Here is a 67,071-nt window from a genome sequence, read left to right on the forward strand (position 1 = left end):
AACAAGAATTGTCAAGAAAAGGAAAGTAAAACGCCAAACTCTAATCTCCATTCCCATGCGCCATTCCCACTTGTCGCCATGCTTGCTTCAATAATGCTGACAGAACCCTGAACGCCGGCTTGTTTTCTCTTGCAAATATTTTCTTTGCTCTATTCGCAAAGCCCCACAAAAAAAAAACGACAATGTATCATAGAAGTCAACAGCACCTGGGGTATCTTATTGACAGTAGAAAGTTAGAATAAGATAAGGATCAAGGAAGTTCTAACATGGCGTCTCATGCCGAGCTGGATATTGGCTGTCGGTTGTTGGCAGTTGCAAGGAGAAGCCTGGATAGAGCATGCAGGATCGGAGACCGATCAGACCTCCGTTTATGTTGATGTAAAATAGAATCAATGCTGCAATGTCAGCGGTCAGAATGTTGTTGAATCCAACACATTCTTTCTAGTAACTAGACCCGGTCCGGCTGAGAATGGTAGCTTGCGATCAGTCCTCCTTGGTACTCTTGCGCTGATTGGGCCACAGTTGACCACGACAGTTAGGCTCGCCGCAAAGACATTTGACAGCGTTCGGGTCGACTCGCTTGTCCCCTTTCCAGCCGGGGTTGTAGTCAAAGGTGAGCTCCGTCATTGGAGGGATGTCACGCAAGGAGAAAAAGGCCAGGTCATACAGACGCGGGTCGCCATGGTTCGTCGAGACAGGGAACATCTTGCAGTTAGGGTTGCAGGAATGATTCATAAATCGGGTCGGAGAGCCGAGTCGATAGCCATCAACGACATAGTAGTTGTCTTCATCGTCACTGTCTTCATTAGGAAGAAAGTCTAAAGAGAAGAGGTATGATGGACTCGTCGGTCCGGCAGCTTCCTCTCGCAGATCAGCCTCCTCTTTGGTAATGACCTCGCCAAGGTAGCAGTCGATGAATTGCCCAGCACGGATTGGATCCGGGGAACGAAGACCTGATAGTGGTTAGCTTTGATAAGATTATCATGGGCACTATATATCATAACCATGAAAACAGAATAAACTAGAAGTAGAAATTAAAGTGACAAGGAACAAAACTAAAACAATATAATAGTGACAGTATAATAAACTAACTTACCAAAACCCCGACTTCCTGTGTGGAATATTTCAAGCCGGATAGTCCTGCCGTGCTGCACCACTCGATTCCAGCAGTCCTTATTGCAGCTGCAGTGAGACGAACATTCGTAGATCATGGAAGTTTTCTTGAGGAAGTCACGCGAGAGAACGAGTAGCCCATTTTCTAGTCTCCGGTAGGGGATCATAAGGTCTTCGGAGTCAAGCTCCTGAGAGAGACAGGTGCATTTTTTCGGATTACACATAGGCCCACAATCACATCCAGCGTTGAACGAATCATCCACCCGCTCCACTCCCTTCTGGAGCTTGTACGAGCTGATGAATTCGAAGTTCGATGCCAGACCGGCATTGCTGCCTTTGTCTGCTAAGGTCACGGGAGGTCCCTTGATAGCAGCAAGCTTGTCTTCCAGAGTTTGCCGTAGGTGACGGCGTTTGGAGAGCGGCTTGCTGGGACTCATCTTGACTGGAGAAGTTTTCAGGGGCATTAAGGGAGGAATATCTTGGCGGTTCACTTTTTTGGCACGAGGATAGGCACCTCGCCGAGCACGAGTCTCATAGGCATCGGTAGGGTAGAACTTTGTGGATAGTCCAGTTGGTTGGATACTAGTAGAAGTGTCGCTACTGCGTGTGTCTTCACTTGTTTCCCTCTCGCTGGTATTCACTGAAGTAGACTGCTTGGATAGCGATAGTGAATCAAGGCCTCTATCATGGTTCCCAGATTTGGCAGGTAAAGGTGGGACAACCACGCTGAAAGATGGACGGTCCTCAAGCTTGATTTCATGGCCAGGAGTTTCACTGCGGGCCTTGACCGACCGGGCGCTGGAGCTGGATACATTGTCTGAATTATGCTCAGCCTTGCGTTTGCGAGATTCTGCCGCAGGTCTCTTGGTAAAAAGCGAGAGTAGGTTGATTGTTTCTTGTGCCTGGTTCAATCCAGCAACGTCAGTTTGTGATTGGTGCATTTCCGAGGAGCGAACCACGAGACGGGCCGCTGCCCAACAGATAGAAAACAAACCCCAGATACCCAGGGGAGTCATGCTCCCATAGATGGGCAACCAGGCCTGTTTTAAACATAAAAACATAATAGAATATTTGTACAGGCCATGGTACATAGAAATATAAAGGTAGATTCATAAATTTCTGTGGTGTTGCGTGGCTGTCACGGTTCATAGGCTCTGGCTGGTTCTGCAGACTGGAGATAAAGGGGACCACCAAACGCGGTAGAATGAAATGGACGTACCTGATCGTCGGGATCCGAGTCCTGAGTGAGATCTATCACCTCCTGCTCTTTCATCTTTTGCAATGGCCGCTCTGCAGCCTCCGCTGGGGGCGGGATCATGGCGGCTTGGGTAAGTTGAAGTGGAGAGTTGTTGAGGTTATTGTCAGGAGGGACTAAGGGTGGTTTTAATCTACCAAGCTAAGACTGATTAGTCAGCTACCATAATATTAGTCATCATATTCCTATCAATATTTAATATTCACTTCTAGAAGTGTACAATTGTATCATATTCAATTTTATGCCATATTTACTGGATCAATGTGAAATAAATAATTTATTAAATTTATTTGAGGATTTAAACTTACCTTGTTTTGTCTTAGAACCAAAATCGTGTTCTATGGTCAACTATGACCCCCAATGCTCTGACAGTTCCCATAGGAATTTGTTTCACCAGTTGGCAGATAATATGGTCTCTGATCGTGAATTTAAATCCCAAATTGTCGCTGTTGAGCCTTGAGCACATATATGACTTGTTTCGGGCTCATTTCCATCATTCGGTGATTATTTGGGTGCGCCCTGTAATAAGTCAATGTCTTCGACCCGAATCAGCCTTTAAATCGACATCTGCGACGCGTTGCTGGTTCTGCTCAATCTGCGTTGTTGTTTTGGTAGATGCGCTATATCGCATGGGAGGTGGGTTGTTTTTCATATAATGGCGCAATTGGTCTGTCCGGTCGGCCATAGCAAGGGGTGAGTTGGCTAGTCAACCAGCATCAGCGTGCAAATTTTTGGCCCCATTGCACTATTGCCAGCCATATAAGTGTGTTCATGTCGAGGCATAAATCCAAGAGTTATATATTCTCTTGTTAATTTATAGAGATGCTGGAGGATGGATAGATTGTCTTATTAATGCAGTTGACTACTCTAGCCAATAATAGAGGAGTGATTTGAAATAGGAAAACGTTCATTGGCTGTCCGTCAGCGCGGCGTTCTATAAATAGAACAAAGTATCATCGCCCGCGTGGGGTTCCAACTTCCAGGAAACTATATAAAGGCGTCGAGCAGCCCAAAGTAGGCGCATGAGTCGAACTGCAACTTAGGCAGCAAGCATGGCTGCACGGGTGATAGGGAAGATGGAAAATAATAAGAAGAACAAAGGCGAAACAGCAAACTAAGAGAGCTGGCTGTGGGACGGAACTGATCCCTGGCCTGAAGGCTGGACTTCTTTCTGGAGATATCTGCGCTACCCTGGAGTGTGCAACAAAGGGGCTTGCCAGGGTACAGTGTGGTCTGCAACATCTATTGGCCTTCAGGAAGATGCGGTAGAGATCGTTGAGGACGAGGTACATGAAGGATTCAGTGCCCCTCGAAGGGTTTTAATACTTTCGGCTACTACGGAGTACATCAGTCTGTGCGTCATGACTCTGACCGACTAGCCTTCGGTCCCTGACTGTCACAGCGTGGATATTTCATCGGCCTGCACCTTACTTTAAATGTCAGTCGACCTACCAAACTAGTTTGCTGACCTAACTTGGCGCCAAGAAACCAAAACACATGATCTTATCATGATTCATTTTGCCTACTCCTAACTTTACTATAAGTTCTAATTGCCTTGTAAAGACTTTATTATTATAGGCTTTATTAATTCTTTTAAGATAAGAATAGTTCTATCACTACTAGGTATACAAAATGTATTTAGAATTTTTTTCCTTAGTAGGTTGCATGAAAAAAGTGGGTGGCAGGTGCTCTTGGTGCCGAGGCTGAGCTAGGTCGACAAACTAGTACAGTTAAAGTAAGGTTTCATCGGCCTGCAGGCCGGTGAAATATCAGTAGCCTAATTCCTCCCGTCGGCTGCACCCCCCTCCCTTTTCGGTTTAGTTTCGACTCCCCACCCGTTTTGTATGGTAAAAGAGAACACTCAAAAAATTCCGTTTAATTTAAGGCCTCCCCTAAGCTTTAACTAAAGCGTCCCTAAGCTTTAATTAAAGCCTTCCCTAAGCCTCCCTAAGTTTTAATTAAAGCCTCCCCTATGCCTCCCCTAACTGTTTCCCAAGCTTCCCATAAAGCTCCCTATAAAGCTCCCTATAAGGCTCATTATAAAGCTTATTATAAAGCTTATATAAGACCTATAATACTAGTTACGTAGAGCCCTATGGGATTCGCAGGGGCTTTACTATAGGCTTCACAGAGGCTTCGCTATGGGCTCTATGGGGGCTTTGCTATAGGGCTTTACGGGCACTTTATAGGGACTTAGAAAATTTTGGTTATTTTTCCTTTACGACAAGCCTTTAACGACTCGCTCCGCTCGTCTAGGTAATGTAAGCCTATATAATGCCTATAGGGTGCCAGTTTGAAGCCCATAGGGAAGCCTATAGGGGTTCCAGCATGAGCCTATAGGGGTTCCAGCATGAGCCTATAGGGGTTCCAGTGTGAAGCCTGTAGGGGTTCTATATGAAGCCTTTTAGGGGTGTCATTGCAAGCAGAGAACAGCCACAGAGCTTACATAATGGCCACAGCAGGAGCTGACTAGTTAGTTAGTTAAGCACGGGTGCTGACATAAGCATTACAATTGTGCGAATGTATTTTCTTTATAATAGAGGGGATGTCAAAACAGGTATTTTACCCCTAAAGGGGGGTGTGCATCGGAGTCAGTTTTTCGGTGGGGAGGGAAGGGGGGGGGGCGGGGTGCAGCCGAGGAATTAGGCGAATATCAGTACACTGGTGGGAGTGTATCCACCCTAATAATACAACATCAGTACGAACGTCTGTATTCTACTATGTGATTCGTGAATGACAATGTCACAATGATACGGACTTTGCAATGGGATTGGAGTCTACTTTTCAGATATGTAATTACTTACGAGAGTCGGGTCGATAATCTCGACAGTCTTTTTTTTTTCAACAGAGACGCAGACAAGAAAGGAATCGCGAATCCCACCTCAGTAGGTAGTTAACTTAGTTTTTGTTGGTACAGTCCTCAACCCCCTCAATGCCTGAGGCAGTGCTGTCTTTTAAATAGCACTGTAGCAGTGATTATCAACTCTTCCACTATTATTGCTCTGCTCACATTATACCTGCTGATCATTATTGATGATATATCATGGGGCTGTGAATTGCAACTTGGCATATGTGTGGGGTTGTGGGGGAAGAAGTGCCAAGGGCGAGCCGCAGGCAGTGCCAGGCACCACCATTTGTGAAGTAGGTAGGCAGTGTCATCCCAACCAACATAGCGCAGTAGTAAGGGTCAAAAATAACTACTACTACTACCTCACAGGGCTGAGAAGGCGCCTTTCTTTGTTGCCAATGACATATTTATAGGTACAGTAGAAATATATATATCTGCAAATCAATCTCTCCACCTATGCCCTATTTTACTCGTTTTTGGAGGTCGGTCTATTTTCATCCACCCTAGAACAGATGAAGACTGCAGAGGCCACACATCCATTCTCTAGGGCCAATTGTTTCTGTTCATACACTGATGCATGCTCACTGATCTTCTTCTCAAGCCTCCAGGCCGAGGGGGAAGGCGTTGGAAATGAAACATCAGTGCCGATCTATTGATGTTCCTTAAACCAAGAGTAAACCCAGATGTCACGGTTGATTGGCATCTTGTCTAGTTAGGTGTAGGTATGTAATTTTGACAAGCACGGGGTTCGATTCACAATTTGCTAGATGAAAGAACCATCTGTTCATCAAAAGACATGAGGGATAGCAGCTGCATCTTTCCTTTCTGCTGTGCACAAATAGCCATTTAAATATGGACTGGCAGAGATAGTGCACTGACCAAGATCAATCATTCTTGACGGTAAATTGCGTCTCCTGGGACATAAAGAGCGCTTTTTTTCATTGAAATCTGGGCCAGATACAACAAGAAGGTGGTATGCATGTTGTTGGATGACACCGATTCACTCACTTGAACGTCTTTGTTCTCATCCAGTTAGAGAGTATGTCTGGATTCTGGAAGGTATATACTGTGGTGCATCCAGCATTAAAAAAAAACATGGAGAGTCCTGGATTTAGGGCAATATTCAATGTGATCAAGGGGGAGAAGAAGGAAAGCAAAGAAAATCCACCTACTCAGGTATCAGCAATTGCCCCACCTCTTTGCATCATCTCGAGAACTGGGCCAGACAAGGTGCATATATAGCCTTGCATTATAGCGATCCAGTTATTCCTGTGCAGTCTGGTCCATTCGTTGAGTCTCAGTATCCACCTCTCTGCTTTCGTTTTGGGGTTGAGAAGGTCCAACAGGTCTCGGAAGATAAGTGACAGTGACAAACAACATCTTTGTCATGCATCTAGGGCACAAGGGCAACCTTACCTGCAGAAGATATCACACCGATATCTGTCACCCATTCCCATGGAATACAGTGGGAGATGGGCCCGAATAGACATAAAACTGTTGCCATTGTCCTGTGGAGATGAGTTTTTTTTTCCATCCTTCTTGTCGACAAAGCCTTATATCTCTGGTGACTCTGGGAACTGTACCTTCATAAGCACACCCTCTCCAATCCATCAATTCTGAATCTTCCACTTCCAATGACGAACAATTTGGAACCGATCTGTCTGACGGTAGATGATCTCATCCAACAGCTCCTTCCGGACCTGAAAGAAAAGCCGGGAGGAAAGACTGGTCCAAGCTTGAAGGAAGTTTGGCTGAAGGCGGGAAGGAAACACTGGAGTGAATTCGAGGTCGAGGCTCGCAAATCCTTCCTGGAAGTGAAAGGGAATGCCAACGTCGTCCTGGCGTATGCCCCTCGGTCGCCTGCTCAAGTACCTCTGCATCTGTACAATGAGCAGCTTCTGTGTGGTGATGAATCAACTGTCTGCGGCCGTTTTGGCCAAAACATTGGACATGTGATGACAGCAGTGTGTCAAAGTGTCCTTGGGTGACAGTCCACTTTACCGATTTTCGCACAAGTTCACGGGATAGCCCCCAGAATCAAACGTGCCCCGACTGGGCAATTGTTAATCGGCTTGGGCAGCCCCTTGTTGTTGGAGAGGTGAAGACACCATGGGCACATGCAATCAGCTTTGCACAGTTACAGGACAAGGACTTCAGGCACTACCTTGGTGAGTCCCGTCATCCCCAATGATGGCGCACTTTCTTGAAGACTCATCACTCTCTACAACAAGGCCAGCTGTCTCAGTACATGCTTCTCTGGAAACTCAAGTACGGATTTCTCACGACATATAATGAGACGATCTTCCTGATGCAGGTCAAAGAACAGCGGACCTGAAGACTACTGTATTCCGACGTGATCCTCTCGACCACTGCTTCGGAGCTCTTTGATGAAAATGACTTCAAGGACCTCCCAGTACCGGAAAAAGGTCTCACTTCGGGAGTGTTTCCTTTACATTGTTCGAAAAGCCTGCGAAGACTCCGTGGCCGACAATAACACCCCGGAGCAAAAATGGATCGTGAAAGTTAAGGTACCCAAGAATGCCATGACCGGTAGCTTCGACTCGATCCCAACCAGCAACCCTCCTTCACAGTCGTCCCAGTCGAGCCAGCTTACTGAGACCGAGCGCATCATGTCTAGCCCAGAAGACCAGCCCCGTGGTGGAACCTCAGAATAGCGACGATCAGACAAATGAAGCTGGAAGCAAAAGCGGAAATTGGAGGATAGCTCACAAGCTATCTTTTGAGAGGGGGTATGCCGACTCGATTGTGGTCGAGAATGGACAACTAGATAGATGTTGGCCAGAAAGGGAAGTTACGAACTCATGGAAGTGATAACATACTAGCCCACTTGAATGAACCACTTGAATGCAAGACCTTTGTTTCCACCTGCTTTTTTTTGCCTGTTCGTTTTCAAAAAAACTACCCAAGGGCAACAGGCTACTACTCGACAACCCGCCCAACCCGCCTACCGAAAATCCCATATACCTAGTCGGGAAGAAACACAAACACGAATGGATCAGACACACCTTTCATCAATATGATATAGTATTAATTTATCAACTGTACCGAGAATTTCTTTACTATGGGAATAAAAAGGGGAGCAAGGCTAGATGTGTAGAGTTAAATCGAAAATGAACAAATAGGGCTCCATGATGATCGTCATACCAAGCATGACAATTTCTGCACCGACCCGAGGAGGCAACGTAGCGATTTGGGGGAAACGGCAAAAGTTCGGGCGGAATTTGAGATGCCATGACAGGAAACCTTACAACGCTGGAATGAAAACCAACTTTCCCAGGTCGCAGCTCTGTTCATTATAATGTACAGCAGAAAATATGAGGCCTGCAATCTGTGAAATTTTGACACGGACAAGATATAAAACCGAAAAAAAAAGGGGGGACCAAGGTTAGGAACAGCAAGGACAAATATCATCACGGAATGCAGAGAAATATCACGTCAGTAGCAGGAAAAAAAAATTAAATATGCACAATCAGAGCTTTAATTCGTCCAAGATCCTCTTGGCCATCTCTCGATACTGCCACATGCCGCCCGCCACTTTCTTGAACTGGATACCGTGCAACGAGAACAGAGGCACTTTGACGATGAAGATCTCGAATCGGAGAACCAGATTCTCTCCTGTGTCACTCTGAACCCTGGTGGTAGTCTCGCCAACCACCCGCTCACCGACCACAACGTTGTCGCGAGGCGGAACATACTCGTCCGACCCCTCTGAGTTGGTGATAAAGCTACGGTCCGGCGGTCCCTGGGTCCTCCGTGTGAACCTCGATGAATGCGCCGCCCTGGTTTCGTCCTTCGATTCTTCCCGCTCGTGACTGCGCAATCCTCCAAAACTAATCCGGCGCCGGTGACTGGAAACCTGCCCTTGTCGGTCAGGGCTTGGTGGACCCGTGTCGACCACCTTATCGAGATCGATGCTCGGAGCATGGCGACAACTGAATCCCCCTTTGATCTCCGTGTATTCAACGCCAAGCTGCTTGAGAACTCGGATGATATCGGCACGGATGAAGGCGAGAGGCTTGCTGCTGGTCGTCGAAACGCTGAACAGTCCTTTCAGATAGACTGGTTTGGCAAAGTCTTCGCCAGTGTTCGCGCTCTCCAAAGCCGTTCCCGTGCCCGAAAGATCGCCATCATCTGCTGCTTCCGGAACAGCGGTTTCTTTGGCCTCCTCACGCCGAGCTCTTCTAGCCTGAATGCTTTCGCGCCGCGCGTGACCCAGAGACTTCGTTCTCATCGTGTGACCACGAGACGGGAGCTTGGAGTCCTGCGCCCCTGTAGAGTCGCCTGGCTGGGCCTTCTGTCCGTTGATGCTGGAATGGTCGGAGCCACTCGTGAGAGGGGGTTCGTTCCCGGATCCCATCGCATCGGAACCGCCTCTTCTTGCCACTCGTCGGGAACGGTAGTCTGCCGAATTCACGCTCGTGGATCTCTCCAAGAACTTGTTGGATTGCGAGGCCGGCGGTGCCGATCCCGGAGTTCGCAAGAGATCTTGATGCTGTGGCTGACTTTCCGAAGGATGGATCGTTGTAGGAGACGGCTCTGCGCGCCGCGTCCGTCTCATGCTTAAGTGCCGATGAGGGGGCGAAGCCAGGTCGGCTGGTGGTTGTACATTCAAAGCTGGCGTTGCAGTGGAAACGACCTTCTCGCGGTCACTGTCACGACCTCGGTCTTTTATCCTTCTCGTGCTGAAGCGCCTCAACATACCGATCGCAGTGCTCTCTTTCTTCGCAGGCGTTTCGGGTTGTGGGGCCGCAACAGCAGGAGATGGAGCTGCGGCGGAGGAACCGAGATGGAGTTTCTTGATTCCCTCCCCGATCTCGTCATCTCCATGCGTTCTCGCACGTGGACGAGTTCTTCCACCAGTGTCTTTCTCCCCAGGCAATTCGTACTGATTGGTATGCGCCGCTTCGGGAGCCGGTAGGTCAGGCATCTTGAGGACCGTATCACCGGGTGTATGGATACCGAGCGTCCCAGAGTTCTTTGCTGCTCTTTCCCGGTCCAGCTTCTCCTTGACAAGGAAGTAAACTGACACCAAGGGGCTGTAGGCATTCAAAGGGTCGTTCCCCAGTTGCACAGCCTCGGCAGAGGGGGTTGAGAGAGTATCTCTGCTGGAGGAGTTCCGGCGTCGGTAGAAGTCGAATACTCCTCTCTTCTTCTCACCTCCTGCGTTGGAAGTCGATTGTTCTCGGGAATACATCTTGACGGCCTGTTGATACTCCTCCGATTCAAGAGTTTTGGTAAGTTGCGCCGTAATATATTCCGGGGGACCAAAATCAAAACCTGTCATCTTCTCAATCACTTCGGGGTCCAAGGGCAGCTGGAGAGGTTCTCTGTTGGGTAAGTAGTTTTCGGGGGGACCGTTGAATCCCTTGGTCATCCACGGGTGATTCATGACCTCTGTTAGAGTGGCTCGCTGCTTAGGGTCTGTGACAAGCATGCGTGAGATGAGATGGCGGCATTCTGTGCGGTTAGTTAGTAAAGAAGCCAAGAGACCGTGAAGAGGAATGGCGACCAACCTGCTGTGAGCCCCTGAGGATATTCGACCACGCCCTTCTTGATCTTAGCATGGAGCTGTGGCATGCTCTGGTCGTCGAAGGGGACTTTGCCGCAGACGAGGACGTAGAGGACGATTCCGAAACTCCAGACATCGACTTCGGGGCCAGTATATTGTCTTGCCTGCAACAATTCCGGAGCAGCAAAGTACAGACTGCCGCAGAAGGTCCGCAAGTGATTGCGAGGCGAAAAGAGATTGCTGAGCCCAAAATCGATGATCTTGATGTCTCCAGTTTTGCTGATCAAGATATTCTCGATTTTGAGGTCCCGATGCACGATGCTGTTCCGGTGACAGTAATCCAGGGCACTGGCGATTTGACGAGCAAATTTCCTGGCTTGCTTCTCCTTGAGCTTGCCGTGAGAGATGATGTAGTCCAACATCTGGCCTCCGTTGACGTATTCAAACAGCATATACCAGTGATAGGTCGTGCGGACGACATCCCGCATGCCGCAGACATACGGGTGGTCGAGGAGGGAAACGATGGCCGCTTCTCTCGCAGTCCGGATTTCCTTGGAGCGATCCGCTCGTTCGGCGTCTCGGCCACTGCGATGTTCGTCGATTGCTTGTCTCGGAACAATCTTCACAGCAACCTGGAAGTATGAAGTTTGGCATGAGTCCGAAACACATCATGGACACGGGCTCAAGGAAAAACCTACCTGTTCCCCTGTTTCCAGATTCTTGGCAATCTTGACCTTCCCCATGCTTCCAGCTCCAATGGTTTTCCCAAGGGCCCATTGACCGGTCGGAGTAGTGATCATAGTTCGACGCTTCGGCTGAGCGGGGTTCGCAGCGGGCGGTTGCGAACCGGGGACGGGTTGTGCTGGCGCTGCGGCGCCGTCCGCGACCGCAGGAGCCGTCGTCGCTGCCGCCATATCGATGCTGTCCCGTTGATGTCTGGATGAGGCCCGATGATGCTGGGAGCGAACGGAGTCGGACCGGTAAGGGTGTCGCTCTTGAGAGCGATCTCTGGAGCTTTCCCGACGGGAAGACAAAGTCCAGGCAGCGTTGGAGGGCTCAAAGTCCCGGCGAGCTACGTTGGCGAACGCAGCGGGGTTCGAGGGAGGAGGACGGTCATAGGACCGAGATCGAGAAGACGAGTGGTGGTTGGAATAGGATGAAGGCGGTCTAGTGGTGGTGCTTCGAGCCCTGTGGGGGAGATCGGACGACGGGGGACGCTGCGCTTGAGGGCGTGATGAAGTGGAAAGGCTGCGAACAACCGTCGGAGGCGCTGATGAGGATGACGCAGCCGTGGACATGCCGATGGAGGAGCAGCGCGGCTTGGGGGAATCAACCGCCAGGTTCTAGAGGATCCCAACCCAGAGGCTCGGGCCAGGACACGTCGGGGCCTCTGAAGGGGGGAGGGGGTCGTGTTGAGTAACAGCCGACGGGCGCAGGGCAGCGCCGTGCGGAGCGAGTCGAGAGGACGGAGTGGGTTAGCGGAGAGCAGCCTTCCAATACGCAGGCAGTCGCAGGGCGCCCTCCATGTATTGTTGGAGCCTCTCCGTCGACGAAGGCTGGCGAGCGAACGGAGAGGACTCGAGAGTTGACGTGGACGGGGGAGGAGCGTCCTGGAGGCGGCGGTGGAAGAAAGCGTGGTTAGGCTGGGCTGAGCGAAACGAGAAGGAACGAAGGCTGGCGAGGCGGGTAATGCTTAGTTAGGGAGGGAAGGCACGGCCGGAGCAGTCGCTAGCCCCGGCGAGGCAGTCGCGGTCGATGGATGCGGCAACGCCCGGCGATCGCCAAGGCGGCAGGAGGCAGGAGCGACTCTGGAGTCTGGACGAGATGACTATGGAGGATTCCGTTTACGACCAGACGAGAGTCGAAAGCAGGTGGAGTTGCAAGGACGGAGCAGCCACGGCAGTGCCTGAGTCCCTGGCGGACCCGTGGGAGCCCATGGGCCTGCGGAGTTATAAATACTTGGCCGTGCCGGAATCAAGGGCTGCCGGATGCGAATGGCTGCACCTGCAGAGCTGCCTAAGCAGGATGTGATATCACTGCCCTTCCATGACTCTTCGTATGATCCCGTCAGCCGTCCAGCCCTGTGGATTGGACAAAGAGCCCTCCGTCGTCCTTCCTCAGGCCTGAGCAGCCACATGCGCCAGTGGCAACCCCATTCTGTGGCGGTGCCTGTCATTCTCCCGCCCGTCTGACTTGCCAGACCCACCGTCCAGGACTGTTTTCTGGAGCATCAGTCAGCATTATCTCCTTCAGCCTGGATCACCTGTCCCCCATGGCTGATCGTCGTCTCGCATCCTGAACGAGGGACTCACGCCCGTTGCGAGTTCACACGCACCCTGGTCGCAGACGAATCCCGCTCAAGGCGGACCGGGCAGGCTGGGGAAATCGCAGCCCCAAGTATTACAAGCGTTACATGCCTTGCCCCCCACAATACCTCTGATCGATCATTCTCCAAGCCAGCTTGGTGGATTACTTGCGTCACGCGCTCTCCGTTTCGCTTTGTCTCCAGCTTTTGCTACGTGCTCTGTGGAACTACGTGTGAGGCAACGTAGGGCGTTCAACGTGGACATGCGTCGCCATGGCTAGCAAACGATCTCGAACCGCCTTCGAGGCCGATCTCCAGTCCCAGCAATCCCCATACGTCTTTTACGGGACCCCTCTCCCTCCGTTGGATGCCAACGTTCGCGACGATGGTTCTTACGTGCCTATCTGGAAGCAGGAAGTCACCGATGAACGGGGGCGAAAGCGCCTGCATGGCGCTTTCACCGGTGGATTCAGCGCCGGGTGAGCACACACTTCGCAGTGAGCTGGGAACAGAAAGACTAAACGTGCCTCATCTAGGTACTTCAACACGGTGGGATCGAAGGAAGGATGGACGCCTTCGACCTTTGTTTCCTCGCGCCAGAATCGTGCAAAGGACGTGAAACAGCAACGTCCTGAAGATTTTATGGATGAAGAGGATCTCCGGGAAGCGGAAGAGTCAAGGAAGCTGCAGACCGCGGAGGACTTTGCCGGCTTCGGATCGACCCAATCGTATCTGGCCGGTCGGGGTGGCCTCATGGACCTCCTGAAAATCGAGGGCGAAACGATGGGGGTCAAGCTCCTGAAAAAGATGGGCTGGAAGGAAGGTCAAGGCATCGGCCCGAAAGTGCGTCGAAAGGCCAATCTAGCTGATGATGGATCGCTTGGAGACGATGACACTTCCGAAACCCATCTTTTTGCTCCAGAAAACCCCCCGCTGATTGCTTTTGTTCGAAAGCTAGACCACAAGGGCCTTGGATTTGAGGGAGAAGCACGACTCGATTCCGGGTTGCGGTCAGAAAACGGAAAGGACTCGGACTCCGAAGATGCTTCCGATCCCTTCTTTGGTCAGCGCCTGGAGGGCAAGAAACCCAAGAACAAGGAAGTTCGTCGAGGAGGGTTTGGAGTCGGCGTGCTGAATGATACTGGCTCGGATGAAGAAGACCCGTATGAGATGGGACCGAAAATCTCCTACAACCGGACCATTGGTGGCGATAAGAAAAAGAAAAAGCCCAAACCGACGGAAGAAAAAAGACTGATAACCGGCTCTTCGAATCCACTTCTGAGCCATAAGCCGGTGTTTATTTCAAAGAAGGCTTCCCAGGCCAGGAACGCTGCGGGCTTCCGAAAGTGCCACGATGGCCGTTTGCCTCTGGATGGATTTGTTCTAGCGGATAGCATATCGAGCTTATCCATCTCCGAGAAGAAGTATGAACCGCCCGAGATTCCAAAAGACTGGAAATCTTCGAAACGTCCCTCGACGGAGAGAGATGTGTCCAATTACCAGTCGACTGCGGACGCAGCCAAGGCGTCCACCCTCGATCCGAAGGCTCGGGCGGAACTCTTGGGGGAGGCTCAGTTGCCTGGGAAGTCGATATTCGACTGGATGACACCTGAAGCCCGGGAAAGAATCGTCAAGCTGACCGGCAGGACGGATCTACCGCCCGCCCTGGGCGAGAAGGCACCTAAGGGATATGAGATGTCAGAGGCCCAGAGGCGTAAAAATCTGTGGGACCTCGTTCCTAAGTTGGATAAAGACATTGCGATCCAAGCCTTGAACCGAGCAGTGGGTGGCTGGATGCCATACTCCGAGGACGAGGGCAAGAGAGCTCGTTACCGAACGTTCCTGGAGGTGCGAGCCGGTCTGAGGGACGGGCTGCCGGACCGCTTACCTGGATCGACGACGGACGAATGGGTCGCGGAGATGCAGGAGTTTGCCAGGGCTGCCGAGGTGTTCAAACCGATTTCGGGCATCATGGCGTCGAGGTTCACGTCTGCCAGCTCCGCGCCCACCAAGGCGTCGGATATGCCCGATGCCTCGACTTCCAGTGACAACCTGCTGACTCGACCACCTGCCAAACCTCAAGACCCAGCGGAAGAGGCGGCTAAAATTGGCATGTTTGGGCCAATGACGCGCAGCACGCTTTCATTCTATCCTTCTCGCTTGCTCTGTAAGAGGTTTAACGTGAAGCCGCCAGCTCATGTCCAGCACGATCCAGGAGAGTTTCCAGAAGGAGGTCCTGACCGATCCCGCTCCTCGACTGCGACCCACCCGGCCGGTAGCTCCAGATTGGATCTCGTGTCTCAAGACGTGATGAACCAACTCGTGCAGGAATCCGGCATGGGCAGTCGAGCGGTTCCTGCGGGCACGGACTCGGACAAACCCGTACTCGCAGAGTCGCGAGAACAGATCGTCATCGAGCCGGAGCGGAATGAAGCTCTGGAAGCGGAACGGCCTGGGGAGGCTGTTTTTAAGGCGATCTTTGGGAGTGACGAGGAGGATTAGTAGGGCGCTGTACATTTACTCGGTTGCCTACATATTCACTGTATGTATATATTGTCATGCTAGAAACCGGGATCTGTAATCGATTCCAAAAAGAGGAATATAGATAAAGCGGAGGTGTGGACAATCCACCATCGCTGGACCCTGTGATCGTAGCCATCGTATTCACCATCCAACTTTACCTAAGTATACTGCATACCTTCCCTCTCTGGCAAAGCAAGGAGAGCTACAGCCGTGTAAGATATAGAAGGACTTGCCCCTTGGCTTCTCATGGAATGCTAGGGGGGTTTCTAGAGCGTGCCTAGGCTTGGCAGCGGGGTTTACTGAAGCCTTGGTAGATACTACTATATAATTCTCTGTAGCCATCGGACGGTGATGCGGCTAACTGCCTGCACAATCTACAATTCCTCCGCAAGTGATGTGTCACAGAACTCGGACTGCGTAAAAGAACAAGCAGAAGACAGTCAGCCTACAGTGGCTGCGGCGGTGTCACCAGATGTTACGCAGTTCCTAGCAACTCATTCCTGGGCAGTGGTACGTGCGGCAATGCAGTGAAACCCCAGCCAGCTCTAATAGCAATCTTATCGCACCGCCCCCAACGGAGAAATGAAGCCTTGCATCTTGCACTGTTCTTGGCCCCTCATGTTTGCAGCGGGTGACGCGATGGTCCTACCTGTCCATGCCCATTCACTTGATTCGCCATTAATTACCTTGATGGCAGTTCATGGTACAGACTCAGGCGGGCAGGTGGGGGGCTAACGTATGCCATGCATCCAGAGGCTCCCTGCGCGCAAGATGCTTGGCCAATGCAGCGGCCAAAGGTACCTCTGGGCGCTGGAACCTGCCTTTGTCATGGCCGGAAACATAGGAACTTTCTGGCTGCTGTTTAAGCTTTGCTGATGTGGGTTGACATCAGCTGTGGTCGGACAATGCGGCCGCCATTCGTTACCTTACCTAGGCATTAGCTAGTCTCCTGCTCTGCTCTCCTGACAGCAAGGCACGCCGGTGTTTTAGTTCGAGATCCTCGGAGCCTTGGGGCCTTTGTCGCATTGACACTATCTCCTCTTTTTTCTCACCCCGCACCTTTTGACGTCTCCACCAACACGGGCGAACTAACCGCCTCTGATGGTTGTTGTGGTTTGCGGCTGATGATGCGGGCGACGATGCTGGATTCCCTGGCTGTCTCCTCCTGTCCTTCGGGTCAATAGGAAGGCTGAAGACGGACGAGTGATCAGACTCCAGCTGCTGATCGTTCCTATCGCTTGTCTTCAGATCTGCCGGAACTCGAACGCCCTGCTGTACTAAGAATACGATTCCGTGGTTAGCGCTGTGGTCAAATATAGCACGACCGACCCAACAACCAAGACCCTTCCCCGTCGCCCCTACACGTCTTCGTTGAGACGAAGGGTGCCTTTGCTGAGATCTGGAGCCCCAATTTGCTCTCCGTCTCTCTCTTCTTCTAGTCTACATCATGCAAGATGGTAAGCTCGCCCGGTGTTTAGCAGTCTGGACGGATTTTCAGCGACCACCGCGATCACCGATTGCCCCCACCTGCGCTTTCTCTGATCATCGATCCACCCACTGGGCATGGTTATGGTCTTTCGCTGACTCTATTCCTGTCATGACAGGGCTGCTGTTTATCTCTATTCGCGCGCGACCGTGACGACACGGCTGGGATAACGCAAGAGCGTCATGCCGATTCCTCTCGTGCCATCAACTCCGAACCCACCTCCCGCCGTCATCCTTCGTCCGCCTCTCTTAACGACGGGACTACCCATCATCGATCTCACTCGAGCCGGATACGATTCCAGCAGCAAGCGACGCTCCCGCTGAGCGAACATTACAATCAGCCCATCCGTCCTCATGTCTGGCGCAGCAAGCGTCGCACGTGGACCCCGTCGCAACTCGCCCGGGAGCGGGAAGAGTTCTTCGATACCAGAGTCACGGGCCGGCCGGAGGTGTGGGCAGCTCTGCGCGCAGCTATCTCCTTCATGCGCGAGGGCGACATTGCCACCGCGCAGAGTATCATTGACGCTGCCGGGGTGACCGTGCCGACAGGGGATCTCTGCGAAGGCTGCTATGATGAGAACGGAGCCTTGTACCGGTTGCCACAGTGCATTGTCAGTGACCCCGAGAATCTAGTCCCTGACAGCACGACAGACGGAGGAAACGGAGTGACGACCACAGATTATGATCCCGACGGCATATCCGATCGGAAATTGACCATGGCCGAAGAGTCCGAGGAGGAACTCATCCCGGAGGATGTGGAGCGACGGCGAGAAGAGAAAGGCAAGATGAGCGAACGCGATGTGATCAAGGTCCGAGCCCGGTTGAGTGATCGAGGCGGGCCTGACGTGACAGTGACTATCGGCAAGACGCAAAGTGTGGGACTGTTGGCTCGCAAAGTCCAAAGTGAAGCTGGGGTATGATCTATCCCTTTCTCTCGCCGACGCTGAACGATGCTAACTCTACGACAGATATCCAATAAACAACGGGTCCGGATCGCTTATCTTGGTCGGATGCTCCGGGAGCACGAGCCCTTACTGGAGCAAGGATGGAAACAGGGACATGTCGTCAATGCACTAGTGGTGCCGCAGCCCTCTGCATCATGACAACCGACGTTGTGACTCTCAATAGTCATCTCCGATGGTGAAGGACGGCGGTCATTTCCGAATGACGACAACCATGAGCCTACAGTCAGGCAGTGCTCACTGTATTTCCAGGAGTCTGCTCTGGCTACCTTCGAACAAGACTGACACAGACATGCAGTTATGAGCATTGTCCTGGCTCAAAGTCAGCATAGGACATTGAAACTTTTTTTTTCGTCTTTTCCTTTGCACAGTTGATGGTGGACGAAGAATCCATCTCGTTCATCTGTTTGAGTACATTTGTATTTTTTTTTTAATATCGTTTTTATTTTGCATGTCATCTCGCACAATACCCCTGTTGTTATTGCTGCTGTTTTTCTGCATTGTTGTGACGTTATCCTTACCGAGTGCATCTTCCTTTCCTTCTCCGCTCCGTCCAGAGCCATCCTTTTCTGTTCTGATGCAGCGCATCGATTTGACGGCGTTGATTTTCGTGTCCTGATCTGGTTGGTCGTTGTCGTGGCTCCAAGGAGGCGGGCACATGCAACTGCAGTGATGCCTGCATGAATGCCTGCCTACGTCTATTTACTTCTCTTCTTTTCTTCTTCTTTTTTTTTCTTATTTTTCTCAACTCATTCCCACCCTACGGAGTACATAATTCCAGCATCGAGACGACATGACAAGCATGATATGATTGATAATCATGAGAGGAAATAATAATACTATTCTCGAAGAGATTTTGCTCTTGAGAGACTTTTATTAAAAAAAATAAAAACATTTGTTTGATGACCACATCATAACACACTCAATGCTTAGCATAGTTTAATTTAGTTTCATAGTCACAAGCGAATGGAATGGAATGGAGACTCTTTACAGCATAAAATCTTTTTATTTAGGATATTCATTCATATTTTTTTTTGTTTTCAATTAGTTATCTCAAATGGTTGCCCTAATAATCTAGTTAACCTACAGTATCTTAAATGATAAGGTCAAGACAAGCAAACAACGCAAACAGCCCCAGTAATCGCGGAGCGCAGATGCGGGAAAAGTAAAACCAAAAAAAAAGTTCCGTTCCGCACTTGGAGAGAAAGCTTGGAAGCTTAGATATAGAGAGATCATAATTTTTTTCACAGTCAAATTAGAACCGGTTTTAACTCTGTGCTCTCATATTTTTTGTTTTATTTTATTTATTTAATTTTCATTGAGTACACACTACAACAAAAGAAGAGAGAGAGGGAAAGGGGAAAAAAAAGGTGATCGCTCGATCGATCCATCATGGCGACCGCCGACGAGTCGTCGCAGATCCAAAAGACGCCGTTTGTGAAGGAATTGGCTTCGAGTGGTGAGTCATCAATTCTCTCTATACATAAAGATTGAATTTGATAAATGTTATATATAAGTGACGAACGACTTGACTGACTGACTGTCTGTCTTCACGCAGAGCGCAAAACGAGAGACAAAGCGCTCGAATCGCTGACCCTCTTCCTCCGCGCTCGACGCGATCTGTCGCTGCTCGAACTGCTTAAGATCTGGAAGGGGCTTTTTTTCTGTATGCCTCCCTACCCCCCCTTTTTTTTTTCAGCCGTGAATAAGAGACATTGAATTGAAGGAGCAGACACTGATCTTTTTTCTTTTGTTTCTGCCAGGCTTCTACCACTCCGACCGCCCTCTCACCCAACAAGCCCTGGCGCGCGCCCTGTCTTACTCCCTCGTCCCGAGCCTGCCGGAAGAAACCCGTCTGCGATTTCTTCGCGCGTTCTGGATCACCATCGGTCGAGAGTTCCATGCGATAGACCGGCTGCGGCTGGATAAGTACCTGTTTCTGATACGGTGCTACGTGGGGGTTGCGTTTGAGATTTTCCTCAAGAATAAGATCAAGAATAAGAAGGTTACTTTTGCTGCTGCTGGAGAAAGAGAAGGAGAAGAAGGGACGAAAAAGAGGAAGCGAGGCGGGGCAGAAGAACGAAGTCCCGACTCGACGAAAAAGAGGAGGAAGGACAAGGAGGGACAGCATGCAGATACGAACGACCATACGCAGGAACAAGAAGAGTCAGAGACACAGGAATGGCCCGAACTCGAAGCCTACATCTCCCTCCTGGAAGAAGGCCCTCTCTGCCCGATCAACTTCGATCCCACAGACAACAAAACGAAACCAAAGAAGAACACGACATCTCCCGACGACGAGATAGAAATGCCCCATGGCCCGGACGGTCTCCGCTATCACCTCATCGACATCTGGATCGACGAGCTGGCCAAGGTCATCGATACTGATGATGACAAGGAGGAAAAGAATGACCAAGAAACAGGCGATGAAGAGACGAATAACGGCCCCTCAAAACCTCTACTGAAAGACCGATGCAACGTCCCCATCGACCTCCTCCTTCGCCCATTCGAGAAACTCAAGGCCGAAAGTCCGACCAAGACCGTCCGACGCAGGGCCTGCGAGGTCCTCGACGACGAGCGATTGGTGGAATGGGGGTTCAGGACGAAGCCGGCTGACGAGGAGGACGAAGATGATGACGAGGAGGAAGAAGAATGGGGCGGGTTTGGCGACTAAGTCAAACTCATAATAGACCATTTGTTTTTCTTCCTATATCCTGTATTTGTGGAGTTTGCTGGCAGGAATTATGTGTTCGGTTGCATTGCATTGCATTGCATTTTTATTTCCATACTGTACAGAGAACCTTTTTGTTTTTTTTTTACGCATTCCTGCTTATACGATCCATCCTATTCATACCCCGTACAAAACAGGAATAAAATTCAAAAAAAGTTTAAGGAAACGTTGTCGAATGCGATGTTATATTCCTAGGTAGGTCCGGGGAATCAATCCCCAGACGGCCTGCAGGGTATCATGATATAATACACACCAAAGAATACGATGAAAAAGAGTGACAGCCTTATTATACCGGCCCCTGGGCCTCGTACAAATGCCCCGACTTGGACAGGACTGTGCCCAATCCCGGATGAACTTCCACCTGGAAAGGTTCAAACGGGACTTTCTCCCCGTCAACACTGATGAAACCGTGGCTCTGTCTCGGCGTCAGACGGTATGCAGAGACCTTACGGACTGTAACCTCGGGGATGTCGAAGAAATCGCCTTTGTCAACAGCCGACATTATCGATAAGACCTTCGGAAGACTTAACGTTCCATCAATCGTAACCATATCCATTAATCCATCACTCGGAAGCGAGGCCGGGAAAAAGTTCGTGTTCGCGCTCACGATAGCCATGTTCCCCGCGTAGAAGGTTCCTATGGTGTCAGATGATACTACCTCCCAGTCTTTCGGTATGTCATCCTTGACAGTACCGTATTTGAGCGGAGGTAGACCACTAGGTCGATCGCCATTGCCGTCGTCGCCGGTACGACGCGCCTGAGGTTTCTTATTCTTGTACGCGAGGTAGTGATCCTTGATCTCTTGCTTGTTGTCGATCTCGACTTTAAACGCCAAATCGCACGGATATGTGGTTTTACCCAGCAGACGTACCATGAAGCCGTATGTGAAGCGAGCAGACCCCATCCACCGCAGGTGTTCGGTCCCTAAATCTGAATCGGCAATCATCCCATAGGACTGAGAGAGAAAAGAAAGCCTCCGTGTGTCGCCTTGGGTGATAGAAACGAGGTCTAGTGGGGTTCGTATGCCCTTGAGAACCGCAAGGGCCGCCAAGCTGACGCTGCCAGTACCGCACAAGTTCCAAGCCATGGCGTTCCCAGAACCGCCGGGGAGAAGCGCTACTGCTACCTTCGAGAGTACCTCTGTAGCATTGGGCTTCTTAGCTAAACCGTTGAAGACTTCGTGTGGCAAGCCATCACCGGAACAGCAGACAATCGCGTCATAAGCATCGACATCCATCTGCGCCACAATTTCGGTGGCATGACCGGAGTACTGTGTCGTTTCCACGTCGAGCTTGCAACCTGCAGCTGCGAAAATCGGTTCGGCATAGTTATAATACGACTTAACGGCGTGACCTTTCCCGCCAAACGGATTGATCAGCACCTTGAGCCTTTTATTCCGCTGCGCGTCGCCATATGCGCGGTTGAGCAGTCGTTCGACCCATGCCTCCGCTTTCGACCTCGGCACATGATTATCGATAGCATATTGCAAGGATTCCGCTGAGATGTCATGCTTCGAAATCGGTCGCGCATACTTGATAATGATCTTCGTCTCGGAGAGATCCACGGAGAGGACGTTGTAGAAAGGAATTTCACGAGACCCTCTGGATTCTATGATCATCAGTAAGCGCATGCCGTTCAACCCCGCCTTAACACATCTATCGTACACAAAGGAGATGGAACAGGACCGAGGGGCATTACTGGTTGGTATAAGACCACAGCAGCGCGCCTTATGCACGCGACTTTCATCTGCAATAGATAGCATGGTTGGTAAATGGCCATTATCTTTTGACTAGATTCAACAAGGGAGAAAGAGGCTGATAAGCTCTCCTAAGCGCTCAATGGATCATACCCGCAATAAGGAGAGAATCGGCCCCTAGAATCAGAGTAACATCCTCTCCCACCCTGAGCGACGAATTGAGATCCAACATTCCGGGCTCCTGAGCCTGAGCGACCAAAGGGGAGGAGGACTGATGCGGATCGTCCGTCAGGTTCTCAGAAGACATACTGCTGTCGAAGAGTAAACACAAACATTCTGGAGTGGGCAAAAACGAAGGGATGGAACGTTGGCTAGGGGCCCCAAGCGAGCCAAAAGGAATGTAATGATCTCAGTTCATGGGGAGGCAGCGATTATTTAATAGTTACCCGACGACAGATAAATATACGAGCGCTTGAGGCTGCCATTTCGGTAACCCCGGATAGAGCCGGCCCTCTAGCAAAGCTAAACAGGAGCGATGCTCTCGGATCATCGCCAAGCCGGAGACGGCTCTTTCCAAGAACGTGCACACAGTTTCACATCTAACGGAGTCGTGCATAACCGTAACGCAGCAAGGAAAAATCGGCTCGTATGGAGCAGACTCCGAAGCGGGAGGGACAATGGCTTGCATCTACACAGAGCCAATCATCCCATCCTGTCCAACACGGTTTCCAGCGACGCGTTAGATTTCCGACACGTGACAGACGCCTCCCATATTCTCCGCAGTGGTTTCTTCTGGTATACGTAAGGCTATGGACCCTGTGGAACTACTTCGACAGCCCTGTGGAACGTATGGAACAAGCGAGAAACTGAAGCTTATATCACATGGCATATCTAGACAGTATACTCTTTTTGTGTGCCCTGGCACAGAATATAACCAGGTCGCAGTAGTATTAAACATGTAACATTCCCATTCAAGAAAAAAAAACCGTTCTCAGCCAGTCAGAACGTAACACATGGAATCGCGGTAGAAGAGAAACGCTAGCAGCCAAGGGGGGGCAAGGAAAGAAGCAGACATCCGACATTATCAATACTCTCTATGCAGAATTCGCCTTGAGCCCCTTGAGAGAACCCAAGGCCAGGGCAAGACCTTGCGAGCGGCTTCTTATCCGCACGAATCCAGTGATGGGTCCGTCTTCGCCCTGCTTTTCAATGCTCAAGTTGGCCAGCGCGTCCTCGCCTGTAGTGAGGATTAGCAAACCATCTTTGGAGTATTTAGAAACGCGGAAGAACTTACCGAACACACTACGAGCGTACAGGTTGGCGCTCAAGAACTGGCAATCGCCCTGAAGAGACGCTTCAGGGGTCAGGCAGGTCATGTTGGTGCTCTCTATGAGCTGCTTGAGGAACTCCCGGAGACTCTTGGCCTTCGAGTTGATGTTGACCTTGTTCTCCCATTCGAACTCGGTCCACATGGTCCGGAACTGAGTCTCGGTGCAGTAAGCAGGCTGAATGTAGTCCATGATGTCGGCGTGCACATCATTCAGGATGACCACGTGGGTCTCCGTGGAACTTGGTCCGTCATAGACCACATTGCCAAAGATCACACCAGTGTCCGTGGAAGAAACTTTAACGGTGGCCTGCACATTCAGGAAGTCGCGCGGTCCGAGATTCTGGGTTGTCGGTCGTTCGACAACCTTAAGGTCACCCAAGGTCGCAAACTCGACCGACAGATTCTGCAACGTTTCTGTCGTCTGGTTCACCAGCAGGACATCCAGAACAATGTCGAATTGGTGCACCTTCACGTAGGCTTCAGCGTAGACAGGGTCGGAGAAACCTGTCAACTGGACAACCCTGCTGAGCTTCGATGACAGATCCTCAAACGTAGAATCACCACCCGTCGCCTTGATCAGATCTAGCTCAATCTCGTCGGTGCCTTCCCCGACGTTCTTCTTGGCCAGCTGTCGAATGGGGATAGCGTCGTCAATCTGCACAGCAGTCTTGGCTTTTTCCACAGCCTCCTTGGCGGCCCGCTTCTTCTCCTCAGCCTGGACGATCGTTCGGAACGCCTTCCGTGTATCCTCAAGGAAGGTCGTCTCCAGTTCTTTCCTCTCGGAGAATTCGGCCAGCGAACGCACGCATGTCATGATCCGGTCCACAGAGTCTTCGTCAATAGGAGCTTTGACGAACTGCGACTGACCAACACGAATAATAGAGATCATGATAAGCATTGCTTCCGCGCGAAGGGCGTTCGTACGAGCTGTATCTTGAGAAACTTCGGCGTGGCGCATAACGAGCTTCGTCAATGTTGACGAAAGCACTGTCGCCAAATAATAATCGCCATCCAGGATAAGCTGACGCAACGGTGGCTTCTGAGCGGCCTTTACAGCTTCGAGCTTCGCAGCCGCCTGACTTGTCAGGGCACTCTCAGTAGCGTACGTTCCATCCGCGAGAACCTTTCTCGATCCAGTTGGAGCGGCTGGCTTAGCATGGCCATTGACCTGCTCCGTGGGAGCCGCATTCTCATCCTGAACTTCGTCCAGTAGTCGCTCTTCCGAAGCCAAGATTGGAATCTCTCCAAGGCTGGCTCTAATTCGCTTCCAGGCTTCGCGAATGTCATTGGCCTCCAAAGAATACTCGCCCACGACCCAGAGCACACCGCGGTAGACCTTGCCAGCCCGTACTTCGCCGAGTGCGGATACTAAGCGTTCGAGGATGGACGGTCGTAGCTTGGGGAATTTCTCCACCACCTCCTTCACAAAAGAAATCACATCAACGGCGGAGTTGTTGTTAAAGTCGGCGATGAAGTCCATCAGCAGGTCAACCACACTAGCAGCAATTTCCGAGAACTTGATGGCACAGTGATGGATAGATTGGATGAGAAGTTGCCGGTATTCACCAGTCTATAGCCCCCCGAGTCAACCAATGCGATACGTGCGAATGGCCAGGTCAAAACGTACCTTCTCATACTGCTCATCCACGGTCTTGGCAAGCTCCTTTTTCAGCAGCATCACGATTTCCTCCACATTCTTACTAGAAACCATCTCCAGAGCGATTCCCAGCGCTTTTCGTCGAACATCGATATCAGGGCTCGACAGAACACGCAAAATCTCCATCGTCAGATCATCCAAGACACCCTCGTTTTTGATCCTCAGCTGGTCAACCCTATCCAGGACAATAAGTTTCACATTGTTGTCGGCCTCCTTGATGCAGAGTTCGATCAGTTTCGAGGCCGCGGCCTTCACAGCGACGGGGTTGCTGGTGAGGGCAGTAAGGGATGTGGCAGCTTCGTAAACGACAGTGCTAGCCGACGCATCGAGGAGATCAAAGATCAACCGCAGGTATCTCGCCTGCCAAGCTCTCAGCAACTAATGCGACTTTGCTATTCCATTCGCAGGACTCACCTTGTTCTGGGCATTTTGCACCGCATCTTTCCTGATAAACTCGAGCTCTGCCAACTGAAGTAGCTCGTCGGCATTCGGTATGCTGTCAAATGTGGAGCTCAGATACTCCAAGGCTTTCTGGTGGCTGATGGACATGAGTGCCGCGAATGCGTTGCGCTTGCAGGTGTGGTCGCTCTCCGACGAAAGGAACGAATGGAGGAGCTCCGGTGCATCAGGTATTAGGGATTCAGAGTGTTGATATATCGAAGCTACTGCCCAGACTGCGTTCTTCCGTACATAGGCGTGACGATGCTCGAGGCACGACCGGGCAGATGAGAGCAGAGGTTCGATGAGTTCTGGTTCGCGGAGTTTGCAGAGGAATCGAAGCGTATTACCGCGCACGTATTCATTCGGATGCTGCAGGTCATTTCGGATTCCGTTGCTGTCCTTGTGTCAGGAGACTCGATGGTGGCGAAGAAGTTAGTAGGAATTAGTCTTACCAGACCAGGATCATCTCTTGTTTTAGTTTTCCATTCGCGTCATGTTTGGGACAGATCTCATAATAGAAATACAGAAGCTTCTTCAGAGGCTTGCTCTTGGATGGCATAACAAAGCGAATGATGTGCATGAGTAGTTGAGGCATCGGATCGCCATTGAGCATGATTGTGATAATCTTCTTCATGGTCTCCAATTTGGTCTCGTCGGTGCCCTTTTCCAGCTGCAACTTGAGGTCTTGCAGCGACGGCTGATCAGCCGTATTGTCCTGGTGGACCAGGCTGTACGCATTGTCCAGAAACGAAGCCATGGTGTCTGGCAGCTGTCGAACTGAACCGGCCGGTGTAAAGGGAGCAGGATACGGGGGTACGGGGTACGGGAGCTGCTTGCTGTCAGCCACGTCGAGGTGCAGGAAACGAACGAAATACCTGAACCAAGCTCCTAGGATATAGGAATTATCAATGAATTTGCCCACTGAATTCCAACACTCCTCACCTGCCTTATGTTCATCAGCGGGGTTGTCAACAATGCGGAAACCAGACTGTCAACTTGTCCATTTGCGCGGCGAGGCAGCGCAACCTGTCCGGAGTGTGTGGATGACTAAGCAGACTAGACGCGAGCCGCATGTGCCACTCCCCGCCAAAGTATGTATTGCAGCTCCCGAGCTATCAACTTCGCCTCCGCAGTTGCTCAGCTGGTGTTTTTGAGGACATATCCAATATGTCGTCGGATCTCAGTGAGCCTTTTTATCTCCGCTACTAGTAAGAGACCTCCACTATGGCCCAGATTTCCTCAGCTGCTGACAGCCCCGCAGCTCAGGTCACTCTGGGCGGTTCGGGCATGAATTCCTAGGTGAGTGGGAGCAGAGACGCAGCCTTCCGCAATACAGTAGCTTACGGATGGCTTTAGAATTCGATTTTCGCACTCTTGGCGATGGCCGCAGTGCCTATGCGCGGTACGCTAACAACTCCAACTACCGCAATGACTCCCTGATTCGCAAAGAGAGTAAGATACCGCGATGCGACCTGTCCTGACATGGAAGTACGGTGCAGACTAATCCACAAATAGTGTGCGTCAGTTCTCTGATGATACAAGAGATCAAGCGCATCATCAGGGAGAGCGAGATTATGAAGTAAGCACCCCGATGCTGCAGGGCGACCTGTGTTACTCTTCTAACTTCCGAACAGAGAAGACGATTCGAAATGGCCGGAGAAAAATAAGGACGGGCGGCAAGAGTTGGAGATCCGCATGGGCAATGAACACATTTCATTCGAGGTAACTATATTTACCATGAGACGTTTGGAGGATGGTCTTGGTGAGCTGGCATTCTGACTCGCTCGCAGACCGCCAAAATCGGATCCCTTGTCGATGTGACTGAATCTGCCGATCCAGAAGGCCTGCGTGTCTTCTACTACCTCGTCCAGGATCTGAAGGCGCTGGTCTTTTCTCTGATATCTTTACATTTCAAGGTAACCCAATATCTTCGCGAGCTATATGTATTCGGATTCTGTCTGACCCAGGCTTCCTTTTTACAGATCAAGCCTATCTGAACACGTTCTGATGGAGTTTATAAACGGCCCTGGTTTGTTGGGAATTGGCGTTTGTGTCTTTTTTTTCGGTGGCAAAGTACGAGATATGCGGAGCCAACCAAAGGGTTAAAACTACATCTTGTCGGATAGTACGCATCTGTGTCCAGCAGTTCAACGGTGTAATAATTATCTGTCATTACAACGGTGTCTGCCCAATGTCAGAGGGATTTGTCGTGCAAGCATCGTAATCCCCACAAAGAGAGGCTCTTGTAGCAATATGGTTGGTCGGTAGGCGGTGATTGCGCCCCATTCGTCTCTGTTGGCTTTCCCCGCGATCGCTGACGGCGGTCGGTTGGCCCTTGTCCCGTTCTGGCAGTTTCGCTCGTAAGGTGAGTCCCGAGGTCCCGTGCCATCGTGACCAGCATACCCTGTCTCCAGTTGCACGTCACGTCTGCATTGAGACCAGGCCTTCCCTTCTCTTTCTTCTGTGTCTTTGGTATTGTGCGTTTGGTTTGTGCTGTGGTTTTGCTTTCCGCCTTTCTCCCTTCGCCGATGTCACATCTCTCTTGATCCGCCTCCATGCCGACCCCGAGTGAGAGCACTCCACAGCTGACCACGAGCACATTACCCGGAGAGATATCCGCACATACGACTTGTCCCCCAGAGATTGAACGAGGGTCCTCTCGGACAGCTGCTTCGGAGGAGCATGCCATCGACGATGATATCGCTGTAAATGACGGTGCGGTGTCCCCCGCCAGTGCTACTGCGCAGACCGCCGGGAGGCGACCGAGCGATGTGACGTCCACTCCAATCGCCGAGTCGTCGACGAAGAAGATCAAATCCGACGAAGATGTGATTATGGGGTCCATGAGTCCTGACAGTGCGTCGTCGTCTGAAACTAAGGAGGAACAATCGAGCCCGACGTCCCAATCGTCGTCCTCGATTTCCGCGCATTCCGCGCCTTCTACTACTTCATCCCTCAGCTACAAATTCTCAAATAGCCGGGTAAGTCATCTGTTTGACGAGGTTTCATGTCCAGTTTCTAATCGTAACAGCTCTACCCGAACCACACTTCGTCCTTTCTGCGATCCGGAAGCAAGTTTGTTGGCACCCAGCAGTCCGACCGCCAGGTATACAATGTGGATGTGGAAATCAAGCATGTTGATATGGCTGAGTCATATCTCTGTGGATATCTCCGCATACAAGGTTGGTGGATATCAAGGACAAATGACCTTCATATCGATGAATGCTTACGCATGTTCCTTTGCTACCAGGTCTTACGGAGGACCATCCAACCTTGACGACGTACTTCGAAGGGGAGATCATCGGTACGAAACATACCTTCCAGACACGGCACGAGTCATGGGGAGCAAACGAAAAGACGGATATGCTTCATTGGGCCAGGTTTCCGGCGTGGCGGCCACTGGCGAAGCAGGCGAAGAAACCGGACTTCACATACAGGAACTTTGCGCAGCGCGAGCATATCTTTATGAGATGGAAAGAGTACTTTCTAGTCCCTGACCATCGCGTACGGACAATATCCGGTGCCAGTTTCGAGGGCTTTTACTACATCTGCTTCAATCAAGTGGAGGGGACCGTAAGCGGGATCTACTTTCATTCGAAGAGTGAGAAGTATGCTGCACTCATCCTCTCTTGAGAGAAACGGCTTTGATGCTGACTTGTATGCGACAATGCAGGTATCAACAGCTGGAGCTAAAGCACGTCGAAGACCACGGTTGCTGCCCGGCGATAGAATTCCGTTGAGCTCCTGAAAGAGAGACGGGCCTTCCTGCAATCCACAAGAACGTGAAGTTCTTGCCACGTTGCAGAGAAAACCTGCTTTCTACATCCATCTTGTGCATACTGGTTGGGGGGGAATCCATCATCGAGGTGGTGATTTTTTCCTTGTCCCGACCTAACTCATTCCTCTATTCCGACACGACACGACACGATACGATACGCTTCTCTCAGGGAATAAACAGAAGTTCCCCAGAGTGACGACGGCTCGTTTATGCATGGGATACGACGCATACAGTGGTGTTGCTGCTCTGTCCCCCTTTCTTCTCTTCTCTTCTCTTCTCTTTTCTTTTTATGAGCAGTTGATTTATCTTCCGCAGCCACCATCTGTATTTGGGGTGTTGGGTTATTTATATCTACCTACCTTACCTACCTACCTACTTAGCTAGGTACTACAGTACAGCGCAGTACATTGCCTGGTTTGGTTTGATTTGATTGGTTTTGTTTTCGTTGTTTGAAGGACAGGAGCCAGGTGGCGCTTTTAGGGTTATATGTGCTTTTTTTCGTAATTTTCCTCTCTTCTCTTCTTCTTTTTTTTTCAGTGATGGGAACATACTGCCAGTACTTAGGTACCTAGCCATATATTTTGTGCGTCGTGACAACCAAGGAAACCTTTATCGTCCGTCTATCCATATTCTGCTTTATGACGAACTGAGATTCAGCCTCTTCTTCGTTCTCTTCCTTATACGTAAATCGGCTTATCTTCATTCTGGACGGTATATATATACCGTACGAATAACGAGAGTTACCGCAGTAGGTAGTATATTTAAGACTGTTATATATGTGTACTGTTATCAAGAATGTAGAGAGATGGAAAGACCGAATATAATAAATAAATAATAATGATAATGTTTTATTATCATAATTCCTCCCTCCATTGGTCATTCCCGTTAATCTTAAAAAATCCGGACCCAATGATGCAGACAGTACGACTACCACTACCACTACCACTACCGCCACTACCACCACCACTACCGCTGTCGTCAGCAGAAACAAAGCTGAGCAATCGATCGATTTCTAATATATACAGTAAAATGTGAATATAGAAACTGGTTAGGGTTAGATGCAGGTGCAGGTCATCCCGGTAGATGGGATGGAAGAGGAAGACGGACATGGAAAAAGGACGTAGATTGAGATGACGGGAGAGTTCAAATAGTCCCGAAAAAAAAAGTCATGGAATGAGATTCCTTCTTTGTCACATTAAATCTTGTAACTAACAGAGCCTGCAAATGGAATTTTTGCAAAGCATAATCGCCACGAGGAGCTGGCGTTGAGAGATCAAGAAAGAAAAAAAAAGGCAAAAGGGATGGCCACGACACCATCCCACGTGGCACGTAAACTTAGGCGGTAAAGAGCTCGTAAGGGTAGAAATGATGTCAATGGAGAGAAATAAGATAGACGAGTATCGTGAAGTAGAAGTAGACGAAAAATCGGGGTATCACATGAACTTTTTATAGATAAAAAAGAGCTAAATGATGAGAAAAAGTGAGCCACCGCTCAAGCGAGTGACTACACTACAAAAATGCGTTCGAGTTTTGTCGACTGTTCATGCCGGAGCTGCTGGCGCTTCCATTTCCGCCTTCACTGCTAGGCGTCTGCGGCTCGACAACGACCTGGTTTCTGATGGACACAATCCACTCGTGTTGCAGGAGCTCGGCTGCGGTTGGCCTCTTCATTGGGTCTCGCTCGAAGCAACGCCGGAGGAAATCGATCCCCAGGTCGCTGAGTTGGTCGCGAGTGGGAAGCTGCGGCTGATTGCCCTGCGCGATGTTGTACATGATCGCCCACTCGTTATCAAGGGACGACCAAGGACGACGACCGGTGGCCATCTCAAGAATGACGCAGCCTAGCGACCAGATATCCACCGCCCCTTGGCGTTCGACCAACTTAGACGCGTCGCCTCGGATCACTTCGGGGGACATGTACATTGGTGTACCCGTCATGGTCTTGTGATGGTTGCGATGTGGTTCCTTAGGTCCCATGATATCCTTATGGCCAACAGCATTGACGAATGCATCCGCATTAGCCACCGTCTTGCCTTGGCGGGCAATGATCTTGGCTGCGCCGAAATCGACGTATTTAATCACCCCATTGTGATCAAGTAGGATGTTTTCGGGCTTGATATCGCGGTGGACGATTCCAGCCTGGTGCAGATATGCAAGACCCTCCAGCAACTGGAGAGCATAGACCATTATGAACGTCTCGTCTTCTATTCGACCGTGTTCAAGCAGACCAGCAAGCGAACCCCCTGAGCAGTATTCCATGAAAATGTAGACCTTGTCGCGATGCACCTCGATGCCATAATAAGACACAATATTAGGGTGGTCAAGTACCTCCAGGACACGCATCTCCTCCTGGATCTGCTGGGCTATGACGGGGATCAACTGCGGATCCTGCAGGCGGATTTCCTTGACGGCCATCAGATAGTTGCTATCCAGATTGATGGCAGCGTACACAGATCCGAATGTCCCACCGCCGATGAATTGGCCTTGTTGCCAGCGCAGGGTGACGTTGGTAGCAGATGACGAGAGGGCGGCCAGGGACCGGTCCGCTTCGTTGGACCCTTCCAAGACCTTGCCCAAAGCCTGGCGCTTCGCGTCCTCTTCGACACGCAATGCTTCAATTTCCGCAATTCGAGCCAGGCGCTGTTCGCGAACCAGCTTCTGTGCTTCCTCGTCGGTGAGAACTCGACCACCTCCAAGCTTTCTGGAACCGCCTCGTGACTCCTCAAGCCGCTGCTTTTCCGCCTGGGCGGCCAGGGACGATCTTGCGCCCATGATATCGAAGTGCGAAATGAGAATCGACATGCATCCGGCCACCTTGACTCTGAGAAGGGCGAACTGATCATCGTCCATTGAGAGGAGATGGTTGCCCGAAGTGATAGCCATGGCAAATTCCAGAGCGGCAACTGCCCACTTGAAAGTTTTACGGTCAGCAGCATCACAATCATCGCAGATGAATGAAACCCATTCGAGAGCCAACTCCACCAACCGAGCGCTGTTCATTGCCCGTCTGTTTGCATCTACGTAGCTGGACGATCGTTTGCCAAATTCGGTTGCGAAGGCGTAACAAGCCTGGATGAGTTCCGTATTCTCCACGCCTTTCTGTTTGAGCTGTTGCCTGATGACGGCAACGCTATCCATAATGGTCATGGACAGCTTGAAGGAGATCTTCTTGATTTTGTTCAATTCCGCGTTGACTCGCCCGAGGTTGGCGCGTTGCTCAATCGCTATGTCGAGATGGAAGTCAGTCAGGTGGGCTAACTCTAGCCGGGCATTAGACAGCCGTTGCTGAGTCCCATCCGCAACCAGTCGGAGCTTTCCAAGCCGGACATCGGTTGGATGTTCTAGTCCGTCCACTTGCATGCTTTTTCCAGCCCATGCGAGTGGCCTCTCAGGGCGAATCACTAGAATATAAGGGCAGTGAGAGGGATCCTTAGGAGCGTCCTCCTCACGGAAAGAGGTTCCGAGAATTGACTGAATATCTGCAGGCTTGTTCCACAGCGCATGATGAGCGATCAGGTACACGCCCTTCTGTCCGATAGAATCATTCGACGTTATAAGGAAATGGTCGGAGATCAACAGGGCCTCAAAGAAATCATCTGCAATCTCTGCTGGTAAGTTATACTCTGTCGCGTTTTCAAACAACTGTCGAAGGAAGCGAGAAAATCGGTACAGCTTCCGTTGCCGGACTCTGGTTGAATCTAGAACACTCTTGTAGCGCTTATCCATGTCCGCAGGGTCTTCATCCGAGCGAGTGGCCAATTCACGTTCGAAGTGGATCATGAGTCGTTGCAGGGACTTCGCAGTGAGAGCACTATAGAGAGAAAAAAAAATCAGCAATGATATATGACTTGATCCGAATCTCAGAATCTTACCTGAACTGCTCAGCAACTTCAATGTCACCGCCCTCCAACTGGCGACCAATTTCATTGGAGAATCCCCACTCCTGTTCCAAGATTTCGGCCTCCTTGAAGGTGTTCTTGTTGGCATTCAATTTCCAATTGAGCAGTCGGAAGTAATACTTCATTGCATCCACCACGACCGAGTCAAAGTTCTCGTCAATGCAGGGAGGAAGGTCCCAACCGGGCTCAGGCTTGGAGATAACCAGATAACGCTGTTTGATGTCCACGGCCACATTCATCAAGATTTGAAATTGTGAGATCATCTGGTCAACCAGGATGGGAGACTGCTGCGCGGGATCTTTCATTTTCTTCGCATATGATAAACGGACACGAATGATCTCCTGGATCAGTCGTGACGGGAAATTGATCAGGGTCAGTAACTCCTCGATGTACGGCGGTAGATGGCGTTTGGAGAATGCCTCCGCATTCTCGATGAGGGTGCTCTTTGCTTTATTGATAACCTCGCCGATCCCGTGGATCATGTTGTGCTCGCCTTGTAATGTCTTCAAGCCGTCTTCCTTCATGATCCGGTCCAAAAACGAACCCTCGTCCGAAAGGTCCGCACCCGTACCGGATTTTTTGACTCTTGGTTTGGTGAAGTCCAGCTCGTCGTTGCCCACCCAGCTTTGAAGGATGGCCAACTCGGTATTGATCAGCAGCGTCGTGTTGTGCCATGCAATTACGGCATCACAACTCTCCTGAAACTCGGGCGAGGCAGCCCTCGGGTTGGCGGCTTCCATTTCCTTCCGGGTCGGATACAGAGACTCGCATTTACTGATCTTGGCCACGATATCCTCGACCTGCTCAGCAGGCGGTTTCCCAATCTCCTTCTCGCCCTTGATTTGGAAATTGATGATGTCCTCGATGATAGGACCGAGACCAGCTCGAGCATCCTCAATGAGTTTCTTCTGTATCGTGATACTCCGGCCGCATGTCCTGGCTTTCACGCCAAGCCAGATCTCGTGGTTCCACGCGCTCGAACGCCTCGACTCGGTTGTCCCGATCAGACGTTGCTTCTCCTGTTTGACAACATCACCCTTCAAGACTGAGGCTAACATCGAATGCCATTCTAGCCGTTCCTGGTTCTTCGGGTTTTTAAGCTCGTCAATCGTCGGCTGATTATCGTTTTCACCCAAAAAGAGCTGGATATCGGGATCATATTGATCGTCTTCGAATGGCACTTCCGATGAGGGCGAAGGGTCGTCCACGTCTGAGTCAATGGCGCTCATTCCTTGAGCATCACCGAATTGTTGGTACCATGTCTGAGGGTTTGCGCGAAGACGCTGTACGTATGCCTTCTCCTGAGCGCGGTACTGGGCATTCGGGTCGCGCCTGGGGCCTCGCTTCGCGGAGGAGGCATGCCGGGGATCATTCTGGATGTTGATATAGTGAGGAGGTCGTCGTTGGGGGGCGTACGTATTCGACGGCGTCCTGGCGGGCCCCGACGGACGCTGCGGCCGGAGTTCTGCTCGATCTGCCACTACACCATCCGTGATAGTCAAATTGTCGAACGGCGCGCTGCCCCCCATGCTGGCCCCGCGAGGTCGCCCTGTTGGGCCACCAGACCATGGCGAAGGATATCCAGCAGCGACATTGTTGATCGAGCTGGCCGGGGCAGGGGAGGAAGCAGGGTTGGCCGGCATGGGCTGGCCCTCGAGCTCACTGCCAAAACCCGGGGCAGACCGCACGGCGTAGGGCGGAGGCAGCTGGTACTCGTCGGATGACCCCGAGCCATCGGAGTCGTTGCTGGCAATGATCTCGGAGGCCTCCATGGCTTGGGATAAGCGTCCGTAGTCAGGTCGAGTAGCCATGGCCGGCGATACGTGGTGGGCTGTTATCAAAGGAGCATCAACGCTGTGGCGGTGCACGGGCGGTAACTTTCCCCGGACGAACTAGCCACATTCGCCAGACTCCACCAAGGCTCAGCACAACAGACTGTGATTCTTCTAAAACTGACGAGGAAAATACTCCTTTTTATGGGTCAATGACAGTAACGGACAGGGAGATGGCGGTGTGAAGGGTGGCCTCGGACAGGATCGCATGCCTGAGGTCCCTGGAATTAATTAACGGTTTCCCAAGCTGGAGCCGGATCAAGGTACGGCCGAGTACAATGTACAGTAAGGTATTCGATCGAACAGCGTAGAAATTCTGTCACACAGGGCAATACGAATGAGAGCTGGTGTTTGCTATGTGCAGAACCAATGAGACTGCTCGATCAAATGATGCGGGGAAATAAATGGAGATGAAGCAATGACTTGCATACTGCAGTATATATTTGAATTATACCGTGATACTCGTGCTTTGGCTCCTTCATCTCAGTGTCTGCCCATGTCACTCCAGGGTAGATACCTATTACTCCTGCGTTTGACTCACGAAGGTCTCAGAACCAAGGAGAGAGTGCATGCTAGAGTTAATGAAGAGAATTCGAGCTGGTGCTCTAGTACTAAGTATTATATGATGCTCTCTGGGCGTTTTGGTGAGCTCTTAAGCTGAAAACAGTCAGGCTCATCGCAGCAGTATCCTTGCATTCTAGTTACACCATGCGTTTGGCGGTTTTGGTTTGCAACAGATTGCTACCACACTGCACTCACATAACTTAGCCCTGCAAGGTGTGTCCTTCTCTCAATTTTCTGAGCGATATACGGAGTAATATACGGAGTATGGTGCATTACTCACGAGAATAGTCTCGATTAATAACAACGTGGGATTCCGGATCTCGTCAGCAGGCGAGATCTGGGCGGACAGACTCGGCTGTTTCTTCCTGTCATCCGCCAAGCCCGCTATCTCGCTCGCCCTAATTATAGTTAGACTCGGCCAATGACAGCGGTCATGCTTATCTTTGCGACTCTCATTCAGAATTAATACTCCAGACTGATCTCCAGAGCCTGCGCTCCTCGATAATTCTGGAACTCTAGATAGGAATATGCCGCGGAGAAGTCTGGGCGACAACTTGACTGTCAAGAAACGGAATTGATGGAGTGCTCCTGCCATAACTGCAACACGAGCTTATCAACGACTGTGGAGCACGGTTTCCCGATCTCTTCCACCTCTGCCACAATTGGGATTGCTATGGGCAGGTTAGAGATCGAGCAGTGTAAGGCTGTAAGCAGCTTGTCTCTCCCATGTGTCCCTATTAAAGACAGCTGAATCACATAATCCTGCGCGCCTGGGAGCATTAATAGCGTTCATATCGTAGTCTAAAAACAGCGAGTGAATCCGTGCCGGTATCACTGGCAACCAGGTGGCTGATAATCATCATATGCGTGAGTTTTGACAAACAGAAAAGGAAAAAGCAAACAATGATAATGGATAACAAGATCCAGGGACAGAGGTAGTAATAAGAATAAATAATGCGTTTGAGGGAAGGAATTGACAGAAGAGAGATGGCGGCCGCTGATTGGCTCTCGCGCAAGAGATAAGGACAAGATAAGAGATCAACCGCAGACCCAGCTCGGGCGAGATTGATGTTGGATGCACAGCCAGGCACCCATCGCCATGACTCGACAATCCCTTGTCAGCTTTCGTTTTCCGTGCTCTCATTCGCCCATTGCTGTCTCATATCTGCGGCTCCTGCCGTCATTCTTCGAGGCCATCCCACCCGGGCAGCTGGACCCTTCGCATGGGTCTCGTGGGATGGAACTTATCCCTGCTCCTGTAGTAAGACGAAGCAGAGTAGGACCCAGGTCCTGGCTTGTCTGGGGCCTGCTGTCTCGAGGGGCATGCTCAATTCCTCTGCGACGTAGCAGTAGCAGTAGCAGAGCGAGTTGTTCGAGGACATGTCAGCTGCAATTAAACAAGGGGAGATCTAGATTGGTAGAGATACTCATAATGGCAGCCGATCTACCGGGCATTATTGGAGACCTTAATGCATGAAATCTCCAGTGCCTGGCCGTCGTAATCTGTAGACTGACTCCACCCCCATCCTGTCGCCGCGACTAATAGCCCTGGTGGCGCTTGGGGGTCACATAGAAAGGAAATTTGGCACGCAACCTAGTGGACACTCTTGCGGGACATCTTGCCAATCTGTTCCAGAGTTAATTCTATTCTCCATTCTCTTGGCGTTGGCTCTATATCCTGTGGATCGATTTCCCTAAGGCTATGCAGGCCCGATTTGTTTCGCATAGGTACCCAAGTTGTCAGCCGCGTTGGATTATATCTATTGACCCTACCGTTCCGTTTGCACCCTTCATTCTTTCACTTTCATTCGAGTAAGAAGCTCTGCATACGTCTTTTGCTCTGGCACTGCATTGTTGTCCCTCCTTCCACCCCTCCAGGTTCGGTGTCTTACACGACGTAGGGGTCGTGATAACCCCTGAGTTGGGATTTCACATCTTCCACGCACTTCGCCAGAGGCCGTCTTGAGTAGAGAAATCAATCATGTCGGACTCGGGCGACTACGTAGTCCTGGTCCCGTACAACGGATCAGCCACCGGGACCGGTGGCGATCCCCTCAACCAGGATCTCAATGTCTTTTACAATGTATGTTCCCCAATTCGGCGCTCCGCAGGCATCTGCCACCGTGGACATCACCGGTGTAGCTGACTGTCGGCATAGGCTGGCGATATTTCGTGGATGATTGTGGCCACCGCTCTGGTCCTGCTCATGATTCCTGGAGTCGGGTAAGTCATAATGCTGCCCCGTTTCCAAACCCTCCAAGTCAAACACTTATCTAACAGAGTCCAGGTTTTTCTACTCCGGTCTCGCTCGTCGCAAGTCCGCTCTGTCCCTCATTTGGCTTTCGATCATGTCTGTCGGCGTCATCTCATTCCAGTGGTTCTTCTGGGGTTACTCCCTGGCCTTTTCGCACACGGCGGGCAAGTACATCGGTGATCTCCGGAACTTTGGATTCAAGGACGTTCTCGCCGCCCCGTCCGTGGGGAGCTCGAAGATCCCAGACCTTTTGTTCGCCATCTACCAGGGCATGTTTGCGGCAATCACGTAAGTTGAGAGAGACAATTGTTCGGGCTCTATAGTCGATTGCTAATCGTTCTTATGAAGGGTCGCTCTGGCTGTCGGCGCCGTCGCTGAACGTGGTCGTATGCTGCCTTGTGTGGTGTTCATGTTCGTGTGGTCGACCATCATCTATGACCCCATCGCCTGCTGGACTTGGAATCCATCTGGTTGGGTGTACAAGCTGGGAGGGCTCGATTTCGCCGGTGGCACTCCTGTCCATATTTCCTCTGGCTCTGCAGCTCTGGCGTATTCCCTCATGCTGGGCAAGCGCCGCGGTCATGGAACCCACGAGCTCAACTATCGCCCGCACAATGTTACCCACGTGGTTATTGGAACTGTGTTCCTCTGGGTGGGATGGTTTGGTTTCAATGCTGGTTCCGCCCTGAGTGCCAACCTCCGTGCGGTCATGGCAGCCGTTGTCACCAACCTGGCAGCTTCTGTCGGCGGGGTGACCTGGTGTCTTCTTGACTACAGGCTCGAGAAGAAATGGTCGACTGTTGGCTTCTGCTCTGGTGTGATTGCTGGCCTTGTTGCGATCACCCCGGGCTCCGGATATGTCCCTGCGTGGGCGGCCGTGATCTTCGGCGTTGTGGGTGGTGCCGCATGCAACTACGCAACCAAGATCAAGCATCTTTTGGGCGTGGACGATGCACTGGATATCTTTGCCGTCCATGCAATTGGTGGTCTTGTTGGTAATCTTCTAACTGGTTTGTTTGCGGCGTAAGTATCTCTGGGTTGACCCTCTCCAACTGCACAGGGTATGGATGGCTGACACTGGAATACAGCGACTACATCGCTCGCCTCGACGGGTCCACAGTGATTCCAGGAGGCTGGATCAACCACAACTATATCCAACTCGGATATCAGCTGGCTGACTCCGTGTCTGGATTCGCGTATTCTTTCGTTGGAAGCTGCATTATTCTTCTGATTATGAACTTCATTCCCGGTCTCAGCCTGCGCGCATCCGAGGAAGATGAGATCATGGGCATCGACGATGCCGAGATTGGTGAATTTGCCGTATGTTTCCCCATCTCTGTGCTGGATCATTGTTTTTGAACAGTGTGGCTGACAGAGTTTGCAGTATGATTACGTTGAGATCGCTCGAGATGTCCTTCCCACTTCTGAAGGTGCTTATTCCTTGGATCGAAGCTCGAAGCATTCCATAAGCTCTGGGACGCAGCAGGCTGAGCCTGTAGAAGCCAAGGCTTAGGTGCGAGAAGCCTTCCTTTCGTTACCTAGATTTCCTATTAAACTCAGGGAATGGTGTGTTTTTGGGGTATGCATCTGCGTTAGAGATGGATAAAGGCATCACATTCAGCTGCACAATCCCCTCTTTTTTTTTTGCTGTTTCTGGTGACGCCTGCTGTTCAGGGACTGTTCATAACATATTTCTGTGATTAAGCTGTGGTTTGTTAGATACCCTAATGGAAAACATGTATTTATAGCACCGAGATACAACTCTGAAAGCGCAGTATTGTGCAATTATATATGTAGTTCGCATACAAGATAGCTCGTGGAATTTGTTTAAGCTGTATGAATATGACACAAGACATCAGACAACGAGAGCGGAGTACAGAACGAAATCATCGTAGAACCCTGGAAGTTTCTAAGAGGCCGAGTTAGGCGTTCTCGGCATGTCCATGGGCGGGAGCTTGGGCGAGCTCCGCCCCTCCAATCGATAGCCAAGCTTGCTGCAGCTGCACCAGGCTACCAGCTCCGGAAGACAACATCTGATATCACCTCTGCACCTTGACCAAAATCATCGCTGTTCCTCTCTTATCCCCGCAATTTCAATCCTGGACTTCTTTTCACGTTGACTTGCAGCCATTGATTGACTCGTACGGAGCTTGTGCGCTTCCCCAGTGATCATGGCGCTGCGGGATCCCGACGACAACGCCGCTGCCACCGCGCCGCCTGCGATCGAGCCAGCGGCAGGATTCCCACGAGACCCTGCTGAGTTCGACAGCGACCCGCGTATCTCGTTCTCGAAGCTCGATAACAAGTTCATCCTGGAGACCGAAGATGGCCAGGAATTCGAGTTTGATACAGCTTTGAAGCGGTGGATTCCGAAGGTGGGTAGTCAGGCGTTTTGCGCAAGACCGCCCCTTTTGCCTGCGGTTTCTTTATCGCAGAGGGCTTGTTTTCAGCACAGTCGAGGCTAATCATGTGCTGCGCGCACCAATGCGCTGGCTGAGATCCTACAGGTCGACGATGCTTTGCTTCAACAACAGCAAGAAGCGTACAAAGTACAAGGCGTGGACGAAAACGAGACGGTCACAAAACAGCAGTTGAGAAAGAAACGAAAGCAGCAGGCGAGCGGAAACGAGGTGAGAGAGAGATAGGCAATAAACCGCTTTCGTGTCCATTTCATTCTAACGCAAATTGCCTCAACGCAGGAGAATGCTCAAAAGCCGAAGAAGCCCCGCGTTAATACCGCAGTCTATGTCACATCGATACCCCTAGACGCGACGTTTGAGGAGATTCGTGATGTATTTTCCAAGTGCGGGGTGATTGCTGAGGAGATCGATAGCGGACGGCCACGAATCAAGATGTACACGGATGAACAGGGCCAATTCAAGGGAGAGGCCTTGGTCGTATATTTCCGACCCGAATCAGTCAACCTCGCGATACAGATGCTGGACGAAACCGATTTCCGGCTGGGTGTTGCCGGACCGCAGGGCCCGATGAGAGTTCAAGCGGCAGATTTTTCGTTCAAGAGTCAACAGGAAGCTCCAGAGAAGCTCAGCGCGATAGATAAGAGAAAGATCATAAAGAAAACCCAGAAGCTAAATAAGTATGTCCCTCAGACATTGATTCGCAGTTTTTTTGAGTGGTACTGAGACGGTCTTTTCAGTAAATTGGCAGATTGGGATGACTACGATCCTTCTGCGGTTTCTGGCACGTCTTCGAGGTGGGAGAAAGTCGTGGTACTCAAGCATATGTTCACGCTGAAAGAGATTGAGGTTCGTATTGCCAATCAGAAGCTGGCCTGGTTGGACCTGGGACTCACACTGGCTGCAGGAGGATCCCGCAGCGATTCTCGATATCAAAGAAGATATCCGAGAGGAATGCTCCAAGCTGGGCGATGTGACCAATGTTGTCCTCTTCGACAAGGAACCCGAAGGCGTGGTTACCGTGAAATTCTCCGACCCCGAGGCGGCAAGACAGTGTGCAAGGGTGGGTATTCCCCGTGATCTAGTGTCGACGACATGTATAGATTACTGTGATGAAGAGACTGACTTTTTTTTTTGTTCAGGTTATGAATGGTCGTTATTTTGCCGGTGCTCAAATCGAAGCGTACGTCGCTGACGGAACGGAACGGTTCAAGAAGACCAACGATAAACGAGCGGCCCTCGAGGATAAAGCGGAAGGAGGCGAGGACGAAGAAAGTCGAAGACTGGACAAGTTTGGATCCTGGCTGGAGAGTTCCAGGGAGAGTGAGAGGATCGTTGAAAGCAGGGCGAAATAGGCGTTGGATCTTTGCGACTTTTTTTTTCTTGTACTTTTATTGGAGGGTATATTTGGCATTGGAGATTCATTGTCCCTATGTGCTGTTCGAGGGATTTACGACCGTGTACGGATTAGGCTACATAATGTTTTCCAAATAATGGTAATAGGGCGGGATGACTGTTGCTCATGGCGCAACGGTCAACTTCTTGGATTACTTCTGCATCCAGTTCTGAGACAGGCTGCATTGAAAGAGCTGTTCGATACGGAGTATTCCGTACAGGAGGGAATGTTTTGATCCAGCGGAGCTTACAGCCATGACTCCAGACTGGCTTAACCGCTCCTGGCTCATTATGTAATTAACTCACGGTCTAAAAAGTTGGGTGTCTGTGGGGCTCGAGGAACAACTGTACAGCCTGTCGTGGCTGTTCTGCATCCAGCTTCGACGATTGCCGGACTGTGGTCGCAATTACTGCGTACTATCAAAACAGCAGTTTCTCTGCTTGATGAATACGTGCTCGTAGACATTCGTATTCGAGAAGAAAAAAACCACAGGGCCTGCTGCTTAAGCTCCGTGCCTGGGCCGGTCCCGTGACGGGCAACCAGAGCCAGGGAAAGGCGCCATACCGCATTGGGCTGGGCCGGGGCCCCTATCGCGGGACGGCGTGGACGCTGCTGGCGGCGCACAACACAGGAGGCGCCAGACGCCAACAGACGCCCTGTCTCCTGCTCCTGACCGCTCAACCCAACTTCTTCCCATCCTCCTCCTCGCCCTCAACACCTTCTCTCTCTCCGTGGCCTCTGTCTGCCGTTCACCCTTCCTCTCCTCCTGCTCCAGACCTCCTATCCAGCCTAATTCCATCCACCTCCTGCCACCATGCGTGAGATCGTACGTTTGTTGACCCCCCGACGCGTCTCGGGCACCAATTCTCTGGGCCCCTGATCGTTTACCCCCCACCTGTTTTGTGACCATGCAGCCCTGCTAACACGGCCTTTCTTCTGCTCAACAGGTTCACCTCCAGACCGGCCAGTGCGTAAGTGCGACCTCGTCGATAAACTGAAGATTCCATTCTCCGTTTTTATGGGCGTATACTAAAAGACGGTGCTTCCCCTCAGGGTAACCAAATCGGTGCCGCTTTCTGGTAAGTCGACAAGCTCGTGTGGCCTCGCGTTCGAGTTGAATAGGACGCCGACCTTTTCCCAGGCAAACCATCTCTGGCGAGCATGGCCTTGACGGCTCCGGAGTGTGAGTGTTGTTCGTGATTTCGGGAGAAAAGGACTCCCATCCTGACTGATTTTGGCACAGCTACAATGGCTCCTCTGACCTTCAGCTGGAGCGTATGAACGTCTACTTCAACGAGGTTGGTGAGACCTGTCTGACGAACGATCTAAATCACTGAACCATGAAGCAGGCCAGCGGTAACAAGTATGTGCCTCGTGCCGTCCTGGTCGACCTGGAGCCCGGTACCATGGACGCCGTCCGTGCCGGTCCTTTCGGCCAGCTTTTCCGCCCCGACAACTTCGTCTTCGGTCAGTCCGGTGCTGGTAACAACTGGGCCAAGGGTCACTACACCGAGGGTGCCGAACTTGTCGACCAGGTCATTGATGTCGTCCGTCGTGAGGCTGAGGCCTGTGACTGCCTCCAGGGCTTCCAGATCACCCACTCCCTCGGTGGTGGTACCGGTGCCGGTATGGGTACCCTCCTGATCTCCAAGATCCGTGAGGAGTTCCCGGACCGCATGATGGCCACCTTCTCCGTCGTGCCGTCTCCCAAGGTGTCCGACACTGTCGTTGAGCCCTACAACGCCACTCTGTCCGTTCACCAGCTTGTTGAGCACTCTGACGAGACCTTCTGCATTGACAACGAGGTGGGCAATTTCAACTAGAAAAAAAAGGCTGAATCGTGTGCTAACGGATATAGGCCCTGTACGACATCTGCATGCGCACTCTGAAGCTGTCCAACCCCTCTTACGGTGACCTGAACCACCTGGTCTCAGCCGTCATGTCCGGTGTCACCACCTGTCTGCGTTTCCCTGGCCAGCTGAACTCTGACCTGCGCAAGCTGGCTGTCAACATGGTTCCTTTCCCTCGTCTGCACTTCTTCATGGTCGGTTTCGCTCCTCTGACCAGCCGTGGTGCCCACTCGTTCCGTGCCGTCACTGTTCCCGAGTTGACCCAGCAGATGTACGACCCGAAGAACATGATGGCCGCCTCGGACTTCCGTAACGGCCGCTACCTGACCTGCTCTGCCATCTTGTAAGCCACCCCTTGATCCCGTCAATCTATACTGCAGTACGACAGTACTAACTGCTACCAGCCGTGGCAAGGTCTCCATGAAGGAGGTCGAGGACCAGATGCGCAACGTGCAGAACAAGAACAGCAGCTACTTCGTTGAGTGGATTCCCAACAACGTGCAGACTGCTCTCTGCTCCATTCCTCCTCGTGGTCTCAAGATGTCGTCGACCTTCGTCGGCAACTCCACCGCGATCCAGGAGCTGTTCAAGCGTGTCGGTGACCAGTTCACTGCCATGTTCCGTCGCAAGGCTTTCTTGCACTGGTACACTGGCGAGGGTATGGACGAGATGGAGTTCACTGAGGCTGAGAGCAACATGAACGACCTCGTCTCCGAGTACCAGCAGTACCAGGATGCCTCCATCTCGGAGGGCGAGGAGGAATACGCTGAGGAGGAGCCCGTTGAGGGTGAGGAGTAAACTGGCCCTCGGGCTTAATGACTTGGCGGTTCCGCTCGCAATAATACCCTCTTGCAGCCATTTTGTGTTCCACATTCTCTTCGGTTTTGATTGTCTGTCGATCTGATCTAAATCAGGCAATCAACCCTTGACTCGACGAGCGTTTTTTATTACTTTTCTTGTTAAAAGTTGAACCTTGCCGGATGTTATCCGCTTACCCATTCAGCTAGCTAGCTGTTACTAAATATGAACATAATACAAGTTATACCATAACGTAGTACATTAAGAGGGTAGATATTAATAATATCAGTCTCCAGTCTTTCCAGTTTATGTAATTTCCTGCATCAGTTTCGCTGTCGTGCTCTAGTGATAGAAATGGAACGTGTGTGCGTCTACGTATGAAAGATATCAGGAGTATATCATGTGCCGATATGCGTTGCGTGTGCTGTCCAACAGGTCAGGGTGGTTAATTCATAATCAATTAAGGATGAAACGGACACCCCCCCGTCCTCTCCTTCCTCAGCATCTCCTTCTGTCTGTCCATATATTCCTTCCCCCTCCCTGCAAACGCCTTGGGCCCTACATCGGCAATGTCATACCCCCTCGGGTAGTACTTATCCCCCTCGTCGCCCGGGACAGGAAGCCCCAGGAGGCGCGTCAGCCACGCCGTGGGACTGAGCCAGCGGTTCCAGACCGTGGGCTTGACGTAGTACGGCGCCGCGTCCCATTTCGTCACGTAGAAGGTTCCTGTCTGCGGGTCGGGTTTCTCGGTGAGGACCGTCGAGCGGAGGAAGTATGGTCGGGGGAGGGCCAGGTACCGGAGGAGGAATTTGCGGAGTTGCAGCAGGGAGGAGAAGATTGTTGCGTAGAGGGGCGGTGGGGGGTCGTATCTTCGTCAATTCTTTAGCCTTGAAGATTATATGTCGACTGATTGATGGATCGATCGACTGATTGAAGGCTCACTTACAGCATCGCTCGACGCAGCCGATCGTCCATCATATACGGGACGAATTTCAACCCGACATGCTTGAGTGGCTCAGGGAGCATGTACGTCAAGATAGCCGTCGTCCGGTCGGCCGTCTCTCTGTTCTTCTGATCCGGCACCATGGCCCTGGCCTCGTACGCCTGACTCCAGGCCGAAATCTCATCCAGCCAATGCAGGCCGTCCCTGAAACCACCATTCTGGAAGGACGGCAGAGGCTCGTAGCTGACGCCCATGGCGTCGCCGACGCTCTTCCAGAACGTGCCCAGGGCGCATTTCTCCAGCTCCGTGAGTTTCCGCCACTCGTACGTGTCGATGAACCGGATCGGCTCCGTCGCGAAGAGGCTCAGCGTGTACAGCATGTCCTCCTCGCGGATCGCCCCCGAGGACCGGTAGCCGCTATGGATGTAGTTTGTCCGCGCGATTGCTGCCTGGGCCCGCTCCGACGAGGGCTCCCATGTGACGAACTCGGTGACCAGCAGCGACGTGTCGGAATACCGCTTGAAGGCGGTGCGCGGGTCGGAGAATTGGGAGGTTTTCGTCAGGGTATGCGATATGGTTGGGATGCCGTATGTCTGTCAGAATGTCAGTGGCAGATCAAGCAATGGTCATATAATGGCAATGGCAATTCCATCATTCCTCCTGATCAGTTACTACCTACCCTGAAGAGCGCAAACTGCAGCGCCTTGACGTACATGAACGGAAACTCCAACTGCGCAATGACCTTCTGGATCTCCCACGCATCGCGATCCGTCATCCGGGAAAAAGACTCCCGTGTCGAGTACTGCGAGTACTGTTGCTGGAGCTTCCTCACGCGGCGGAAGCGGAGTAACGAGGTGAGAACGGGATACGCGGCCAGGACTGGCAGGACGACGTAGGTGAGGATCTGCCGGAGAGAGGCATGGTCGAGAAGTATCCTGTCCACTGGATATTGGTGTAGACTGGATGAGTGCTTGCTGAGGTAGTTGATTGCCGTCGTTATGTTTTCCATTGTTCTTGTGATGCTGTGGATGATGTCGAGGTACACCGTACAGTACTCTGTACAGTGACCTCCGTGTAGAGTACAAAAGAGAAAAAAGACAGCGCGGGGTAAGCAGGTAGATAGATAGGTAGGAAGGAGTTATTATATGCTTTAAACGCAAGGACCTCGTATTGGTCCTGCAGTAATGTTCACGAGGTTCCCATGTCGTGCATGTTTATGTAAAAAAAGTCCCAAATAAACAGATCATCTGACTGTGGTGAGAACTTTAAGTGGACCAACCTTATTATTAACCTTGGGGATTGAAAGGTCTGTCATTTATTTTTTTTCTTTTTAAACTCTGCTGGATTTAAAGTGTATGTACAGTACACATTAATAATTATTATTACTTTACAATATAATACCACTATTGCTTCTTAACAGACGGGTTTACAGGACTTCGTACTCAGTCTCCGTGCGTAGGAACTATCGATTTAACTACCGACACTAGGAATTTAAGGTTAGGACGGGCCTGCCGCTGTCTTCCTCCATCTCCACTCTACTCTGTATGTGCTCCGTACTAGTGTTAACAAAAGCTAGCACTGTTGAAAAAGAAAAAAAAAGAGTATAATGCTGTATGATTATTCCAAACAGGATATGCCTGTTTTATTATTAAATGCTACTGATGTTTGCCGTAGCTTTTGAAAATGGGTACGTACAGTACAGTACAAAGTGTCGGTACTTTGTCCCACAATGCCCACCCACATTGTGGAGTTTTTTTTTCCTGGATCTGGTTACATATGATCAGGCAGTGGACTCGACGTGGCTACCTGAACGTGAATGGGAGACACATTCCCAATTGATCGATAAATACAACAGGCTGGTCACAAAGCATACTCGCACGTGATGTGATCTGCCAATCATATGACTGTTGACCTCGATTTAGTACGAACTTCAACATTACTGCATCTGCTATTGCAATCAAAATAACGTGAAAAGAACTTCGAAACCACTGACAAAATAGGAGAAAGGAAAAAGAAAAAAGAAAAATCAGAAAAAAAAGTCTTCATTAACGGCCTATTTTCCACAGCTCCAACACCCTCAGTGGTGGATACGCAAAGAACGTAAACCCGATGCCCAGATAGATCCCAAGGTCACAGCCCCCCGCGATGGCTCGGGCAATTGGTCCGATATAATATACTTGCGACTGTACCGAAATTGTTACCGTCAGTTGATACTCCATGTTTGCTGGAGAATCAGAACTCACCATCCCGATAATGGCGCCGACCCAACCGATCACAAACGCCGTGAACGCAGCGATCCCCAGCGGGAGTTTCTTCCGGTCATGCCATACCTCCCAGTCATACGGCTTGCCGCGCCGGAAGATAAGGTCCTCCTCGAGCATGATCGTCAGCCAGATGACGATCCAGTACCCCATCAGCGGTAAGAAGTTCTCGAAGATGTCGAAGAGATAGTTCCGGCCGCCCAGGGCGCAGGCCGTGTAGATGATCACGCACACGATCGTCCAGATGGAGCGAGGGACCAAGAGACCATATCGTCCCAGGATCTGGAAGGCCAGAGCCGCCGAGTACGTGCCGGGGATGTTGTTGGCAATCACCCCCAGAGCGGCGACCACCGCGCAGAATTTCCCAAAGCTGTTGACCGGAAGATAGGTCGCCTCCAGCAGGTTCCCTGGCGTGTTGTTGTATGCATCTTGCCATTCAGGCACAGATTGGATAGCGGACCCGACCCCGACGCCGAGCAGCAGGGTCACAGCAATAGCGAGACCCAAGCCAACAAAAGACATCAGGAAGATCTTCCAGCGCGGCGAGTTGGCCGGGTAGTAGACATAGTAGTCCGCTCCGGCCGGCGCCCAGGCAATGGCACAAGAGATGGCCAGAGAGAAGAAAGACAGACGATTGGCGTTGATCGTTTCAGCTGAGCCGATAGATTGGCTGTTCACGTCGAATTTGGGGCCTGCCGTTCCGGCCATAACGGCGAGGACGATTGCCTGCGGGAGCCACGAGTATCTAGGACAGCTCTATTAATTCCAGCTCGACTCCAGGATCACCAGTTGAATCACCCACCGTTCGTAGGTCTGAAACACGCGCATGCCAAACGTGGCGACCAGCCACGAGACGATAGCCACGACGATGATCCCGACGATGACCGTCATGCGGCCGTCAGACACGAAGAGAGGATCTGGCCTCCGATGACGCAGTCGATCATGCCGTAGCCCAGCATGATGACCATGTTGAGCAGGCAGCAGATCCGGCTGGGATAGTAGCCCATGAAATATCTCGCGACGATCTATCAAGAACGTGAGCGCAACAATTAGACAGAAAGAGAGCCGAGTCATTTCATACCAGCGTTCGATTCCCACTCCTCGGACCCCAAGTTCCCACATACGCAACTCCGACACAGCCCAAAAGCCCGCCAAAGACTGCGCAGAGCGCCGCGTCCGTGAACCCCAGGCCATAGGCGACCGGGCCCAGAACGCCGATGAGCGTATTGTTGGCCGTGAGGTTAGCGCTCAGCCAGAGCAGGAGCATCTGGACAAACGAGCCCTCGTAGCGTTCGTCCGGCGGAACGCGCTCGATACCGCGGGATTCGATGCCCGTGATGGATTCCAGGTGGTTGAGCCATTGACTAAGAGACGAGAATTTCGAGATCATCGTCGAGGACGAGCCGATCTCTTCTTCTTACTCTCGCTTTAGTAGGTCTGGATCCGGGGTTTCATCGTTGACCGTCTTCTGTCCCTCCGCCGAGGAGGATAGGGATTTTTCTAGATCTTTGTCCATGTGGAATCTCGTGAAGTGAACCTTTGCCGTCAAGTTCGAATCAAGTTCGAATCAAGTGGAGGAGCAAGCAGCGTGATTTTTTTTCTCCCTTTAGACCTTGATAGCTGTTACGGCCTGTCGCGACCGTGGCAGGTAGGCAGGAAAGACGGAAGCAAGGAGGCAGGCCGACTGCACCGTAACATTAATCAATCGCAATCCAACTCCGAAAAGGAAAAATAAAACGAAAAAGAGAGAGAATCATAAAATTTCTCTCTCTCTTCTTTTTTTTTTCTGATAAACGGCGGCCAGTCCATGCTTTTATCATTCTTCAACACAAAAGCATAGGCAGGGATATCAAGGGGGTTTGTCCATAGCCCTCGTCCCGTCTGACAAGCAATCAACTAATCAATCGATCTACATGCATATCTACCTGTCCGCGTCAGTCAGCCAGTCAGTCAATCACGTCCTCTATAGATAACCTACAGAGTGAGTTACGGGGACCGAACCAAGCTGATTCGGTTGCTATTATAGCGCCACTAGATAACTAAGTTACCTATCTACTATGTAGTACTTCCTGTCGAGAGCAGTCGATCTGGCGAGCTCGCTCACCCCACTATTGATTGATGGATATTGACATGGCTTGATTTGACTCGACGTGTTTAAACGCTTAAATTGACCCTATAAAGAAAGCCGTGCATTACATCAGATATATAAATACCAGTAATATCAGTACTTTACTGGGTTTAGTGATTGATTGACGTTGATACTAATAATGCTGATAATGATGCTGATAAGCAACCCCAACCCTTGGATATGTAGTGTACTGTACTGACATAATTAACTACATTCGAATCCTCTTGAAAGCTTTGCCCTATTATTTATTGCCTGTAGCCTTCTCCTCCTCCTCCTCCTCCTCCTCCTCCTCTTATTTCTTTCATCCGATAAGGTAAATAGAACTACTAGTATTATTTTTACTCCATGTATCCGGCAGGACGGAGGAGAAAATGATGTCCAGCTCCAGCTCCAGCTCCACCAGGGATGGGTGAATACGACTAGGTAGTCAATCAATCAAGATCAACTAACCAACCAACTAGCTAGCTACCTAGCCACCTACTCGCATCCTACTTACCTAGTATATTCTTTGCCCAGGTTGTATAATTTCCATTTTTGGAAATCGAGCGCATTCCCTCAGCAGCGGCAGGACATCTTAATTAAAGCTTCAGTTCCTTTTTGTTTTTTTTTCGTTCTTCGTGCTTTATTCATGACAATCATTATTATTATTATATTATATTATTTAGATTATCATCATCATCATTATATTACTATTTGACCAGTTAACTATCTGAATGCAATGCATGCATGACAAGACTGAACGATCATTCGTCTTAAGCAGATGCTTATTATTTATTGACTTATTGACTGACTCCTGCACTACTCTCACAAGCAACCACAACTCAATTTCTATAACTTTTCTAGGTATCTGCAAAACCGACATACTCACACAAGCGCCGCCATGGACCCAATGCCACATTGTACCGAAAAGTCCCCTGGAATGGCTGCATGAACACAACAACAGAAACAAATGAGACAGGCCAAGGCCAAAAGAAAGAAAAGGATATGAGATAAAAAACACGAGGGGGGTATGTATGTGCAAGTTATTGTAAGAATGTACAAACAAATCAACAATGCCCGCTTGCGAAATAAGATCCGGAAACAAAAGAAACCGCCATAAAGCATGAAGATGCAAACGGCAAACGGCCAGACTTCGCCGAAGAATGATAGATGTGATGATTCCTTTGCGATGTGCCCCGTAAACACCGAAACAAAACCTCTATAAACTGATCAAACCACACTCTAGACGCCATGACAAACAAACGAAAGGATGCATAACTGCCAAAAATACAACAGACCCAACTGGATACGCGGACTCGGAATGTAGAAATGGAAAGTACAACGAGGGTAGCAAATCTATCCGACGCTGAAACGTATGTATGTGTGCAGCTCACTGCTGAGACTGGCTGCGGCTGGTGTTCGATCGCGAGCGTCTCGAAGTCGAACGCCGCCCACGGCTAGGCGTGCGATCCGGAGGGGCGTACTCGAAAACAGGGACAAGGTCCGGATTCTGGCTGGGTGGCGTGCTTGACGAGAGGTCGTAATCCCCGATTATAGGGTCGTCAGCACTTGTGTCCGGATGGATCTCAATCCCCTGTTGCTGATCCAATCCGGAATGCGGACTGTTGCGCGAAAAATTCCACGAATCCGAGTCGCCGGGGTTCCTTTCGATAGGTGACCATCCGGCCACGCTGCCTGCAATCACGCCCGCCATGGCGGCAGCGGGACCAAACGCAGAATTGGAGCGAGATCGGGTCCGCATTCTCGAACGCCGCGAATCCGGAGTAGCAGGCGGAGGCGACGAAGCATCGTTGTCTCCAACCGGCGTTGGCGGAATGGAGTTATCCCGGGAGCGTGAGCCACTGCGCGATCGAGGAAGCAAAGTCTCAGGGTGCTGCAGCTTGTGTCGGATGTTCTTGAGGCGCCCGCCACGGACCGTCTTGAGGAAGGCGAGCTCATCCCGAATTTGCTCGAGAGCCGGATTCCACTCGAACCGCCGATCCTCGTCCGAGACCAGAACCTGAGGACGCTGTTTCTTGCGATTCCAGAACGACGGTATCAGTCGACGAATGAACTCATCCGGGATCAGACGGATAATGACGGCGACAGGAACGGATATGGCTCCAAGGACGAGCGAGTAACCCCACTGGGGTCCGTTCAGTCGGTGGACTGAAAAGGCCTGCCCCCCAATAAAGATAATCATCACCTGTCCCGCAATGATAATGAGCTGGATTCCGAGGAACCATTTGTTGCGGAACATTCCCTCAAAGATGTTGAAACGGTTGTCAAGACGGCGGCAACTGTTGAAAGTCAGCAACTGGTTTGATTTGTCAGTCCGAGGGATACTGACTTGTACTGATTGAAGACCTGCATCCACACAAAGGTATTAAAGACAACAGTCTTCAGTTCTTCCATTTCTTCCTTGGTTGAGTAGTTGAAGATACTCATTCCCGCAAAGTTCAGGACCAACGTAACAACCAGCTGATAGATCGATTGTCCGATGATCATTTTCCACATGGTCAATGTAATCAAAGGGGCAGATTTCGGTTCTGGTGAACGGTCGAGGATATGAGCTGGAGGAGGATCCGTTGCTGAAGTAAAACGACTAAGTCAGAACCAATCTCGCCAGAACTTGTAAGGGGAACGATCCATACCTAAAGCCAGAGCAGCAAAAGTGTCCATAATGAGGTTAACCCATAACAGCTGCACAGCCGTGAGAACGGAGCTCTCATCCCCGCTGGCAACGGCGGATACAAAAGTCAGAACAACAGCAGTGATGTTGACCGTGATTTGGAACTACAATGGAGTTAGCGGGTACAACGTACTGGAGCGCTAGTCAGACTGACCTGCAAGAACTTCTTCACCGCGTCATTGACCGTCCGACCCCAGGCGATCGCCTTAACAATGGACGTGAAGTTATCATCCATCAGAATGATATCGGAGGCCTCCTTGGCGACCTCGGTTCCAGAGATTCCCATTGAGAAACCCACATCCGCTGTCTTGAGCGCCGCAGCATCGTTTGTCCCGTCACCAGTGACCGCGACCGTTTCACCCAACTTCTTGAGCTGAGCAACAAGGATCTTCTTATCCTCCGGACTAGACCGCGCCAGAACCTGGAGCCTGGGGATGATCTGGTTCATTTTCTTCGAACTCAATTGCCGGAATTTTGGACCTTCCATAGCAACGCCTCCGGGGGTGAAAATCCCACACTCCTGGGCAATGGCCTTTGCAGTCAGAATATTGTCACCTGTGACCATTCTCACAAATACTCCCGCGCGCTGACACTGGTGGACCGAGTCGGTCACACCGGGTCGCAAAGGATCCTGGATGCCAACAACGGCAAGAAACACCATGTCCTTAAAGATAGCATCAAATACTGCCAGCTTTCGATCCTCTTCCTGTGTAGGCGCGCCACGTGGTGGCCACTGTTCGAAATCTCGATACAGTAGAGCAATCGTTCGGAGAGAGCGGGACGCGTAGTCGGTCACTATGCTTTCAAGGGTCGAACGTTGCTTATCCGTGATAGGTGTCTCTGTCAGACCCTTCTTCGGATCGCTGACCATCCGGGTCGATTTTGAGATGAGAATTTCCGACGCGCCCTTGACGAGCATTCGATAATGTCCGTTCTGCAGTTTGATCACGACGGCCATGCACTTGCGGCTGGAATCAAACGGAACCATCTGTACCATGTCCGCGTTGGATCGTTCTTCACTAACTGAACCCAGAGCCAAATGATCTCGAGCAAAGGTCAGCAGGGCAGTCTCCGTCTTCGACCCGATGAACGTCGGGGTGCCGTTTTCTTCTCCCTCAAAGGCCGTAGAGTTTAAGACAATCGACTGCACGAGGACTTCTTTGACTGGCGGTGACAGACTCCCGACAAATTCGGACGGAGATACGTCGTCAAGAGGAGCCTCAGAACCTCCCTGGTTCTCCGATTGCGACGAGTTCGTAGACTGCTTGTCCCCGAATCTAAAAGATGGCCCCAAGGCACCAGCCACCACTGTCATTTTATTCTGTGTAAGTGTTCCTGTCTTGTCCGAACAGATCGTGGTCGCATTGCCCATTGTTTCGCAAGCCCGCAACAGTCGTACCAGGTTGTTATCTTTCAGCATCCTCGTTGTAGCAAAGGCGAGAGCAAGGGTGACAGCCAAGGGTAATCCCTCGGGAACAGCGACAACGATGATCGTGACAGAAACAATGAAAATCTGGAGGAAGGCCTGACCCTTTTCTGAGGCACTACCGTAGTCTTTGAGCTGCACACAAAACTTGATGAAGAGCACGATGAACAACAAGAGCCCAGAGGCCAAACCCAACTTGGCAATATACTCGGCGAGCACGTTCAGTTTCGACTGCAGTGGCGTTGTCTGACCTTCGTCCTGGAGAGACATCAGAGTTTTCCCATATATCGAGTTCGGTCCAGTAGCGGTGACCAGGAATTTTCCCACGCCTTCCGAGACTTTCGCTCCGGAAACGATGAAGGGATCGAGTTTCGAAAGATTCTCGTGGTTTTCGATCGCGCGGTAGACATCGTCACCGGCCTGTTTGCGCAACAGGTCGGATTCTCCAGTCGTGGCAGATTCATCGCACTTCACATTGTGACCTTCGATCAAGATCCCGTCCACAGGCACCAGATCTCCCGGCTCCAGGTGCATCACATCGCCAACGAGGACGTCGTAGACTGAAATCTCCACCGTCTTCCCCGACCGAACGACCTTGACGAGTCGATCCTCCTTCTTCTTGTTCAATTTGACAAACTGGCGTTCCTTCTGCCAGTCGTTGGCGGCTCCGACAATGACAACAATCAATATCGCCACGATGATTGCGACTCCCTCCACCCATTGAACTCTCGCTTCGCCGTCTGTAGCCGTAACGGATTGGTAGATTCCAAGAGCAAGGGAGATTACCGCGGCAACCGTCAGTAAAATCAGCACCTTGTCGTTATACGCGATCCAGGCCAGCTCCCAGATGGACTTAATTTTCTTCGTAGGAAGTCGATTGGTGCCAAAAACGCGTTTGCGGTCCGCGAAAGCGTCCTCGCTCTGACTGCTCTTCGTTGCGCTCGATCCCATCGTGTTAGTTCGCGAAGCGGGCTTGGGTGGCCGATCTCCAGCATTAGTCGCCCTCACGGCCTCCTCGAAGCTGACGGTCCCATCCAGATAGGTCTCGTCGACGCTCAGACCAGTACGTCGGTCCGTTCTGAGTCCCTTTTCCAGCCCCGAAAGACCACCCAGGGCGTGGAAAGCTCCTAGGTTCTTGGGGTTCAACAATTTGTTCAGATGACCGGGCGAGAAGGCGAATTTGTTGTTCTCCACTTGGAAGTCTTGCTCAGTCCCTGGGTCCGGCCTCAGAGCTTCTTCATCGTTGATGACGTAGCTGTTTCCTCGGCTCAGGTCCCCCGAGGCACGCTCGGTGGGAGAGTTGGTGGATTGGACGTAGGTGTCTCCTCCGAGAGAGCCATAATGGCTAGCAGTGCTTTCTGACTCCAAGGAATTCCCGCGAGACCTTGTCCCTGGCACGGACAGGAAATTGGAATTGGATTCGCCCAACCTCAACGTGGGAGACGACACATTATGTGGAGACGTCGGGCGACTTTCTCGATCTCGCCATTCGGAGGAATGAGTGGAGCGGGCATCGGTAGGGGAGACGCTCGAGCTCGTAGATAGGCCCCTACTCTCTAAGTCTGAATTCTCGCGAGAACCTAGCGAAGGAGCTTGGAGATGACCAGCCGGACTGTTCTGCTGGCGGGAAGACGTGTCCACCGGGCTCACCGCAGATGTGTCAATCGTGATGGTTGGAGCTCGTTCACGGCGCAGGGGGTTGGAATGCCTTGGATTCTCCCCATCGCCAGTAGACCCCGACATGGTCACGATTCACGAAGATTTCCGCGTGATGACGGAAGATATGGTTCAAAGGAAGTCAAACGAACACACGCGACACCACCTAGATCCGCAGTCACAGTCCTGTCACAATCATGACCACTGTCAAAACAAGCGCGACAGAATATCTGCAAGAGCCAGTCAGATGAGCGCAAAATGTCATGAAGAAATTAGCCTGATTGACCCTTGCTCGAGATCACGTCAACCAAGATGAACGATCTCACAGCGGGCCAGGGACATCCATCAGGGCACAGAACATTTGCAAAACATGATGGATCCGAGGAGAAACGAGAAAGACGGCTGTCTGTAAGAAAGCAAAACTGTTCACGTACCGGCTGCGCGTGGAGGTCACAGGAAAAGCCAGAAACATGGATCGACTCAAGGGAGACTAGCAGCGACGTCAAGGGCGAGATTTGATCGTCCCGGATTCAGACCCACAACAATAGAGGATACGTCGAGAAGATGCACACTCCCAGCCATCAATGACAAAGACGGCGTCCAAGGGCAGCAATCGAAGGAATGGACGCTAACAATGATGATGATGATGTTGTTGTTGTTGAACTGGGGACAATGGGAACCGCGTGCGGACAGAGAAAGCAGCCGGACAGGAGTACGGTATGACTGCTAGGACCAGTCAATAGCGGTCACATTGATACAAAGACCAGTCCCGATCTCTGTGACTAGGTGGTTTCCCGCTCTTGGCTTTTTTTTTTAACTTTGAACAGGGAAGGACGCAAGCATCCTGGTTAATTACAATAATTTACAGCAGGACGGGGAGAAAATGCGGCAGTTGCTACTAGCTAGCGGGCTCTCGGTACTGTCAACCGTACGGAGCACCGTACGACTGCTCCATTGTCTGGATCCACTGTGAATTCTGGCAGCAGAGAGATTGGAGCCTCGAATCAAGACGCAGACAGCTCCAGGGCATCCACCTGCCCGGATCCAGGACGTGTGCTGTTGCTCCCAAAGCGGTAGGCGGAACGCCAATAGTGTTGCATAACACGCATAATAAAGCCCGGTTCCTCTCTCCTTCAACCACGGCGGAATGCGAATCAACCGTCCACGATTCCGGTATGCCAGCATATACTGCTACTCTCGCTAGACTGCTGTCCACAGTCCACGCAACCGACGCCGCTTTCGTTTCTGGTCCGGGGAAACTGCAGACGGGATTGGGTGGCCATTGGGCGATTCAACAACACGCAGGATCCACGTTCAGTGAAAGGGGGAAAACCTGGATGAGATGTGAATGGCTTGGCGCTTGCACTGCCTCACTGCTAAAATTCGGTGATTGGATGTGGAGTTCCCCCAGATCACCCCTTTCGCCTGGCGATTGTCCTCCCAGCGCTGCCCGAAGACAGCTAAGTGAGGCATTTGCGGAGCAAGAAAGGGTGACTCAGGCCAGTCGAGTTGGACGTCTTGGAAGCAGGGTGAGTTGTTCTTCTGTGGTCTTCACAGGCGGGGAATGTTATCTGATTATCAGTCTTTTTAACTCAAGAGCAAACGGCCATCCAGGAGGGCGTCCCGTGCCTAACTGCCCAGTTCCGCGTCCCTGTCGGACTTACGTATCTCCGTGCAGGGGGCCACGCCTGCCCGCCCTCCGTCATAGTTCTTCCTAAGCTTCTAGCGAGATCCTAGTCCTCGACGCCGGTCCACCGACGCATTCAGATTGGAGATGTGGCCGACCCTGGGGCCCAGACTCGACGTTTGCCGATGGCCTGATGGTCCATGGAACCTTGTCACTCGCCCACCACGGCGGCAAAATGTCAGCAGTCTCGACCCGTCGAAAACGGCAGCTTAATATTCTCCCGACGCTCATTACGTTGTATTATGTCGAGGTGTCGTCAGGCCGTCAGGGAAGCGCTCTGGAATCATGCACTATCAATGCAACTCCCTGCAATAGACTCTGTCGTAGTGGAGCTTTACGGCAGGCTAACAGGTCACTAGAGGGCATCGTCCAACCTTACTGGGTAACTAGTTGATAATGCGAACGATAAGATGCTTTCGGCTTAGATGATTATATCATGATGACTTCGTTTGACTGGGGGCCAGAGAGAATCAGTACGGAGTAGTGCGGAGTACTCCGTACTCCGTACACGGCGTATGGAGTATGTAGAGGACCTGCAGCAGTCGTGCATTTCCTCTTGCAAAAAAAATCTGCTTCAAGAAATATATATACGTAGAACAGGTTGCTCCGTTGCAAGACATCGCCTCACCTTCAAAAGAATACAAACTCACGAGTAATGATTGTCCCAGCTCACTCATACGGAGCCATCAGCTTGTTTCCCAGCACTTTGGCCGGGAACGCTTCTTCCCCCAGCACGGTGGTATGAGCCCAGGGCTTCAGGCTGTTCTCACGACGGATTGTCGCCGCGAAGCAATTGCTCCATTTCAGACGGGGGAAATGCTTTGAGACGTCCTCGATGGTGGATGGATAGACGAGATCCGCGTAGGAACCAGTATTGTCTGTTAAAAGCATACTTTGTTCAGACAATGGTATAATATCTATAGTAGTTACTCTCTTCTGAACGAGACATACCAAAAATCGTCGCCAGCTGAAGCAATTGCCCAACGGCAGTGATCGCTCCCACTTCGCACAGATCTTGATGGCGAATGATTGCCTCTGCGATGCTCTCGGCCTGCTCCCGGGGAGCTATGGCGTCTGGTGATGCCGCCGCATCCTGCAGCACATCCAGCGCAAGGAATCCCCCGTAGAACTCAAAGCTCAGGCGAGTCTTCTGGACGTTCTCCTCCGTGGCTCCGATGTCGTGCAGCAGACACGCCAGAAAGTAAGTCTCGTCAGAGAAGTTCCAGCCCGGGAAGCGGTATTTCTTGATCGCCAGACCGTAATGGTACACCCGAAGGGCGTGGTGGTACATGGGTTCGGGGAGGTGTTGGCTGGCGTAGGCTTGGACGCGCTTCGCCAGAGGTGTCGTTGGCACGGGCGTTTCAGCGACGGGGATGAAAGGGGGCGGCGAGGACGGCTTGGGAGGAGAGTTGAGAAGCGTGGATGCAGATGCAGGGACGGCAGTCAAGCCATATTCTGTAATGGAGTTCGAGGAAGACATGATAATCCTTTTTCCTTCTGGTCCTTTGTGAAGCAAGGATCAAGGACAACTGTACGAGGTGATGATGAATTTCTGGGTACTATACTGAACAAGCTTCAGTATCAGGTGATCTGTTTTGATGAACACAAGATTCGAACAAGCCATAAGCTCAAAAATCCGGATTTCGCCATTTTTATACTTCTTTCTTTTTGCTCATCAAGTCGACACACACAACACCTTTGAGGCAAGAAATGCGCCCTGCGTCATTGGAGGTATAGGAAGAGACGCGATGTCGATGACAAGCTCAGGGCGCAGCGGAACGTCGAGATTCGATTCGTCGTCAACCCACCGTGGACGTCCATACGTGCATACAATCGATCATTCTATAGCCGGCATTAATAATTATCTGTGGACCTAGTCACAGCGTCAAACGCAGGGCGGAGCTCGTATCTTCACGCTGAGTATGCACTGCTGAATAGCAATACATGTAGACCGTTCTATTAACTTTCTCTTCCTATGCATTGCTCTAGTCACACTTTCCCCCATCTAGCCATCCTGTCGTAATAAGGATAGATATCCTGAATAATATAATTATGGCTCTGTATGCTTTAAATTGATGGCGATGCAACACGTATTATCTATCTACGGAAGTAAACACTTCCCCCACTACATTAATTGTACAAGATCCAGAGATCCCAGCCCGATTCCGTTGTCATGACCATGCCTGACCCTTCATAGAATAAGAGGATTTTCACATGTCCAAAGATGCAAAACGTATGTATGTGTGACCAAAGAACGTGAATGTCTCAAGTCTTGTCGGACTTCTCACCTCGATTCTCGGCCTTGATATGCCAGATATCGAGTCGGCCTCCGTAGTCGAATTTCTTCTTGCCCTTTGGCAGGGGACTGTTGACCATGGCCGCGCTCGATAATGCCAATGCATCCACAAGCTCGCCCATCCGGTTCGACGCCATGAAACTATCGATCACGCTCTGATCCCTTGCTATCCATATGGATAGGTTCATGCACTGAACAAGAATGTCGCGCGAGAGTTTGAGGCTCCCGTAGTACAGAGCGTTATGATAGTTGAGCAACACTTCAGGAATGTATGTGTGTCGGATGAATTCGAGCTCTGCCGCCTCGGTTTCTAGATACAGTCAGTTCTGTGTTACAAGAAAGCAGTAACTGTGCTTGATGGGGTAGAGTCCTTACCATCCCGGGCATCTGTTAGCACACCATCGAAAAGAGATTCAATGTATGCGCCAGCATGGTCCAAAGCCTCCTGAAGTTTCTCTTTAAGCTCCCGCAAATGCTCTGCGTCTTGTGACCCTTTGCTCCTACAAAACTAGTTAGCGCGATTTAAAAAAAAATAACAAGAGTAATATCCTACCGTTCATGCTCGTCCCAAATGAGTTGAAAATTCTCCAGAGCATCAAATGCAATAGTGAGCTGTTCCAACTCGAGCATGATCTGAGCCTGTTGATACATCTCTATCCGGCTATTTTGAGACTCGGACCCGGCGGTGCTCAGCTGACGCAGCCGTGCTTTCTTTGAAGGGCTCTTTATTGGGCTAGTTGGCTCCGACACGTTATTCTCGAGTCCGTCCTCTTCCAGAAGAGGAGCTTCTGTAATGTCGAAGCCTAATATCTCCCGGGAAGTCTCCGAGAGCTCCACGCGTTTGCTCAATTCTCGACATGCGATCAGACTCCCAGAAGCTGCGTCCGTCGTTAGCGTGAATATTCACTTTACATGAGAGGGTAGAAATAAGACATACCAAAGAATTGCTTATACAGATATGTGCCAAGCTCACAAATAACCGCCCATTGCCCGTCAAGGTATTTGTGCCATTCCAGACAGCGAATTGCCCGTTCATCCTCCGGGGATATAGAAGCCCCGACGAATTTCTTGCTCACAGGCAATATCTTAGGATCGTTTCTCACACCGCGAACAGTTCGTGACAGGCGGATTGTGGAATCGGGATGCTTTTTCTTAATCACATCTGAATGGACCCAATTCCATTGCCGTTCCAGAACAGCCTTCAAATCAATCTTATGCTTTTCGATCAATTTGGCTTGCTTCTTCCTCTCTCGAGGATCGACGACGTCAATCAGAATCCGCGCGAGGGCATTCTGAGACAACTGCGCAGGCAAGAGGGACGCATAAAGTGGGATGGAATCGAGGAGCCCGGCCTGGTGTAGGATCTCGATATACGCAACCACATTCAGTGCTGCGGTCTCGGAGAAATGAGAGTCGGAGCGAGTGTAACCCAGAGACCTCGTAATGATATACAAATGCGCGATAATCCGCAGTGCGTCCCGGTCTTGTGCTGCAATCAGTGCCGAGTCCTCCACATGGGTGGCCTTAACATCCGGAATTAGGTGAGGCTTCCCGGACGCTTTACTGGCTTGCGACGCGGCATTCGCGATGGAAAGGAAGAATGAATCATAATTCTTGCTCAGAATAGCTGCCTGGATTGTACGGTACGGATTGCGAGCCTCGACACCGACGCGCTCGTTGCTCTTCACAGTCTGCAAGAAGTTGTGAACCTCACTGTAGCTCGGAGGCTCAGGCACAAACGGCACATTTGCTGTCGGCGAGTGGTTCAGTTTCCTGGAGAACTGAGTACAAAACTGCCGATAGCGTGAGAGTAGTATGTGGTTGTAGAAGACGTAGAGGTAGTCATCCCAGCTTTGACAAACTTTGTAAGCAGGCTCAAGTTCGCCGCAAAGTAGGGCATATACTGCTTTTTCAAAGTCTTCGGTATTCGGGTCTCGCGCCAGGGCAGAACAGGCTGCTCGCCAAGTGTCCTGGGAGCGGCAGTTCATCATTCGCGTCATGCTGTCATCAACAGGTGTTTTGCCGACAGAAGACCGTTCGTCGACACTTGAGCCGCATAAACTCACAGCGCGCCAGCTTTCCAAGCGCTCTTGAGACCATTCTCGGATCTTGGTCCAGCTTTCACCCTGTCTCAGCATTTTCCAGCAGGTCAACCACGTAGCCCGTTCGTAGAACTGATCTTGTTTCTGCAAACCCTGTTTCTGCCGAATGACGGCATCTGGGTCTAATTGGGTAATCAACGGTTCTTGCTTTTCCGAGCTCAAGAGCGATAGTGTAATCCCCGGGTCGTCTGGTTCTAGAGGTTGAGGCCAGGACCGCAGTCGTTTCTGCCCCTTGATTGTCTCCTTGGTATAGAGCCAACCGTGCGCCCAGAGTCCTTGCCCTCTTTCCGCCTGCGCCTCTAGTTCCGAGATTAAGGAATCAATTTCTTGGCTTGAGGCCCGCGCTGTATGCTCGAGCCATTTCATGACAATGACGCACTCCATTGCATAGTGATCCGCATCCAGAAATTGTTCCCAGATTTCTCGGTCAGAAGAGTAGCGGTGCAAGTTTTGGAACGCCGACTCCTGCGACTGCTTGGCGTGAGCACGAGATGACGGGTCGTCTATAGCGATCAAGTTGAGCAGGATCTCCCAGGTATCCACTTCGAGTTGGAGTCTCTTCAATTCTTCTTCGGTCTTTGGTACGCTTTGGCCGTCCGTCCCGTTTTCACGGCTTGAATTCCAGCCCAGCTTCGCCCGTCGCAATGTATTCTGTTTCGAAATTTCCTGGATCGCATCTTGACTGAGCCGCTGGTAGCCCTTAACAAGTGAGTAGGCGGCCTGGAAGGAACCTATGTCGCCGGGCCGGTGCTCCTGCTGCTTGAAACGGTCCAGCTTCTCCGCAAAGGCTTCCATTTGGCGCGTGACACGGTCGGCAGTACGTCGCAAGGGATGTAAGGCTTGTTGGACTCCCGAAGAAGTAAACAAAGCTGGGGCTGTCGCCTGGGCGCCTATTTGAAATCACAAGAGAATCAGCTTATGCCGCAGCGAATAGGAAAATCGGCTGCTTCAACGCACCATGGTCACTCTCCGCGGATTCCACGCCAGCGTCTTCCATCACGGAATCGGCTCCATTGACATCTTCACCGGATTCCTCAACTTCTTCTTCCTCGTCTTCGTCACCGCCGCCGTCTTCGTCTTCGTCTACTTCTTCTTCGCCGCCGTCGCTTTCTGCATCGTTGATTTCCTCGTCTTCGTCATCGTCGTCAATCTCTATGACCTCCGGCTCGTGCAAAGACGACGGTTGAGATGCCTGAAAACACCGTTTGTAAAGTAAACTTAACAAGCAGCGGAATCAGTGTGCCACTCACGCTTGTAAGGCCCACCATATCTGCACCCTGCGAGGAGCCAACTGACCGAGTCGCTGGTGCCATGTGTGTCGATGGACAGAGAACCCTAACAGACGGCTCTCTGGTGCGGCGCAATCTGGCGGTGTTTTTGTAGCTCGCCCAGAGCTTTGGTCACAAAACTCTCCATAGCGCGCGTCCCCGGCTCCCAGCCAACAGTGACGCTAACCGAAAATATACTAGCGTCAAATCCAGTGACTTCACCTAAAATCTTTCGCCTTGATCGCTCGCTTTGCTTCTTTTCTTTCTTTTTCCTTTCATCACATGTCTTTCTTTATAGACAACCATTAGAGTCTCGGACCGAACGGATCAGTGTTTGCTTCCGTGCTCAAGGTTGTCTTAGAACAACTTGTCAGTTTCTCAATTAGTCAGCCCTGCTTTCCGACATCAGGGCCCAGACTGCAAGGAAATTGTCACATCCCTCTCTATCTTGGCAACGCAATGTGGGAAAAACACTTGTCTTAGGATTGCTCTATGCCAACACTATATACAAAGAGTCGCCCCGTCATCTAGGTTGATAATCCGGGAACGTCGCTACGGCTTCACTCCCAGGTTCCACGGCGCTCATTTAACTTTCTAGCCCTCGTTGCTTTAGTTTCAGCTTGAGCAAGCTAGGCTTGGGACAGCTGGGGGTCTTTGCGTCTTCTCCCCGTTCCTTGTAGAAAGCATTGCAACATTCGTATAGTGCATTCACCTGAGCCTGGCACTTCTCTTCCTTATAGGAGTTCTTGGTTAAACAGTCTTTCGAGCGGTTAGCTTGGTCTATGTCGCAATGGGACGGGACCTTCTCACCTTGTATAGCACACTGGCTGTCGATTAACACAGGAATTGGAATGTAAGAGGGAATCGCAGACAGGGACAACCTACCGCTCTGGGATGACAGGGAGGATCATACGCCAAATCATGTTTGAGGTTATCCTAGGGGGTTCGATTCGTCAGCAACAGGGCTGGTAACCGTACTAGGTAGTGTTCATCTCGTACCATGACGCAGAGATTGGTATTCCCTGGCAGTGTCAGTGGATTCTGCACAGGCCAAATCTAAGAAAGAAAGGAAATCTATTATTAATTCCCGAGCCTGGTCAACTTTTCAACCTTGATCTAGGAGACTTCACTATCAGATCTGCGATCGCCGCCCGCCTCATTCACCATTGCCGTCATCGTCGCTGCGCCGCAAAATAGATTTTCCGAGGGTCCTCCGCTGCCGGTGGGGTGTACTGGCAGCTGCCTTCAACATCGCGATTATATCTCACTCATTCACGCCTTCCCTCTTTCTTCACCTCAAACTTCTTCCTCCATAACCTCTGATTTTTCCCCCCTGCCTCACCTGTAAGTATTCGCCCTGCAGTAGCTTATCCAGGTCCCATTTTCTCCACAGAAATTGACCATGACTTTCGTTCAGGAAGCGCTATTCTCACTTGCCACCCCGCCTCTGACAACCCGTTCCTCTCCTCATCCTCCAAATTCAGTTTCGCCGAGAGAAATGGCCGATTCCGGAGCTGCAGGACAGGGAGAAGGGGCCCCAGCGCCCGTGGAGCACCTGAATATCAAGGTCACGGACAACCATAACGAAGTTTTTTTCAAGATCAAGCGCACCACGCAGCTGAAGAAGCTCATGGATGCCTTCTGCGAGCGCCAGGGAAAACAGCCGTCCACGGTCCGTTTCCTGTTCGATGGAACGCGAGTACGTCCTGAGGACACGCCTGAAACGGTACGTTATTCTCTTTTGTTGTTCAGACTTGTGGGTTGCGGCATGCGCACAGATTTCCTGCAGCATGGTGCACTCCCACTGCTTAATTATCTCTTTGGGGCTTAGTCATTTTACGTATGGAATGCTAACAGTTAAATAATTGCAGCTCGACATGGCCGACGGAGACACTCTCGAGGTGCATCAAGAACAGATCGGAGGCTGAGGGGGGACTTTCTGAAGCGTCGGTGGATTTTTTCAGACAGCGATGAGAAGTTGGCTTATCGGTTTCCGAACCATGACTAGCGAGGATGCGGTTGGTTCTCTCTTGAGACCACCATCCTTCCTAATGTTATCATGAATAAACGAAATGCAATGGGATAGGGTCATTCTGGGCAGTCTCTCTTGGTTTTCACATTGAGATACATAGGCGCGGATGGAGTGCAAACTATGGTGGAATCAAGCTAAGACTAAGACAGTTCAGGCATTAACATAAAGTGCTAATTTTTTACTCTCTTCATATTGTGCCTCGTTTTTTGTCTGCTCTAAAGTAACTGACAGCTCATGACCAGCTGTTTCGCATAGTACAAAATACTACATGCTAAACTTCTGGGCAAGTAGATGCCACTTCTGAGAACACCTGTACATGTGCATCTCCTGCATGTAGCTGAGAAGAGTTTGATTGGCCATTAACCCGTTTAATTCCTGCAAGGGTAAGGTTTTTTTTTTCGTGGATTTCTTCCTCTTTGTACTGTACATTAATCGACCACAGCATCCGACTTCTGTCATACCTGTAACGCATCTATCTATATATAGAAAGTACAAACGACCAATCAGAAATCATGTCTAAATCTTTAAGCCATATAGCCATAGAAGAGCAGATCCTCGTAAAGGGTGACGGGGTAATCGGAAGAGGCATAGACGCAGAGAGAGAGAGAAAAGGATTATCGAGAATCTATACGAGATAGAAGAGGCGGAAGAAGAGGGATGCCGGAGGATTTTAGTCATTCCAGATAGCAGCCTTTGCTCGCTCCTCTTCCTCCCTGGCTCTTGCCTCCTCTTCCTTAGCACGATTGCGCCGTTTGATTTCATTCTCCTTCATCGCGCGGTCGTATGCGCGCTGCTCCTCTGTCCGCTTCGGGGCCCGAATGCCCAGAGCTCCGGCAATCATCCTGCTCGCTACAGCAGTTTGTTTCTCGGGTCTTCGCTGCGGTTCTGAGGGTCGTCTGGAAGATGAGGTTGCGGATGGGCTCGAGCCGTAGCTATAGGCAAGCCATGGCTGCGTTTTCTGAACGTCTTCCTGTGGAGATATCGGTGTTGGCGGAGGTGCTAGTGGTCCCTCTGACGTGTTTGTCGTTGACGGGGTGATAGCAGCGCTCGTCGTCGCTGCTTCCTCTCTCTCTGTCTCCGAGCCGGAGGAAAGCTCATCTTCCCACGAATCGGCCACTTTCTCCTTCTTGGCCTTCGATTTCGTGGCTGTCTGCTTGACGTTCAGTCGGGGACGAGTCGGTTGTGGTCCCTTATTGCTAATTGACAGATCTTCCAAGGACTCCTCAAGACTGGCTGCAGAAAGAATAACGTCTCTGGGTTAGAAAGCTTTGCTCCAATTGGAAATTAATTGGCACGAACAAGAGGCGGGATCGACGGACCTTTTGATTCCTGAGAGATATCCGAATCCATGCTAAACTAGAGGCGACGTAGCACAAGACGAATTATTCCCTAACTATGCCAGCTGCATGCATGCAATGGTGAAGTATATATAGAGCTGTATAGACTATAGCGTCACGCAGGGCAAGCGGGCAGTGGGCTGTCACAGCGCAGCCTAACCCCGCTTTTTCCGGGATTTCGACTTTGGTCGCGACCGGTGGCTGTGCCTAGCCTAGAAGGGCAAGACCACTTCCTGTAATTGACCTCGGGCCTAGTGCCACTCCGTACAGAGTACTCTGTATGGAGTACGGAGATCTCTCGGTGGGTTAGATAGTCCTGAATTAATCTCAGCGGTCTGCTCTGGTTGCATGCAGGAGGAGAAGAATCGTTCAAATAGCTCATGATGAGTTGGCCGCTTATCCGTCGGTCCCATCCGCTGTTACCAAGGTACGGATCTCCAGTCCAAGCCCATGTGTGGTTTTCCAGAATCCAAAGGGAAGTTACTCCCGACTTGATCATCAAGAGGCTGTCAGTCATACGAAATGGATGCTGTTGCCCTTGTCTTCGGTTCCGTGACTTAGGCCACGTGAAGGCTCCAAACCCTCTCGTCTCGAACTGGG

The 67,071-nt window shown here is 51.0% G+C and overlaps 19 protein-coding genes across 19 annotated transcripts; 8 read left to right on the forward strand and 11 right to left on the reverse strand.

Moving 5' to 3' along the window:
- Positions 1-483: 483 nt before the first annotated feature.
- On the reverse strand, positions 484-2,431 carry T310_3499 (histone H3 methyltransferase SUV39H1/Clr4; the record flags this gene model as incomplete). The annotated part of the gene is made up of 3 exons (XM_013473578.1): positions 484-953; positions 1,097-2,153; positions 2,333-2,431. 3 exons carry the CDS (start codon positions 2,429-2,431, stop codon positions 484-486), a joined length of 1,626 nt encoding a protein of 541 aa, XP_013329032.1.
- Positions 2,432-6,311: 3,880 nt separating this feature from the next.
- T310_3500 (uncharacterized protein) lies at positions 6,312-7,891 on the forward strand (the record flags this gene model as incomplete). Its single annotated transcript, XM_013473579.1, has 4 exons — positions 6,312-6,392; positions 6,809-7,180; positions 7,344-7,384; positions 7,621-7,891. 4 exons carry the CDS (start codon positions 6,312-6,314, stop codon positions 7,889-7,891), a joined length of 765 nt encoding a protein of 254 aa, XP_013329033.1.
- An 815-nt stretch (positions 7,892-8,706) lies between these two features.
- Positions 8,707-12,044, reverse strand: T310_3501 (Serine/threonine protein kinase Kin1; the record flags this gene model as incomplete). The annotated part of the gene is made up of 3 exons (XM_013473580.1): positions 8,707-10,694; positions 10,751-11,378; positions 11,445-12,044. The coding sequence occupies 3 exons, from the start codon at positions 12,042-12,044 to the stop codon at positions 8,707-8,709; spliced, it is 3,216 nt and encodes a 1,071-aa protein (XP_013329034.1).
- A 1,280-nt stretch (positions 12,045-13,324) lies between these two features.
- Positions 13,325-17,979, forward strand: T310_3502 (G-patch domain protein; the record flags this gene model as incomplete). The annotated part of the gene is made up of 6 exons (XM_013473581.1): positions 13,325-13,530; positions 13,588-15,552; positions 15,913-16,084; positions 16,272-16,310; positions 17,014-17,031; positions 17,179-17,979. The coding sequence occupies 6 exons, from the start codon at positions 13,325-13,327 to the stop codon at positions 17,977-17,979; spliced, it is 3,201 nt and encodes a 1,066-aa protein (XP_013329035.1).
- A 1,434-nt stretch (positions 17,980-19,413) lies between these two features.
- On the forward strand, positions 19,414-20,695 carry T310_3503 (Ribosomal RNA processing protein; the record flags this gene model as incomplete). The annotated part of the gene is made up of 2 exons (XM_013473582.1): positions 19,414-19,480; positions 19,785-20,695. The coding sequence occupies 2 exons, from the start codon at positions 19,414-19,416 to the stop codon at positions 20,693-20,695; spliced, it is 978 nt and encodes a 325-aa protein (XP_013329036.1).
- A 343-nt stretch (positions 20,696-21,038) lies between these two features.
- Positions 21,039-22,755, reverse strand: T310_3504 (uncharacterized protein; the record flags this gene model as incomplete). Its single annotated transcript, XM_013473583.1, has 2 exons — positions 21,039-22,498; positions 22,602-22,755. The coding sequence occupies 2 exons, from the start codon at positions 22,753-22,755 to the stop codon at positions 21,039-21,041; spliced, it is 1,614 nt and encodes a 537-aa protein (XP_013329037.1).
- A 787-nt stretch (positions 22,756-23,542) lies between these two features.
- Positions 23,543-26,633, reverse strand: T310_3505 (Coatomer subunit beta; the record flags this gene model as incomplete). Its single annotated transcript, XM_013473584.1, has 4 exons — positions 23,543-25,348; positions 25,406-25,795; positions 25,850-26,270; positions 26,329-26,633. 4 exons carry the CDS (start codon positions 26,631-26,633, stop codon positions 23,543-23,545), a joined length of 2,922 nt encoding a protein of 973 aa, XP_013329038.1.
- Positions 26,634-28,431: 1,798 nt separating this feature from the next.
- On the forward strand, positions 28,432-29,624 carry T310_3506 (Vesicle-mediated transport protein Vid24; the record flags this gene model as incomplete). The annotated part of the gene is made up of 4 exons (XM_013473585.1): positions 28,432-28,857; positions 28,908-29,058; positions 29,127-29,449; positions 29,550-29,624. The coding sequence occupies 4 exons, from the start codon at positions 28,432-28,434 to the stop codon at positions 29,622-29,624; spliced, it is 975 nt and encodes a 324-aa protein (XP_013329039.1).
- Positions 29,625-31,163: 1,539 nt separating this feature from the next.
- Positions 31,164-35,364, reverse strand: T310_3507 (Mitogen-activated protein kinase kinase kinase; the record flags this gene model as incomplete). The annotated part of the gene is made up of 2 exons (XM_013473586.1): positions 31,164-33,465; positions 33,527-35,364. 2 exons carry the CDS (start codon positions 35,362-35,364, stop codon positions 31,164-31,166), a joined length of 4,140 nt encoding a protein of 1,379 aa, XP_013329040.1.
- A 2,566-nt stretch (positions 35,365-37,930) lies between these two features.
- T310_3508 (Ammonium transporter (Mep2)) lies at positions 37,931-39,716 on the forward strand (the record flags this gene model as incomplete). Its single annotated transcript, XM_013473587.1, has 6 exons — positions 37,931-38,032; positions 38,108-38,172; positions 38,237-38,491; positions 38,552-39,226; positions 39,292-39,523; positions 39,588-39,716. The coding sequence occupies 6 exons, from the start codon at positions 37,931-37,933 to the stop codon at positions 39,714-39,716; spliced, it is 1,458 nt and encodes a 485-aa protein (XP_013329041.1).
- Positions 39,717-40,374: 658 nt separating this feature from the next.
- T310_3509 (Nuclear mRNA splicing factor-associated protein) lies at positions 40,375-41,975 on the forward strand (the record flags this gene model as incomplete). The annotated part of the gene is made up of 6 exons (XM_013473588.1): positions 40,375-40,578; positions 40,711-40,833; positions 40,903-41,300; positions 41,361-41,469; positions 41,528-41,683; positions 41,763-41,975. 6 exons carry the CDS (start codon positions 40,375-40,377, stop codon positions 41,973-41,975), a joined length of 1,203 nt encoding a protein of 400 aa, XP_013329042.1.
- Positions 41,976-42,830: 855 nt separating this feature from the next.
- T310_3510 (beta-tubulin) lies at positions 42,831-44,664 on the forward strand (the record flags this gene model as incomplete). Its single annotated transcript, XM_013473589.1, has 8 exons — positions 42,831-42,842; positions 42,964-42,987; positions 43,070-43,095; positions 43,158-43,199; positions 43,260-43,314; positions 43,366-43,821; positions 43,875-44,209; positions 44,271-44,664. The coding sequence occupies 8 exons, from the start codon at positions 42,831-42,833 to the stop codon at positions 44,662-44,664; spliced, it is 1,344 nt and encodes a 447-aa protein (XP_013329043.1).
- A 460-nt stretch (positions 44,665-45,124) lies between these two features.
- Positions 45,125-46,616, reverse strand: T310_3511 (uncharacterized protein; the record flags this gene model as incomplete). Its single annotated transcript, XM_013473590.1, has 3 exons — positions 45,125-45,533; positions 45,611-46,200; positions 46,287-46,616. 3 exons carry the CDS (start codon positions 46,614-46,616, stop codon positions 45,125-45,127), a joined length of 1,329 nt encoding a protein of 442 aa, XP_013329044.1.
- Positions 46,617-47,652: 1,036 nt separating this feature from the next.
- T310_3512 (uncharacterized protein) lies at positions 47,653-49,384 on the reverse strand (the record flags this gene model as incomplete). The annotated part of the gene is made up of 4 exons (XM_013473591.1): positions 47,653-48,613; positions 48,671-48,893; positions 48,967-49,232; positions 49,290-49,384. The coding sequence occupies 4 exons, from the start codon at positions 49,382-49,384 to the stop codon at positions 47,653-47,655; spliced, it is 1,545 nt and encodes a 514-aa protein (XP_013329045.1).
- Positions 49,385-51,365: 1,981 nt separating this feature from the next.
- T310_3513 (Calcium-transporting ATPase) lies at positions 51,366-55,836 on the reverse strand (the record flags this gene model as incomplete). The annotated part of the gene is made up of 4 exons (XM_013473592.1): positions 51,366-52,275; positions 52,326-52,566; positions 52,630-52,771; positions 52,801-55,836. 4 exons carry the CDS (start codon positions 55,834-55,836, stop codon positions 51,366-51,368), a joined length of 4,329 nt encoding a protein of 1,442 aa, XP_013329046.1.
- Positions 55,837-58,105: 2,269 nt separating this feature from the next.
- On the reverse strand, positions 58,106-58,916 carry T310_3514 (HD domain containing protein; the record flags this gene model as incomplete). The annotated part of the gene is made up of 2 exons (XM_013473593.1): positions 58,106-58,353; positions 58,388-58,916. The coding sequence occupies 2 exons, from the start codon at positions 58,914-58,916 to the stop codon at positions 58,106-58,108; spliced, it is 777 nt and encodes a 258-aa protein (XP_013329047.1).
- Positions 58,917-59,701: 785 nt separating this feature from the next.
- On the reverse strand, positions 59,702-63,147 carry T310_3515 (Nuclear pore complex protein Nup107; the record flags this gene model as incomplete). Its single annotated transcript, XM_013473594.1, has 6 exons — positions 59,702-60,042; positions 60,108-60,232; positions 60,286-60,610; positions 60,670-62,724; positions 62,792-63,026; positions 63,085-63,147. The coding sequence occupies 6 exons, from the start codon at positions 63,145-63,147 to the stop codon at positions 59,702-59,704; spliced, it is 3,144 nt and encodes a 1,047-aa protein (XP_013329048.1).
- Positions 63,148-64,504: 1,357 nt separating this feature from the next.
- T310_3516 (Ubiquitin-like modifier SUMO) lies at positions 64,505-65,030 on the forward strand (the record flags this gene model as incomplete). Its single annotated transcript, XM_013473595.1, has 2 exons — positions 64,505-64,828; positions 64,974-65,030. The coding sequence occupies 2 exons, from the start codon at positions 64,505-64,507 to the stop codon at positions 65,028-65,030; spliced, it is 381 nt and encodes a 126-aa protein (XP_013329049.1).
- A 774-nt stretch (positions 65,031-65,804) lies between these two features.
- T310_3517 (uncharacterized protein) lies at positions 65,805-66,484 on the reverse strand (the record flags this gene model as incomplete). The annotated part of the gene is made up of 2 exons (XM_013473596.1): positions 65,805-66,367; positions 66,454-66,484. 2 exons carry the CDS (start codon positions 66,482-66,484, stop codon positions 65,805-65,807), a joined length of 594 nt encoding a protein of 197 aa, XP_013329050.1.
- Between the last annotated feature and the right edge of the window lie 587 nt (positions 66,485-67,071).

The sequence above is a fragment of the Rasamsonia emersonii genome (assembly GCF_000968595.1).
Source record: "Rasamsonia emersonii CBS 393.64 chromosome Unknown ctg1118621760072, whole genome shotgun sequence".
Classification (NCBI taxonomy): domain Eukaryota; kingdom Fungi; phylum Ascomycota; class Eurotiomycetes; order Eurotiales; family Trichocomaceae; genus Rasamsonia; species Rasamsonia emersonii.